The sequence below is a fragment of the Myxocyprinus asiaticus genome, chromosome 34, assembly GCF_019703515.2.
Source record: "Myxocyprinus asiaticus isolate MX2 ecotype Aquarium Trade chromosome 34, UBuf_Myxa_2, whole genome shotgun sequence".
Classification (NCBI taxonomy): Eukaryota; Metazoa; Chordata; class Actinopteri; order Cypriniformes; family Catostomidae; genus Myxocyprinus; species Myxocyprinus asiaticus.
This window is the reverse complement of record NC_059377.1, coordinates 26,175,555-26,247,643: the sequence shown is the minus strand read 5'-3', so window position 1 is coordinate 26,247,643 and position 72,089 is coordinate 26,175,555. Positions and strand designations below refer to the sequence as shown.

Genomic DNA, 72,089 nt, shown 5'->3' with positions numbered 1-72,089 from the left:
CATAATGACAACGTGAAAGAAGTTTGTTTGAAATCTTTGCAAATTTATTAAAAATAAAAAATGAAAAAAATCACATGTACATAAGTATTCACAGCCTTTGCCATGACATTCAAAATTAAGCTCAAGTGCATCCTGTTTCCACTGATCATCCTTGTGATGTTTCTACAACTTGATTGGAGTCCACCTGTGGTAAATTCAGTTGATTGGACATGATTTGGAAAGGCACACACCTGTCTATATAAGGTCCCACAGTTAACAGTGCATGTCAGAGCACAAACCAAGCCATGAAGTCCAAGGAATTATCTGTAGACCTCCGAGACAGGATTGTATCGAGGCACAGATCTGGGGGAAGGGTACAGAAAAATTTCTGCAGCATAGAAGGTCCCAATGAGCACAGTGGCCTCCATCATCCGTAAATGGAAGAAGTTTGGAACCACCAGGACTCTTCCTAGAGCTGGCCGCCTGGCCAAACTGGACAATTGGGGGAGAAGGGCCTTAGTCAGGGAGGTGACCAAGAACACGATGGTCACTCTGACAGAGCTCCAGCATTTCTCTGTGCAGAGAGGAGAACCTTCCAGAAGAACAACCATCTCTGCAGCGCTCCACCAATCAGGCCTGTATTGTAGAGTGGCCAGACGGAAGCCACTCCTCAGTAAAAGGCACATTACAGCCCACCTGGAGTTTGCCAAAAGGCACCCGAAGGACTCTCAAACCATGAGAAACAAAGATTGAACTCTTTGGCCTGAATGGCAAGCGTCGTGTCTGGAGGAAACCAGGCACCGCTCATCACCTGGCCAATACCATCCCTACAGTGAAGCATGGTGGTGGCAGCATCATGCTATGGAGATGTTTTTCAGCGGCAGGAACTGGGAGACTAGTCAGGATTGAGGGGAAGATGAATGCAGCAATGTACAGAGACATCCTTGATGAAAACCTGCTCCAGAGCGCTCTGGACCTCAGACTGGGGCGAAGGTTCATCTTCCAACAGGACAACGACCCTAAGCACACAGCCAAGATAACATAGGAGTGGCCCCGTGACAACTCTGTGAATGTCCTTGAGTGGCCCAGCCAGAGCCCAGACTTGAACCTGATTGAACATCTCTGGAGAGATCTGAAAATGGCTGTGCACCGACGCTCCCCATCCAACCTGATGGAGCTTGAGAGGTCCTGCAAAGAAGAATGGGAGAAACTGCCCAAAAATAGGTGTGCCAAGCTTGTAGCATCATACTCAAAAAGACTTGAGGCTGTAATTGGTGCCAAAGGTGCTTCAACAAAGTATTGAGCAAAGGCTGTGAATACTTATGTACATGTGATTTTTTTTTTTCTTTTTCATTTTAATAAATTTACAAAGATTTCAATCAAACTTCTTTCACATTGTCATTATGGGGTATTGTTTGTAGAATTTTGTGGAAAATAATTAATTTAATCCATTTTGGAATAAGGCTGTAACATAACAAAATGTAGAAAAAGTGAAGCGCTGTGAATACTTTCCGGATGCACTGTAAATATCAGTCAAATATAAAATCTTTGTAGTCCGATGATATCAGACAATGCTGCACAAAGAATTTTAATAATTTTCGTTTTGTTTCCAGTACTAAATATTTAATTTCTCTATAAAATCACCCTTAAAACAATTTAAAAGGTTTTCTGAGAAGCAAAATTGCTTAAGTTAGATTTATGTCTGCAAAGATAAAAACATTTTGCCAGGGGATATTCAATATATATTCTTTGAAAACAAGTTCATATCTTAATAAATAATGTTTCTTCATGGTGCAGCATCTAATCTTTGGGTACATGTGACATTTACAGTCTTATCTCTTATAATACAGTTTCTACCGTTAAACGCAGTAATCACAGATGGTGAAATGCATATGGTAATTGTATGCAGATGAGGATATGCATAGTAAAAACAGGCGTTGTACACTCCATATATGGTTATTTTGGGGAGGAGACGGGGTGGGGAATGAATCACGTGCATGAACGCACAATCTTCCGCTAGCAGGGATTTATTAAGGGAACTATGTGCAGGTTCTGGCATACGTACAGTTTTATAAATCTGAATTTTTTTGTGTGTATGCAAAATCTGACTTTTGTGCTTATGCACAGTTTTAGGAAGAAATCTAAGCAATTTTATACATGAGGCCCCTGATGTTTACAACGATCGAGCACAATCTGTGGTCTGACCACACGATATACAAGTGTTGCGTGCACAGACTGCGACACACACACAGTGGGATTTACAGCATTAATTCCTCTTTCTGGAGAAGGACAGCGGGCTTCGGCCCACTGTAGTTCTGAGATGCTTGAATCGTGTGCTCGTGACGTGCCCATTCAAAATGTTAACTCGGAAACAGATCTTATCGCACATCTGTCCTCAGGACTGATTTGCTTCAATAGATCTGAAGGACACATACTTAATGTACCAATTGCACCGTGTTACAGGCGGCTTTTTAGATTTGTGTTCAAGGGAACTGCGTATCAGTTTAAAGTCCTTCATTTCAGTCTGTTTCTTGCTCCCGGCACGTTCACAAAATGTATCGATGTGGCGATCGCCCCATTGAAAATGAACAGTGTGTGTGTTTTGAATTACCTCAGCGATTGGTTATTATTAGCCAATCAGAGGCACTACTGAGCGAACACAGAGACTTGCTGCTTTTCCATATGGAAAATCTGGTCTAATGTCAACTGGCGAAAAGCACACTTTTCCCCAGCCAGTAAATCTCCTTTTTAGGAGTTTATGCGTGCGTACCTCATGAACGAGCACGTACAGACCATTCTTCAGTGTCTGTTTCAGTTCAAACTGAAATAACATTACCACTGAAGTCATTTCATTTTCATGTGCATCGCGGTAACTCGCCACCGTCTGGCTGCTCTAGCACCATGGACAGCGCCTGCCTTCTACCAACAAGGTGTTATGCTGGGTCAAGTTTTCAGAAAGAAAGTGCTGACCACAAATGCATCCAACACAGGTTGGGGTGCGGTGTGTAATGGAAGCCTGACTTTCGACACCTGGAAACAGGTGTGAAACGGCCATGACATGTCAACCACCTAGAGCTACTGTCTTTCTAGCTTTGAGAGCTTTTCATTCTAATATTGTGAATTAGTTCCACATTCTGAATAGTTCGGACAACACAACCGTTGTGTCGTATATATGTCGCCATGACACGCTGGACCACGAATTGCCGGCGAAACGCAAGTATGCGCACCTCCTTCATTCTGTCATAAGCAAAATCCGAGTGGACATGGAAACAGTTGCGCCGAAATGGCCCAATCAGCCATGGTTTCCAGAAATGATAGAGATGTTATACAGCTCGCCATTGGAAATACCGCTGAGGAGGGATCTCCTCTCTCAGGCACAAGGCACAATCTGGCATCCCCAGACCAAGCTGTGGAACCTGCATGTGTGGCTCCTGAACGGAGCACGCTAAACGCACCATAACTGACGCATTCAGTCATGATCACTATTTTACAGGCCAGTGCACCGTCCATGAGACGCCTCTACGCGCTAAAATGGAGTGTGTTCACTGACTGGTGTCTTTCACATGGCAAAGACCCAGTAAACTGCCCCATACGTGAAATTCTCATATTTCTTCAAGAGCGATTAGACGCAGGACTCAATTCATCAATGCTCAAAATTTATGTGTTGACTATATCTGCGTATCACACACCTGAAGCCGGCACCACTATAGGCAAGCAAGATTTATTCATAAAGTTCCTTAGAGGAGCAAGACCATTAAATCTCCTGGCCCAAAATGAGGGTCACTCACTTGCGACATACACATGACGGTCGCCGTCCCGCGGCACTGCAGTGTCATGTTTCCTCTCTGGAAAGATATGTCGTGTAGTGTGGCGTGATGGGATTCTGTTCCCCATATGTGTTAGCATGCTAGGGCAAATGTACTGAGTCGTAAGGGAAATCTCAGTTACGTACGTAACCTCGGTTCCCTGAGACAAAGGGAAAGAGACGTTGCGTAGCTGGCCACACTACAAGACTCAGAGTTCTTCTGAGGTATGAGAAATGTGCTCCTTGTCCCTCAGTCATAAAATTCGGAGGAATGGTGTTTGTGCAGCTGTTTTTATAGCGGACAGCTTCACGCTTAAAAAGGCGGGCTCAAACACCATAGCCAATATTTGAATATTGGCATTATTGAAGAGAGATTTCAACTAGGTCGTGTGGAAGGACACTCCCATATGCGTTAGCACCAATGTCTCGTTCCCTTCATCTCAGGGAACCGAAGTTACGTACGTTACCGAGACGTTTAGCCACCTATTTGTTTCAGATGTGAAAAATTATTTAGACATTTGCAACATTTTTCACGATTGGGCACATGCATTGTGACCTGATAATGTTTATGTTACACGGTTCAATCAACACTGCCTACAAGTAAATCATGATCATCTAGACCTGTGTGTGCCAGGTGTTTTCATAGTCCTCTGTAGGAGTGTGAGTGTGTTTAGCAGGTGTGGGCTGATAGCTACTCCGAACAGGAACTGTATGTACCAGACATGAGTAGTACAATACATACATTCATGAACATTCCAGCAAACACAATTAATTTTGTAGTAAACTTGTAGTAAAATTGTTGGGGCACAACAGCTAAACATACTTCATATCGTCATGGTCACGCATAATTTTACTCTCTGGCACCATATACATGAGACATCCTAAGAGAAAGTAAGGCAGGAGAGATACACAGAAAGATATCATACGGTGTGAAGTGATTAATAGTTTGATCCCTCAACATGGTGTTGTGTGTGAATCCGGTTCGTATTTTGCTCTGCGCCATGAGGGCGGTGTGAGAGTGCCAATCCAAATCAGACACAAACGGGACGAGACCCACGACTCAAGTTTACAAAGAAATAATGACGAGAATGAATGACAGGGAGGACCTTAGATGAGAGATATGAAAGTTTGTTGATTAAAGTGATCATTCTTTGCCTTTTCCTCATTATTTTGCATGGTCGAATTGGTGCAAATGGGATAGTTTGACAGGTGCGACTCCATCTGTTAATTTAGTCTCGCGTGCTTTACACTGAATTGTCCAAAAGTCTTAACAGCAGGTTCATGGCTATATGCTGTTTTTTGGGTTTAGATCACCAGATCGGGGATTCTTACAAAGGCAATTAATATGCCATCTGAAATCTAATGAACACCTAATCGTCAACGCGCTGTTGTACTTTACATCCAGCTGTATGTTGTCGAGATTGCATTAGAGTGAATTATAATAGTAAAAATGTTTTATGAAAGGAGATCTATAAACACAGTGGCCTCGATTGCAAGCAATTTGTTTACTTTCTTTTGCCTTGTTTTCCACTGTTTGTTGTGCGCGTGCGCGTGTCACTGGTGAGCAGTATCGCTGATGTTCAGAGACTTCACATATTATTGTGCTTTTTTGTTTTAGGGAACTTAATGTCCATTTATTGCAACTGGAAAATATGAACAATCATTAATGAAGGTTAAAGGGAAAAAAAGGATCCCAATTTTGTAGTTGTTTTTTCAAAAATATGTTTTTATTCTGATGGGGTTATCCAACATTTACATCCCATATAGCAATCTTTTAAATTTTAACACTTTGAATTCCTACATTTGTGCATCCATCACCATAAGCAAATTATACATTTTTAAAACACCCACACAGTGGTTTGGTCATTATCAAAATATGGTGTCCCTTGACTTCTCATTCATGAAAAAGATTTCAAGTAGTCATTTAAATTAAAAGGCATCATTCTATAACCTAACCTGTTATTAAATAATAAAAAGTGGTTTGACTCTATATTGTTTACAGATTTTTTAGAAACTATATTTAAATTTGTCAATTGCCTGAAAAAACCCTTGTCCCCTTCACCTGTTACACCACTTCTATGACATTTACAGTTATCTATGTGTTTATTTTATACTCATTTTTTTCCTAACAAGTGTGCAAAAAAGCAAAATAAGTAATTAATCATTTAAATAATTTAAAATGGCTGTTTGTCCCTTAATTTTATGTCATTGGGGTTATCAGAATTAAAACTTTGTGGAAAAGAACTTCCAAGGTCAAAGTTCAGCGAAAGAAGATGTTGCTCAAATGTGCCTACAGTGATTTTCCCACCATGTTGAAAAAGTAATTATTATTTGTTTTAATTATATTTTTTTTTTTCACATGGTTCATTTAAATTTGTCTGTGGTGTTACATTATTTAATGTACATGTGAAACATTTTATTGAAAAACAAAAAATGGATTTAATGGTATGATTTATCTGACCAGTGTATGTTTTGTGATGCTATTGACACCATCTTAGAAAATTAGTCTTTTAAGGGAATTTGTCACTGGTGTTGTCGTCACTGGTGTTACAAGCCTTGCTTTATTCATACTTTTTTTAAATTAAATAATAAAATAAAGAAGAACAGTACAACAGAGTAAATTCAAAATTTTGTAAGTCGGAAAGTTCACATTTTTTGAGAATAACCCAGTTGTGAAAAATGACCCTAGTGAAGGAATTCACATTAAAATTAATGTAGTCACATGGTCTGATAATGACACCTGTTATGTCTTTCAGTTTCAATTCAGATATTTATCTTCTAAATTTGGGTGTGGTTTCTCATAAATCACCATCTTATAAAGCAGGTGTGATCTGTGCCAGTGATGGAAGGGGAACCGTTACTGGATCTGGGTCACCTGACTGAGGTGGAGCAAATAGTTATTCTCAACGTGCTGCTGAAAGATGCTCAACTGCGCAGCAAAGAGGAAGGGAGAGTACGGTCAGTGTGTGTACCACAGGCAAATATAAGTTAAATATGCACACATTCTATGTTTATAGTGAAAATATGTTCACAATGATAGGTGAATACTTGTGCATTGATTTCAGCAAGCTTCACCAGACAGAGTCAAACGCTGTCCGTCTGCGCTCCTTTTCTGGTGCATGGTTTCATGAAGAGCGCGCTAAGAGATATCAAAAAGGAGGGGCTGATGTTGTGCATGCATCTATACGTCGAAAGAAGCATGATACAGGTCAGATGATCTCTTTCACCTCCCTATATTGTAGTTGCACATATGGATTTGCGTGTAAATACTTGTTGTGGTTTTCTTATTGCCTCCACATATTCACTGTGTTTGTTTTTATTTATGTAGATGTACCTCTGGCGGCAGTATTTGATGGAGAAAAAAATAATAACTCCACTTTATTACCTGAGCAGCAAGAAGAAGGAAGGAGTACAGAGGAAGAAGTGCATGCAAATATAAGTTCAACAGTGGATGGCAAGGGTCAGGAAGATAAGGAAAGAGAAAAGGAAAATGAGAAAAGGTTGGTGCAACCTCTAACTTAACTCTGCATTTCGCCTTCAGACTAGCCATGCAATACTGTTAACAAACAACTGAATGCATTTTAACAGATCAATCTGTACACTGATGAGGATACATATTCATTATAAGGGTCCATTTCATGATGAGGGCATGGCAAGTCTTGATTACTGAATAAGTAACAGGCAATTATGAGAATTAAAGTAGTTTAAAAAACTTCTTAATCTCAAATAGGCCAAACATTTTAGATGCTATTTTGTCAGAACATCTAATACATTGTCTTAAATAAATGTGGTAAATCCTTTTTAGTCCCATTCCCAGGGCGGCCAGTGAACCCAGCCCTAGGACAAGACACATCATAAAGGTCAGCTTATATTTCAGTTTGTATTTAGATGTGTATTTGTCTGCTGAAATACACTATATGGCCAAAAGTTTGTGGACACCCCCTTCTAATTAACGAATTTGGTTACTCCATTAAATCCAATAAAGAAAAATCTTAATGTTTCTTTATGTAATGGCTTGGGCTTTATGTGCTTCCAAATTTGTGGCAACTGTTTGGGGATAGCCCTTTTCTGTTCCAGCATGACAATGCCCCTGTGAACAAAGTGAGGTCCATAAAGAAATGGTTTACTGTGTCTGGCGTGGAAGAAATTGACTGGCCTGCACAAAGCCCAGACCTGAACCCCACTGATCACTTTTGGGGTGAACTGGAACAGCAACTGTAAGTCAGGCCCCATCAACCAACATCAGTTCCTGACCTCACTGATAGCCTTGTGTCTGAATGAGAGCAAATCCCTGCAGCCATGTTATTACATACAGTATAGTGGAAAGCCTTCCCAAAAGAGTGGAAGCTGTTATTACAGCAAAGGGGGAAATTGATGCCTAAGGTTTTGAAGTCAAATGTTCATCAAGCACATATGGTGTCCACAAACTTTTGGCCATATAGTGTATGTGTTAGTGCATGAGGCATATAACATAATCTTTCGCTTTATAATCTTTTTTTCCAGAGATAGGTTGGAAAATGATCATATATTACTATATTATGACTTTTTTGGTGCAAAAAAACTAGGCTTGGGATCGATGCCTTTTTCATGTATCGATAATCGGAAGAATTTCCTGATGATTATCGATATATATCGATTTTTTTCCAGATATAAGTAGAGCTGCTTGATGCACAATAGTCTTTGTCTCTTCATACATATTTCTCAACACCAATTAAATGGGGTCGCACACGGATGCGTCTGGCGGACGACGTGGTGCATTCTAAAATTCCCAAAAAGTATTTATTTTCTACAAGGTATGCACATACCGCCAATGCTCAGCATCAACATTAAGTGCCACGGAGCGCAAGTCGCATAGTTTTCCATTAAATTCGACCCAAATCATTATTAAAAGACAAAGATTATTTACTCTAGTATAACTGGATGATATATCAGAATCAGAATTAGCTTTATTGCCAAGTGTGCTTACATACACAAGGAATTTGTTTTGTTGATAGGAGAAACAAGCAAGTGCACACAGAACATTACAGTGAGACAGAATATAAAACAAGGTATGAATATAAATATACATACAAAAAAATAGGACATATAACATAGAATGGTATATGTACATGTCCAAGTGGTAATATATCTGCAAGGTAGGGGTATGTACAGTTATTGAATTAAATATGAGTGAATTTACATATGTACATGACATTTATACATTATTGTACTATGGGAGTCCTGAAGGCAGTTTAATTGTTCATGTGGAAAATGGCCTGAGGGTAAAAACTGTTCTTGTGCCTGAATGTCCTGGCACTAAGTGCTCTGTAGTGCCGGCAAGAGGGCAATAGTTCAAAAAGGTAGTGGGCAGGGTGTGTGGGGTCCAGAGTGATTCTACCTGCACGTTTCCTCACTCTGGAGACATACAGGTCTTGGAGGGTGGGCAGGGGGGCACCAATAATCCTCTCAGCAGTCCTGACTGTACATTGTAGTTTCCTTCTATCTGATTTGGTGTCAGAACTAAACCAGACAGTTATAGATGTACACAGGACAGACTCAATAACGACTGAGTAGAACTGAGTCAGCAGATCCAGTGGCAGGTTGAACTTTCTCAGCTGGCAAAGGAAGTACAACCTCTGCTGAGCCTTCTTCACAAGTGTCCCACTTCAAGTCCTGAGAGATGGTAGAGCCCAGGAACCTGAATGACTCCACTAGAGCCTAACCGATATGGGATTTGTGAGACCGATACCGATTTTAGAGGGGGGAAATTTACTGATTAGCGATATGGTGGCCGATATAGTTCATTTTTGAGCTGGAATGGAAACCTTTTCTATGTGGATTTTTCACCGATTTTGCACTGATATGACTATGCAAAGGTACTCAGAAGGCTGCTTTCTTAAATATTTTTATCAAAGAATATTTGACATTATTATACATTGTCAACCAATTCTAGAAATGAACACTGAGAAAATAAAGATTAAATAAAAATACAATAAATAGCTAAATAAACATCAGTACTGTATGTTCAGTGTCAGTCAGTTGCTGACCATTTAAATAAAGATTAAATTAAAATTATAGCTAAATAAAAATCAGTACTGTATGTTTAGTATCAGTCAATGGCTGACCATTTAAATAAAGAATAAATTAAAATAAAATAAATAGCTAAATAAACATCAGTACTGTTTAGTATGTCAATTGCTGACCATTTAAATAAAGAATAAATACAAATAAAATAAATAGCTAAATAAACATCAGTAGTACTGTTTAGTATCAGTCAAATGTTGACTATTTTAATACTGCCAGTCAGTTAGGGGCAGGTTGTAAAACAAGAAGCATTTATACCTGCCGAGTCAAGAGATAAACAGCGGCAGCGATGTTACACCGTATTCTGCTATACAAGTGCAGGGGAAACTTTCAATGCTGGAAAACCAGACTTTTAAATATGACATTTTGTAAATGCAATGACTGGAATTGTTCGGTTGAAGGGGGTACCAAACTGCAAATCCTGAACAAAATAGTTGTTGAATACATGTTTACACATTAGCTTCCCCTCAGCTATGAAAGTAGCTATGTGGTTAGCTAGTTAGCTACTCTACCGTTCAAAAGTTTAGGGTCACTTACTCATTCTTTATTTTGTAATTTTTTTTTTTTCACATTTTAGAATAATAGGAAAGTCATCACAACTATGGAATAATAGAAATGGAAATATGGGAATTATGTTGTGACTAAAAAAATCCAAAATAAATCAAAACTATGTTATATGTTAGCATCTTCAAAGTGGCCACACTTTGCCTAGATTTTGCAGAAATGTACTCTTGGCATTTTCTCAACCAGCTTCTTGAGGTATCACCCTGGGATGCTTTTTAAACAATATTGAAGGAGTTCCCATCTGTATGCTGGGCACTTAGTGGCTGCTTTTCTTAATTATTCAGTCAAAGTCATCCATTTCAAAAACTTTTTTTTTTTTTAAATAAAATTTTAATTTTGTAATATTAATAAATTAATATGTTGGCACAATTATATTTTTGTCTACAAAAATGTGTGGGGTGATTTCTCCTGAAGTTCACTCATCTCCACTGTTTTGAGCATGTTCAGCTCAAGGTTGTTGTGACCGCACCAGACAGCCAGCTGTTCAACCTTCCATCTGTATGCAGACTTGACACCGTCGTGGATTAGGTCAATGACCGTGATGCCATCTGCAAACTTCAGGAGCTTGACAGAGGTGTCATTTGCAGTGCAGTCATTCGTGTACTGGGAGAAGAGCAGTGGAGAGAGAATGCATCACTGAGGAGCACCAGTGCTAATAGTGAGGGTCCCGGATGTGATTGTCCCCAGTCTCACTAGCTGCTGCCTATCTGTCAGAAAGCTATTGATCCACCGACAGATTGTGGTTGGCATGGAGAGCTGGGTCAGTTTTGTTGAGAGAAGATCAGGCATAATTGTATTGAAGGCTGAACTGAAGCCCACGAATAGGATTCTTACATAAGTCCCAGGTCTTTCGAGGTTTTGCAGGATATAATGCAGTCCCATGTTGACAGCATCATCCACAGGCCTGTTTGCTCGCTAAGCAAACTGAAAGGGTCATGCAGGGGTCCAGTTATGTCCTTCAGGTAGACCAAAACCAGTCTCTCGAATGACTTCATGAACACAGACGTGAGAGCGACAGGTCTGTAGTCATTAAGTCCTGTGATTTTGAGTTTTTTTGGGGACTGGAATGATGGTGGAGCATTTCAAGCATCAGGGAACTTCACACTGCTCCAGTGATCTATTAAAGATCTGTGTGAAAATGGGGGGCCAGTTAATCAGCGCAGACATTCAGACAGGCAGGTGAGACACTGTCTGGGCCTGAAGCTTTCCTAGTCTTTTTTTTTTTTTTTTCGGAAGACCCGGCACACATCCTCCTTACAGACCATAGGCGCAGGTTGAGTAGGAGGAGGGGGGTTCCAGGAGGTGTTAGTGTGTGTGTGAAGTGAAGATCAGAGTGGGGGAGGGGTGTGAGACTGGGCTTTTCAAACCTGCAGTAAAACACATTTAATTCATCAGCCATTTGTTGATTCTCATCGAGGTGGTGTCATCATATACTTGGTAATGTTTTTCAGGCCTTTCCACATAGATGCAGGATTGTTGGATGAAAACTGTTTTTTCAGCTTTTCAGAGTAGCTTTTTTTAGCCACTCTGATTTCCTTAGTGTGTTTCTGGCCTGGTTGTACAATATTTTATCCCCACTTCTGTAAGCATAATCTTTGGCATGACGAAGCTGTCTGAGTTTTCCTGTAAACCATGGTTTATCGTTATTGAATGATAAAAATGGCCTAGTAGGGATGCGCGTATCCTCACAGAAACTGATATATGATGTCACAGTATCTTTGAGCTCGTCCAGGTCTGTGGCAGCAACTTCAAAAACACTCCAATCAGTGCAGTCAAAACAGACTTGTAGTTCCAGCTCTGCTTCATTGGTCCATCTCTTTACAGTCCTTACTACAGGCTTAGTTGATTTTAGTTTCTGCTTGTAGGTCGGGAGAAGATGAACCAGACAATGATCAGAAAGTCCTAAAGCTGTATGTGGGACAGAGCGATATGCATCCTTTACAGTGGTGTAGCAGTGGTCTAGTATATTTCTTTCTCTGGTTGGGCATGTGATGTGGTGTTTGTATTTTGGCAGTTCACAGGTGAGGTTAGCTTTATTAAAATCTCCCAGAATAATAATAAGAGAGTCCGGGTGTTGTTGCTCCGTGTCTGTCATGTGATCAGCCAGCTGTTGCAGCGCTGCGTTCATGCATGCTTGTGGCGGGATGTACACACTTGCCAGAATAAACGAAGAAAACTCCTGCAGCGAGTAGAAAGGCTTAAAGTTGATGAAGGATGCTTCTAAATTAGGACAGCACATCTTCTTCAATGCTGTTACATCTGTGCACCAATTGATGTAAATGCATTTTCCATCACCTCTCGTTTTCCCCGATGATTCCACAACGCGATCCGCTCTGAACAGCCGGAAGCCCGGCAGATGTAGCGCGCTGTCCGGGATGGCTTCATTCAGCCAGGTTTCCGTGAAACACAGAGCAGCGGAGTTAGAAAAGTCCTTATTTGTTTGAGTGAGCTGAAGCAGTTCATCCGTTTTGTTGGCGAGGGAGCAGACATTCGTTTGACGAAGCTTCACAAGCGCACCAGCTCTCACTTGCGTCTCTTGAGGCACTTGTAGAACTTGTATATTGTGTATAAGTATCTTTCATAGAGCCTATACAATGTATTTTCAGTAACAAGTATGTCTTTTTGTGGTTTGACAGTGTGGCGGAATGAAATTACTGTACATTTAAAAAAACAAAACAAAACAAAAAACAATGAAATTCACAGGGTAAAACATCATATAATGCGTAGCTGAATAGCTTTCAATATAGTAAAGGGTGATTATAATTTACAAATCACTCATTTTTGTTTTATTAGCATTTTTCATACTGTCCCAACTTTTTTGGAATTGGGGTTGTACACCAGTTTCACTAACCTTCAAAAACCCATCCACGGCACTTTGTTCATTCTTGAAGAAGTTGAAGAACTTTGGACTGCTATCTGCGCCGCTTCAGCTCGTCCTGTGTGTTGTGTTTGTGTGTGTGATCATGACAGCGACCGGCTTCAGTAAATGTTATATCACCTTGTCTTGTGGTCTCCCAACGCTATTACGCCAGACTGTTAAACAGAGGCCAACTGAGTGAATTGGAAAGCACGCCAAATTGGCTTCTAATTTAAATGTCAGTTAATTTTAATATATCGATGCCTCAAAAATATATCAATAAAATAAAGTGCTGATCAATAATCGATATATTGATATTTTATGACATCCCCAATAAAAACTTTACTAACATGGACCTCAGGGAAGGTGATAAAATTTTAGATGAAAAAAAAAAATGTCATGACCCCTTTAAAAACATGCCGCTCATGTACAAGACACTGACAAAACAGGAAGACTTGACGGTTGAACCATCAACTGTCAAAGGTGCCCGTCTTGTGCATGTGTACATAGGAAAAACAATGAAAATACAGTGCATGCAAAAACGTGTTTGATGTGAACGGCTCATAAGAGACCCAATTTTGATCATAACTTAATTTTTACAATTTTGCCTTTGCACGGCAGTATGTCCCTCTGTTTTCATATTTTCACTATTGTTCAATTGAAGTTCTTCCCTCACTTACACCCAGATATGTGAAAGTTTACCTTCTCCCAGACAACACATCACGCAGTAAGAAAAAAACTGCAGTAAAGAGGAAAACATTAAATCCAGTCTACGATGAAACCATGAAAGTGAGTTCTGCTCAATCAGTTTTTTTTTAAATGCTTTGAAATTATATCAGAAATATTGTCTTCTGAAGCTTTTTAGCTTACAATGCATTTGAAATACATTATCTAACTTACTGGTTATTTCTTCATAAATTGTTACTCTCGGCCAGCACAAAGTGTGCAGGCTGGACCTCCAGGCTCGTGTATTGAGTATGTCTGTCTGGCACATGGAGAGAATGAGAAGAAACCTCTTCCTGGGGGAGGTGGAAGTGAGGCTGGGTCAGTGGGATTGGAGCCAGAGCCAACCAACCTGGCACAACCTCCAGCCAAGAGTGAGCCAACCACTTGTCAGAGATAGTACAATGCCTGTAATGAAATAAATCAAAGTTAATTTCTAACCATGAGTCTCCTGCACTTTGTCTTAGGTTCGAATAAGTCCAGATGCCATCATCAGTAGGGGGACAATTCTGTTCTCTATTAAGTTTATACCTTCAGGCTCAGTGGGTGAGCCTAAACAGACACTTTGAAAACATTTATGTCCACCTTGTGGTGTGTAGAGTTACAACATATTAGGCCTCTTAATGTGGACATTTCCTTTTTTGTGTTTTATGGATGTAGAAGGTGGTTATCCACTGACTGGTGAGCTGCATATTTGGTTGAGAGAGATTGTTGGTCTCCTTCCCACAAAACGTAGGGCACCCAGTGCATATGTAAAAAGGTATTTGTGCACATTATTAACTGACAGTGTATGTTTATACTTATTATTATGTAATGTGAGCATATCAGAATTTTATTGTATGGTGTGTGTGTCTGTGTTTTATATGAGCAGTGTGGTACTGCCAGATGAAAGTGGTGTAAGTGGCCAACAGACTCGTGTGGTACGGGGTTCTGTCAATCCACTGTTCAACCATACAATGGTTTATGATGGGTTTCAGTCCAGTGACCTCATTCAGGCCTGTGCTGAGATAACTGTGTGGAGCCCACAGCCCTCCAGCTGTCTGGGTGGAGTACGACTCAGCACTGGTTCAGGTAATGCAGACTGAGATTTAAGCTTGTCTAGAGTCTGGAATGACAATATAAGATATTAAATGGAACTGTATACTGTATGTGGACCTTGTACATAAGTCCAGTCTTAACATTTTGCCTAACGTCTTCTTTTGTGTCATCTCTTTTTCTCATTTTGGGACAGGTGTGAGTTACGGTCAGTCTGTTTGCTGGATTGACTCTACAAAAGAGGAGATTAGTGTGTGGTCAAGTGTTATTCAGTGCCCTAACAGCTGGGTGGATGCTAGTCTGTCAGTCAGAACCAACTTACAGCTCTGCTTGGAGTAAACTGTTTTTAACTTATGCAGATACAACATGTAACCTTGGCTGTGCACATTCAGAGCAATTAATCATTCCTGTTATACACCAGCCACAACATTAAAACCACCTGCCTAATATTGTGTAGGTCCCCCTCCTGCCGCCAAAACAGCACCAACCCGCATCTCAGAATAGCATTCTGAGATGCTATTCTTCTCACCACAATTGTACATAGTGGTTATCTGAGTTACCGTAGACTTTTTCAGTTCGAACCAGTCTGGCCATTCTCTGTTGACCTCTCTCATCAAGAAGGCGTTTCCATCCACAGAACTGCCACTCACTGGATGTTTTTTGTTTTTGGCACCATTCTGAGTAAATTCTAGAGACTGTTGTATGTGAAAATCCCAGGAGATCAGCAGTTACAGAAATACTCAAACCAGCCCATCTGGCACCAACAATCATCCATGCAATTATCTAATCAGCCAATCATGTGGCAGCAGTGCAGTGCATAAAATCATGTAGATACGGGTCAGGAGCTTCAGTTAATGTTCCCATCAACCATCAGAATGGGGAGAAAATGTGATCTCAGTGATTTGGACCATGACATGGTTGTTGGTGCCAGATGGGCTGGTTTGAGTATTTCTGTAACTGCTGATCTCCTGGGATTTTCACACACAACAGTCTCTAGAATTTACTCAGAATGGTGCCAAAAACAAAAAACATCCAGTGAGCGCCAGTTCTGCGGACGGAAACGCCTTGTTTATGAGAGAGGTCAACAGAGAATGGCCAGACTGGTTCGAACTAACATAGTCTACGGGAATTGTAGTGAGGAGAATATCATTTTAGAATGCAGTTCTGAGATGCGGGTTGGCACTGTTTTGGCGGCATGAGGAAGACCTACACAATATTAGGCAGGTGGTTTTAATGATGTGGCTGATCGGTGTATGTAGATTCCTTGTAAGATGCATTAAATTATCTGAATTAATTTTGATTTCACAAAAAAATCACCTAACAGAGTTTGCATTTCATTATAAAAGAGATTCAGGATATATGCAAGAAATCTAGGGTAGATTTGTCATATGAATTTAGAAGTACTGGTCAGTAAGGCCTCAAAAACAACCTTCTTTTTTTCTTTTTCTTTTTTTTGTAAGGGAACATAAATTAGATCAACCTCTACATAAAACTATTTTGTCCATAGGTAGTGGATTTGTTGGCAAGAAAAAAAAGTCTCTTTTTATATTGCAAATTAATAATACAGTTTGTGTTTTTAAATGTTGTCAGCATTAGGGGGTACGAGTATTTTTTATAGTTTGTCATATACAGTAATTTTGGAATCTGATTAGGAGGAGGATGAGAAATCACAGTTGTAGTATAAGAAATGCAACTAACTTAAGATAGGGATAGTATTTGTTTCTTCATCTTTTGTATTTTTTTAATAGCTATATATATTTTGTTTAATGGAGCAACCACATCTTCAAGCTCTTTTTATGCCAGTTAAAAAAGTGCTGAAGTCATTTCTATATGTTTAATAATCCTGCAGATTTTATCCTTTACAATTTTGTAACTGGTCTTGTTTGCGACAGTGCTCAGGGTGATGTTGCTGGTCAAGTCCCATACGTAACGAAAGATGCTTACTGTATTTAACCACAATGTTTTTTTGTCATTACAAATTTATAATAAGAATAAGAAAAATGACTACTTATCAAATAAAGCATTACTGATGTATAACTTTTTTGTAAGACTACTCAATATAATTTGTATTAAACAAGTGCATCTTAAAGGGATAGTTCACCCAAAAATGAAAATGATCTCATTATTTACTTACCCTCATGCCATCCCAGATGTTTATTACGTTTATTCTTCTACTGAACACAAACAAAGATTTTTAGACTGCAAGTGAGTAGGTACCAAAATTTTTAAACTCCAAAAAGCACATATAGGCAGCATAAAAGTAATCCATAAGACTCCAGTGGTTAAATTTATATCTTAAGAAGCAATGTAATAAGTGTGGGTGAGAAAGATCAGTATTTACTGTAAGTCCTTTGTACTATAAATTCTCCTTCCTGCCCAGTAGGTGGCGATGTGCCAAAAACAAAAGAAGAATGTGAAAGTGGAGATTGATGTAAAAAAGGACTTAAATATTGATCTGTTTCTCATCCACACCCAGGGTTGGGGAGTAACGAAATACATGTAATGGATTACGTATTTAAAATTCAAAATATAAGTAACTGTATTCCACTACAGTTACAATTTAAATAATTGGTAATGAGAATACAGTTACATTCAAAAAGAATTTTGATTACTGAAGAGATTACTTTGCATTTTATTGCATTTATTGTCATTTGTTTCATTTAATATTTAGTCCTTTCAGATGGAAAACATTTATACATATAAATGATGCAATCCAAAGTGCATTTGAACAGCGGTGAAACACTTTCTTATGATGTGTTACATTCATACGAGCAGACAGAGAAGAAAGTTTGAAGTAAGAAGTAAGTTTGGAGCACAAGAAACAAACCTTGTGTAAACTGTCAGCTTTACGCTAAGGTAAAATGCTATTTCTAGCCATTTTACATACACGCTACAAGACACGATCATATTGTTTTATCAAGAAAATTCACATTGGATCATAATTTCATTTTTTCTAGTAAGACCTTTGATATTAGGGCAAAAATCTTATTCTTGATAATAATTTTTTTATTGTTTCCCTGTAAAAAATATCTAAAAATCCTTAAAACAAGATCAGTTAGATTTATCTTGTTTTAGAAACAACACTGCATAAGATATTTAGGTTTTTCAGAGAATGTATTTTTAACGTGTATTTTGTCTTACTGTACTGGCAGAGTTTTTATAGTCAAAACAAGTGAAAAAATCTACCAGTGCTGAAGAAGTAATCCAAAGTATTTAGAATTCCTTACTGACCTTGAGTAATCTAACGGAATACGTTACAAATTACATTTTACAGCATGTATTCTGTAATCTGTAGTGGAATACATTTAAAAAGTAACCCTCCCAACCCTGGCCACACCTGTCATATTGCTTCAGACTATATGGATTTAACTACTGGGGTCATGTGGATTACTTTTATGCTACATTAATGCGCTTTTTGGACCAACAGAGCTGAGAAATTTGTCTAAAAATCTTTGTGTTCAGCAGAAAGAAAGTCATATACATCTGGGATGAGGATGAGTAAATGATGAGACAATTTTTATTTTTAGTTTGAACTATTCCTTATGTACATTGTCCATTTGCTGTATGGGATGTCTGTGTATGCAGTTTAATTTTTCTTACTCCAATTGATTTAACCCATTTAGCCTTGTTGAAGTAGTTTGTATTTAGAACTCAACGTCATGCCATTGAACCCTTACAAAAAATGCATCATGATAAAATATTTAGTAACTATGCTTAGTAATTGCTACAGAAGTTGATATTAGCCACCACTGACATTAACAAAGTGAGTCTGTTAAAGTTATTTTCCCCCCAGAATGCTCTGCTGCTGTTGATCTACATTCGTACACTGTTGCAAACCCAGCTGTTTTGATATCATCTCATGTTTCAAGCATTTCTGCAGTTACTTCTCATCTCTCATTTCACTACACATATTGAGATGAGAGATTAAGTATTTCGGTTTTGCATTTAATTCTGATTTACCATTGATTGATGTAGTGTTAACGAATACATATATTTATTTAAGATATTCAATGAATCTTAAATTTCTTGTTACCAATCAAGTCCGCTATTTTAACATGTTTTAACCGCAAGAGAGCTGGCAGAGGAAATTTCTCAAAGTAAACAGCTGACTGCAGTCATTTGAACAGTGGACCCTCATGTCATATGACTTTAATTCAGTCCCTCTCACGTGTTTTTATTAAATCTTGTTGGTGCAAACTCTGGTTGTTTTGCTTTGGTTTCGGGACTTTCTGCTCATGGAAGAAAGCCAGTTCCCTTACGAATCAGTACACTTGACACTGCGTCACTGTCGCGTATGGGGAGTGTCCTTCTACATGACCTAGTTGAAACCTCTCTACAATAATGCCTACAATAAATTCTAATATTGGCTATTGTGTTTGAGCCCTGCCCTTTTAAGTGCGAAGCTGTCCGCTATAAAAGCGGGTGCACAAACACCATTCCTCCAGAACAGCGATTCATCTCTCGTCTAGAAGTCCTCTACTACTTTGCCATCGACATACACGAGTCAGCGGGCGGGATCTTCATGGCAACGAGAAGTCTCTCCGCTCCCCTGCAGTGTTCCAGCGAATATTTACTCCACCTTAATGCTTCGTTGTGAATGGGCCACTTCAGCTTCCTGATTCCCTGCAGCGCTTTGGCAGGAGTTTTGTATACTTATAAGCTATTGTGTTATTGTGTATATGTATGTGTGTATATATAATATAATATATATATATTTATATATTAAATATACACTGGCAGCCAAAAGTTTGGAATAATGTACAGATTTTCTGATTTTCTGGTACTTTAATTCACCAAAGTGTAAAAAACAGCACCATTACTATTTGAAAAAATGATTTTTGATCAAATCTAGACAGGCCCCATTTCCAGCACCCATCACTCCAACACCTTATCCTTGAGTAATCATGCTAAATTGCTAATTTGTTACTAGAAAATCACTTGCCATTATATCAAACACTGTTGAAAGCTATTTGGTTTGTTAAATGAAGCTTAACATTGTCTTTGTGTTTGTTTTTGAATTGCCACAGTATGCAACAGACTGGCATGTCTTAAGGTCAATATTAGGCCAACAATGGCAAAAAAGAAAAAGCTTTCTTTAGAAACTCATCAGTCAATCATTGTTTTGAGGAATGAAGGCTATACGATGCTTGAAATTGCCAATAAACTGGAGATTTCATACAAAGGTGTACACTACAGTCTTCAAAGACAAAGAACAACCGGCTCTAACAAGGACAGAAAGAGATGTGGAAGGCCAGATGTACAACTAAAAAAGAGGTTAAGTACATCTTAGACTTTAGTTTGAGAAATAGATGCCTCACATGTCCTCAGCTGACAGCTTCATTAAATTCTACCCGCTCAACACCAGTTTCATGTACAACAGTAAAGAGAAGACTCAGGGGTGCAGGCTCTATGGGAAGAATTGCAAAGAAAAAGACACTTTTGAAACAGAAAAACAAAAAGAAAAGGTTAGAGTGGGCAAAGAATCACAGACATTGGATAACAGATAATTGGAAAAGAGTGTTATGGATCTTAACCCCATTGAGATTTTGTGGGATCAGTTAGACTGTAAGGTGCGTGAGAAGTGCCCGACAAGACAGCCACATCTATGGCAAGTGCTACAGGAAGTGTGGGGTGAAATGTCACCTGAGTATCTGGACAAACTGACAGCTAGAATGTCAAGGATCTGCAAAGCTGTCATTGCTGCACATGGAGGAATTTTTGATGAGAACTCTGAAGTAGTTTAAGATTTTTATCAAATTGTAATTGTAATTTTTCACGATATTAATGTCCTGACTATACATTGTGATCAGCTGAATGCCACTTTGGTGAACAAAAGAACCCATTTCTTTCCATAAGAGCAAAATCTGTACATTATTCCAAACGTTTAGTCCGCCAGTGTACTTATGCCCCTCTTTTTAAGTACGGGCTCCCTGTCACTTTACACAACCGCCTGCATTTGGACCGTTGTGTTCCCAAGGTTACAGGCACTTCATTATAAATAAACTTCCTTTCCGACTGGGTTCATGAAGAGGTTAATCCATACTATATGACCGTAGTTCATACAGTGCATCCGGAAAGTATTCATAGCGCTTCACTTTTTCCACATTTTGTTATGTTACAGCCTTATTCCAAAATGGATTAAATTAATTATTTTCCACAAAATTCTACAAACAATACCCCATGATGACAACGTGAAAGAAGTTTGTTTGAAATCTTTGCAAATTTATTAAAAATAAAAAATAAAAAATAAATAAAAATCACATGTACATAAGTATTCACAGCCTTTGCTCAATACTTTCTTGAAACACATTTGGCACCAATTACAGCCTCAAGTTTTTTTTCAGTATGATGCTACAAGCTTGGCACACCTATTTTTGGGCAGTTTCTCCCATTCTTCTTTGCAGGACCTCTCAAGCTCCATCAGGTTGGATGGGGAGTGTCGGTGCACAGCCATTTTCAGATCTCTCCAGAGATGTTCAATTGGGTTCAAGTCTGGGCTCTTGCTGGGCCACTCAAGGACATTCACAGACTTGTCCCGGAGCCACTCCTTTTTTATCTTGGCTGTGTGCTTAGGGTCGTTGTCCTGTTGGAAGATGAACCTTCGCCCCAGTCTGAGGTCCAGAGCACTCTGGAGCAGGTTTTCATCAAGGATGTCCCTGTACATTGCTGCATTCATCTTTCCCTCGATCCTGACTAGTCTCCCAGTTCCTGCTGCTGAAAAACATCCCCACAGCATGATGCTGCCACCACCATGCTTCACTGTAGGGATGTTATTGGCCAGGTGATGAGCGGTGCCTGGTTTCCTCCAGACATGACGCTTGCCATTCAGGCCAAAGAGTTCAATCTTTGTTTCTCATGGTCTGAGAGTCCTTCAGGTGCCTTTTGGCAAACTCCAGGCGGGCTGTCATGTGCCTTTTACTGAGGAGTGGCTTCCATCTGGCCACTTTAACATACAGGCCTGATTGGTGGAGTGCTGCAGAGATGGTTGTTCTTCTGGAAGGTTCTCCTCTCTCCACAGAGAAATGCTGGAGCTCTGTCAGAGTGACCATCGGGTTCTTGGTCACCTCCCTGACTAAGGCCCTTCTCCGCCGATTGCTCAGTTTGGCCAGGCGGCCAGTAGGAAGAGTCCTGGTGGTTCCAAACTTCTTCCATTTACGGATGATGGAGGCCACTGTGCTCATTGGGACCTTCAATGCTGCAGAAATGTTTCTATACCCTTCCCCAGATCTGTGCCTTGATACAATTCTGTCTCGGAGGTCTACAGACAATTCCTTGGACTTCATGGCTTGGTTTGTGCTCTGACATGCACTGTTAACTGTGGGACCTTATATAGACAGGTGTGTGCCTTCCCAAATCATGTCCAATCAACTGAATTTACCACAGGTGGACTCCAATCAAGTTGTAGAAACATCTCAAGGATTATCAGTGGAAACAGGATGCACCTGAGCTCAATTTTGAGTGTCTTGGCAAAGGCTGTGAATACTTATGTACATGTGATTTTTTTCGTTTTTTATTTGTAATACATTTTCAAAGATTTCAAACAAATTTCTTTCACATTGTCATTATGGGGTATTGTTTGTAGAATTTTGAGGAAAATAATGAATTTAATCCATTTTGGAATAAGGCTGTAACATAACAAAATGTGGAAAAAGTGAAGCGCTGTGAATACTTTCCGGATGCACTGTATATATTCTGAGTGTTCCCCTCCTGGCTGACCATGAAGTTCATTCACTTGCAGCATACTCGGTCGCAGTCCTGCTGGACTGCAGTGTCATTTTTCTTCTCTGGAAGGTTATGTTGTGTAGTGCAGTGTGATGGGACTCTGTTCCCCATATGTGTCATCTTAGTGATGCAATATCAAGTGTACCGAGTCGTAAGGGAATGTCTCTGTTACGTATGTAACCTTGGTTCCCTAAGACGAGAGGAACGAGACATTGTGTAAGCTGGCTGCACTACAAGAATCCAAGTTCTTTGAGATATGAGCAATGTGCTCTTTGTCCCTCAGTCAGAAAATTCTGAGGAATGGTGTTTGCGTGCCCACTTTTATAGCGGACAGCTTTGTGCCTAAAAGGGCGGGGCTCAAACACCATGGCCAATATTAGAATTGCTGTTATTGTAGAGAGGTTTCAACTAGGTCATGTAGAAGGACACTCCCCATATGTGTCAGCTTAGTGACGCAATGTCTCGTTCCCCTCGTTTCAGTTACATATGTAACCAAAAATATTTTTGTCTCCAGTCTATGACTGTGTAGTTCTAAGTTTTGTTCGCAATATGTGACTTTTTCTAGTGAGAGTCGTGCTTCTGTGGTGTGCATCAGGTAAAACGCTGTCTATGTAAAACAGATAAAAACACAAAGCAGGAAGAGAGGGTGATTGTTGATCTCGTCATTTAAATGGAGCAGCCCTGTAATGTTATTTCTGTTGCGTTATTTTTTGTGCTAATCTTGTATGAATTAGTATCACGAAATGCTGAAGAGAATTAATGAAATGCGTGTGCTCTCTTTGTGTCCACATCTCCAGATTCTTCTCCACTTGGTGGCAGAACAGTTCCTGATTTTGGAAAGAAGTATCATGTGAAAGGTACATTTTTTCCCTTAAAAGCGCAATTTTTTGTAAAAATTTTTAAACTTATATATAACTTCATGGAGATGAAGACTCCAGTTATATACACCTTATGAAAAAAATGTATTCTACATGGAGAGGGTCCCCTCATGGGGGCTGCCATGTTAGGATCACATGACCAACTGAATACTACTAGCTTAAAGGTGCTGTAAGCGATTTTCTTTTCATATTAAGGAATGGAAATTTTTTTCCTACTCCCTGAAAGATATTAATGAAATAAGTGTCCTGAGATATCTCACCGTTCTCTGTGACGGCACTAGACTCTGTAAATGGCAAACAAAAATGTGTTAGTAGGCCACAGTCTCTAACACTTTCTGCCTTCTAACATGCTACATCAATCATTTTGCGTGTTTTCATAGTATTGTAGTTGCAGCAAATTATTGAGGCTTAATGCCATTTTCATGTTTTGTTGCTCATAACAGTTGTCAGTTGAGGGTGCTATTTTGCTGCTGTTGTTTTTGACAACCGCTTCTGCTTGGTGTCGTCTCATCATTTCTAAAATTGTCCGTCCTCATTTCATTTTCTTGTTTCCTTTCCTTGGGCCTGAGCTCCATCCTCTTAGGAAATGAGGAAAGGATGCAAGGAAAGGAAATGAGGACAAAGAAATCTTAGCAAGATTTATTTGTAAAATGGAGCGTCCTGCTCATTCACGTGTCACTTCAAAGCACTGTCTTTGCGCAGCTGCGTTACCTCTGAGCTTTGGCCGTTATGTTGTAGAAACTTGATATACTGACAGTTAAATAATAAAGCCTAATCATTCAATATGCACTTTTAAAGTATGTAACAATTAGAGCCCAACCAATATGGGATTTTTGAAACCGATACTGATTTTAAAGGGAGAAAATTCACCGATTACCCATTTGGTGGCCAATATAGCTAATTTTTGAGCTGGAATGAAAACAGACCTTTTCTATGTGTATTGTGCACCTATTTTGCACTGATATGACTATGCAAAGGTACTCAGAAGGCTGCTTTCTTAAATATTTTTATCAAAGAATATTTAACATTATTATTATACATTGTCAACAAATTTTAAAATGAACACTGAGAAAATAAATAAAAATACAATAAATAGCTAAATAAACATCAGTATTGTATGTTCAGTATCAGTCAGTTGTTGACCATTTAAATAAAGAATAAATTAAAATTATAGCTAAATAAAAGTCAGTACTGTATGTTTAGTATCAGTCAAAGACTGACTATTTAAATAAAGATTAAATAAAAATACAATAAATAGCTAAATAAACATCAGTACTGTTTAATATGTCAATGGCTGACCATTTAAATAAAGAATAAATTAAAATTATAGCAAAATAAACATCAGTACTGTATGTTCAGTATCAGTCAGTTGTTGACCATTTAAATAAAGAATAAATTAAAATAAAATAAATAGCTAAATAAAAATCAGTACTGTATGTTTAGTATCATTCAATGGCTGTCCATTTAAATTAAGAATAAATTAAAATAAAATAAATAGCTAAATAAACATCAGTAGTACTGTTTAGAATCAGTCAAATGCTGACTATTTTAATACTGCCAGTCAATTTGGGGCAGGTTGTAAAACAAGAAGCATTTACACCTGCCAAGTCAAGAGATAAAAAGCAGCAGCGGTGTAACACCATATTCTGCTATACAAATTCAGGGGAAACTTTCAACGGTGGAAAACCAGACTTCTAAATATTAAATTTTGTAAATGCAATGACTGGAATTGTTCGATTGAAGGGGGTACCAAAATGTGAATCCAAAACAAAACAGTTTGGTGAATACATGTTTACATATTAGCTTCCACTCAGTTGACAAGGGATGAAAGTAGCTACGTGATTAGCTAGTTAGCTATAAGTTCGTTGTCACGGAGAGTAAAAGACGGACATTGTTTATTTACTTTCCAGCATTGCGTCTCACCAACTATGTAACAACGTAGCGTGAAATCAACACTCAACAGACACAATCCACCACCGCACCATTGTCTGCTGAGCTGCAAAAAGATGCTCTAATGCTTACCTTTCAATCTGCTACATTACTTACTGAACTGACAAACTATAGCTGGATAACAGCAAACAGATGTGATAAACATGAGTGACATGGTTGTCAAGGACAGGGTTAACGTTATATTAGTTATATTGAAAAGGGAAAATGATGGGGTCATTGTTTATTAACATTCCAGTATGTATTTCACTAGTTAGCAACTTACCGTGAAGACACCGCTTAACTCTGCACCGCTTAACTGCACTGTCTGCAGAACCACCGTCAGCTCAGAGTCAGCTCTGTAAACAATGGAGTCGGAGCGCGCTCTGCTGGACAAACTACATTATGACATCAATTCTAAAGCATTGTTTTCTGCATTATGTGTTCTGAAAAAATATTTAATATCTGCGCATATTGGTAAACATATACGCCGATACCGATATATCTGTGAAAGGCTAATATAGATAAATCGGTCGGGCACTAGTAACAATTATGCTTTATTTAAACTGCAATGGTGAAACATGAATTAAAACTGTTGTGCCAGATGTAAAAGTGGTGGAGAATTTAATTTAGTCTTCTGCATAGGATTCACCTGCGCTTCCTCACTCAAGCCTCCACGGGAAGCTTCCTCTGTCCTCGACTCCTCGCAGTGCATTTAGAGTATTGATACATCCTTAATGATGGCGGGCTTTGATCAGTTTCCAGGTCACAGGCTCGAGGACGGAGGAACGAGGAAATGTGGATGCACAATTTAAGAAATGAGAAACACCCTTTCACTCATGGATTCAGTTAATCTTGGCTGACTGCGAATAGTGAATTTCTACAATGGCACTGGTGACTGAAAACTATTGTGTTTGAATGATGTTGCAACCATGCCCCTAGGTGTCAGTGTAAGTTTAAGACGACTGCCATATTAACCAGCACAACATAAACAAAAAACACTGAGTGCACCTTTAATTGCACAATGTATCTCAGTACAGCACACCACTTTTTCCAGTATGTTTATGTTCCTGACAAGTTGAATATCATGAACATATTTCCCTTTTTGTAGGTGTGATCTCTTTGCCTTATGCTGAGATAAAGGAACCAATTGCAGCTTGGTATGACCTCAAGGAGAAGAGAAGTCGAATTGACTATTATCACGGTCAGTGATCTCCTCTCAAAAAGTCACCCAGTACTAAAATTGTTCAACCATAAAGCTACAGAATTGAATTGTATGGTAATGTTTCTGCGCATTGGTGCCTCCTGTATAGGTCAGGTGAGCACTTTTCAGATTGGAATAGACTTGGACTATGGTGCCAGCTACAAGATCACACCAGTTACCACTGAGACAGAATTCAATGCTATGAAGTGTTTCCAGCTTAATGGCACCAATGAGGATCCAGTTCTTCCACAGATAGCACTGTCTGATCTACAGGACTTTGAGGTATGTGCTTGATCTACTTTAGGAAACAGAATATTGGAACATGTTGGAACTGCATGTCTGTTGCATGACTTATATTTTGACAGACCAATAAGAAAGATTAATGAGATATCTAATGATCCAGTCTAGCTAACCAAATTTTGGAAACCTGTTACATCCCATAAATCCTATTAATTGTGATTGCATTAATAGCAGCAAAATATGAGTTTTGATATGTGTATGAAGTCATTGTGTGTTTGTATTTGCAGTTTGAGAAGATGGAATATTATGTAGGTGTTCTGTGTGAGGTCTGGAAAAAGGTCAGCATAGTTGGCCATAAGAAGACCACATATCGTCTGTGGGTAACACGCCCCGAGGGAAGAGATATACCTAGCCACACCCTGCCACTATTCTCATTAAGGTATTATGCCTTTATGAATGACCTGTGGTGAATTTCCTGGTCCTGTTTTTGGCTGTTGGCAAATCCCATTCAAGATCTGGTCAACACCTTGCCTCTTGGCCATGCCCATTGTACGTTTGGCCATTTTAAGGAAAAGTATTATTGTCAATATGACAGTGAGAAAGGAGCATGAATAGCGCAAGCATAGCTTAATACATACTATTCGATGAGGGGAAACACATCTGTTTATTTACCATCTGCAAACTTGTATATGATTTTATGGTACACTACTGAGAATTTCTCGTTTAATTTTGTGTTATATAAATACCATTATTGAGACAGTACAGTTCATGTCTTAACCCGAGTCACTTTGGTAAGCCTACAATAATGATTTTACATTCAGTGCTGTTGAGTATTTGCGGGAAATTCTGGGTGTTTACATCATCTCCATAAACAAATAAAAAAAGTATGGCGGCAGTTGACACATATGTTACTTGCTTAGAGGACATATTTTTCCAATATACATCTTGTAGGACTTTCTTCTTACTATCAGTGATAATATTAGAAGTCGACCAATAGTGGATTTTGCAGATAGCGATAACAGATTAATCGGTCGATAGTTTTTAAAATAATTTTTTAGAATGTTAAAACGTTTTTTAGTCTTTCATTACTATGATGGCCACAGATGTAGAGGCTACAAGAGTCCAAAATGAATAAAATCCCAGCGGCAGTTTATTGTGTAACCAAAATCCCAATAATAACCAGAAAAATAAAGTGAGACTTTTAACTATAAGCAAACCTGAAATTCACTGGGGACTCTTATTTTGAAATGATGGAGACTTGGCTCCATTACAGTGCTCTTTAAATATTTATCAAATTAAGTTTTTTATAGCCTATATATTTACCAGATGAAGGATTTTGTGTATATACGTGTATATATAATTTCACCAGATTCTACTGTACATTTGCCAAACTTATTGGCGACTACTGCTATAGTTTTTGCAGATAACAAAAGTCCCAAAAAGCAACTATCTGCAGTGATTAATCAGTAAAACCGATTTATCGGTTTAGCTTTAGATAGTATACCTCAGACCATCAGATTAATCTGTGCAAAAAAGCAGTGCTGGACCACAACTGACATGACGGGACTACAACAATGTTTCTGCGCAATTGACTTGCAGTTTTATATTTCAACCACAAATGTCGACAGAGACTACAGTATTCTGTCGTGTACAGAATTTTTTATATAGCTTTGCTTTCTCTCTTTTTTTGTAATCTTCTTTCACTTATTCTGGTCCCTCGTGTATGTTTTTCTATGAACAGAGCTTTGTTCTCCTTCTCTGTGAATCAACTGGCTGATCGATCAGAGGCAGAGATGGCTGTGATGAGAGGAATGAAAGGGAGACGGACACATAGAAAAGCTCAAACTTTTCCCTCTGATCTTCGCTCTGTAGCCACCCCAGATTCACTGGACTGGAGACTGTATGGTATGTGTTTCTAGACAACTTTTTTGTGGATATTTGTGATGTTGTATCTGTATCTATGTTTGTTTAAATTAAGTTTTACAACAGCGGTTCACATGATACTTGGGCATATTGTAACAGCAGTGTTTTTTCAGGTGCTGTGATGCTGGTGAAAGGCTGTGTGTGGATCCTGCTGGAGCTTTGCCACCACTGGAACTCCAGAGGGAGCACTTTTCCTGAAAGCAAATCCACACAACACACTATGCAAAACAACACACAGTATCACCATACAATCACACAGCAGCAAACTCCAGACACAATGTAAAGTCTAACATTAACTTGACAATAAATGTAGACGACCCAAAATAAATGGCTTATGCACACTGTTGTTTGACAGAACCGTGAGGAGTGTTAAGTCTTATTAAGACTTGTTCACTGTGATATGGGTAAGCTGTTGATGTTGAGGAAAAAAAACAACCTGATTTTTTTTTTTTTTTTTCTGTACATGTAACTTGAAATTAGTGAAATGCCTTCTCAATGTTGTTTCTTCTGCGTTGATGATGATGGACTGTTAAATAAGTACTAAAAGCAGATCTTTGCAACATCTCCATAAGATAATTATTTTTCTTCTCTGACTTAAGTACCTCACTTACACTGATTTAACAGTTTTCTTTTTTCTGTCTCTCTTTCAGACTTGACAGCTTGTGTCCTTGTCCCAGCAGATGCTTGTGTACTGTACCTGGGGATTTGGAAATAATGGTTGTGATGGAGGAGAGGAGTGGAGAGCTTTTGAGTGGATGATGAAACATGGTAGCATTCTACCACAGAGAGCTATTGTGGATATATGGGCATAGTGTTATTTTTTTGTTTTTTGTTTTGTTTTAATCGTAGTTTTATTTGTTTAATAAAAATGTCCTTTAAAATTAGTCAGTATTAGTCAATACTAGTTTCATCATGTGACTCATTCATTTTAGTCAGTTTTACTCAATTTTAGTCAACGAAAATAATATTTTTTGTTGTTGATGATGTGCAAAATGAACAAAAAAGTGTGTCAAACTGTTACTGACAAAACTTTAATCAAATTTTCAAACATTTAAAAAAAAATGAATAAACATTTTCTAATGTAAACATGTATCAAACATATAAATATACATACCGTCCTTGTTGTGGAAAACCTGAGATCCTGAAATAATAATGAACAGACTGAAGCATTAGCTACTTTTTAGAAGTTAGCCTGCTGGAATCTGAATTATTCATGCTTTAGAGTCTTATTTACTTTTCCATGAAAGGATATTACATTGCATGTAGCATGTTTCTTACGGAAACAGTGTATTTATAACAAGTTAAGCAACGCAAATTACGCATATTCTGACTAGCGCATCATTTAGTTCAAGTTCACATGTTCATTCGTTTCACTGTGCAGATGTAGTTGTTATATTACATATATGTTGTGAATATAGTGATTAATCTTATGTATAAATAGGATGCGTTTGAATGAGGTATTTATCCCATTTTGAAGCAGTTCATTTTGCACTCGCGCAGCTCAAGTGGAGAAATCCCCAACATACTGGATTACTGGATTAGATTAATCAATATCTAATAGCTTCTATATACAGATTCTCAAGGTGTTTCTTCTTCTGTTTATATCTTGCACTGTTGATATCTCGGAGTATCATTTCTATCTCGTCATATTTTGTCAAAAATATGCTTTAATAAAAATAAAATTATCGTCATGATGCATGCGCCTTTTTCATCTTGTCTTCGTTATCGTTGATGAAATGAAAATCCTTCATCAACGAACATTTTCATCAGTGACATTGACAAGATTAACACTGATTGAAACAGATTTCCTGATTTGATTCTGATTCAAAAGCATTCAATTTGATTCTGATTCATTTGGGTGTAATTCAGTTATAATGTCCATTTGATTGCCTAGTAAGAATTCTCAGCTAATGCTACACAGGGCACCTTCTAACTTGGTACATTATGAAATACTGATTACATTTTTATTATTATTATTAGTTTTTCATCATTTTGGTCGCATTTTAAAAATGTACAAATTCCATGTGCTTCATCAATAATTATGATGTCTTGAAATTGAATATATTATATTGCATATGTTTTGTTACATGTTTAAAGTTTACATGCATAATTAGTACTATTTGCAAGTGTTTACAATGACTTGTAGAACAAGTGCAAAAACGGTACTGTCTTTTTTAAGACTACCAGCAGTTCGTGAGTGTCAAGTGTTTTTTGGTTGACCACGGATTAATGAGAGTCGCACGATTTCTTTACCGCATCTGTGCTATTAGTAATTAGAATTAAATGTTTCTTCTTTTGTTGTTTTTTAATCAAAAACTGACTGTAAAGAACAGTGTATTTAAAAAAACATTATTGAATGACAAACGGATTGCGTTGATCTCGTCTTTGGACACATTACCCGGAGCGAGTCAAACCAAACTTTTACTCCTTACACGTATCCTGGTGCTGAACTTCTTCACCACTATACTTCTCGACCACTAGTGAGTAAAATCTGAACATTTACCAGCCAGTGGCTAATCACAGATATTTTTAGTTGCATAATTTGGTCGTAAAAGCAAGTGATTGATTCTCTTCGATCTTGGGAATTAAGAATCGATATTGAAAAGTTTGCGATGCATTGGAAAATTTATATTTTTACTCACCCCTAGTTGTTTGTGTTTTGAATTTTGGTAGAACTAGCCCACTTACCAGAATTGGTGTGTTCTTGGAATTAGTTTTATGATCCATGAGATACCTGGTGATATACTGTATGTGATGATTATACGGCTAGTTGATTTTGCAGGTAGTATGTACTGTGTATGTGTGTTTAAGAATGGTTTGTGTCATTACGATAAATCCTCCATGGTGGCGCATTTGAGCAGTTACACTAATGTGACCAGTGGTGATATTGGGGCACTGAAGACTGCACTCCTTAAATTCAGGCCTGTTGCAGTCAGCATCGATGTGGCTCACCGTTCCTTTGCCTTCTACAGCAATGGAGTCTATTATGAACCAGCATGCAGTGAGTGAATTTATGCTTTGACATACAGTCTCACAAAAGCACTCTTACCTAACATTCTGAGTGTAAACCGAAAATGCATATAGTGTATGCAGTTTCTTACCCTTGCTCGTGTTTCTTTATCCACAGAAAATGGGACCGATGACTTAGACCATGCTGTGGCAGTTGGTTATGGGATACTAGATGACCAGCCCTACTGGTTTGTGAAGAACTCTTGGTCCACTTACTGGGGCAGTGATGGTTATATACTGTTGTCCATGAAAGACAACAACTGTTGTGTGGCCACTGATACTAATTATGTCAGCCTAACACACACATCATTCTACATATCGCAACATATGACAAAGTGTTTGTTTTTGTCAGTTTTATTGCAGATTCTGGATGCTGGACTATTATCACAGTTTTATTATGCTTTAGTAGGAATGTCAATAAATTAAAAACTTTGATAATAACAACAAAATGCTTGATCTTTGTAAAATCACATTAAGACTTGCACTCCATCATGTGGATTTGCATATAAACCTCAATAATAATAAAAACAATACATATGCATACTTGCTCACAGGCAGTGGTTAGCAACCAGCTTGCATATATATCAGTTTCATTAGACCCTTGTCAAAGTCATTCTCATGTAATCCTCATCTGAAGGCAAAATGCTGTGGTAACAATCTAGGAGACTTTCTAAATTGCGGTTTCACCCTCTTGGAATAGCCTCTTTCCATTTCGTCATAAGACAGTACCTCTCACGTAAGTACCAGGCAGTCACACTTCCAAATGAATTAACATCACAGATAAACAGCATTTAAATGTTATAATCATGCACTAAAATAAAAACATAAGATCTGATCCCCTGGCTACACTTAGTTTCCAACCTCTGAAATATGAGTGTACACAAAGACAAATAGCATAATAATAAATTTGTTCGTATCTATCAAATATATAATTTCATGCAGTAAAACTACATTTCCCTATTTTAAAAAGTTAATGTCAGGATATAAATGTAAAAACTAGACTGTATTATTTGGCAGTGTGTGGTTGAGGCTGGAAAAGTCCATCATGTATGCGTCATTGTCTCAAGCAATGTCACACATCCATAGAATATCAGTGCCACAATCCATAAAAAGAATGTTCTGGGCTCAAAACAAGTTAAGCTCTATCATCAGCATCTGTGTCATGCTGCTGATTACCACAAAACATAATTTTGTCTTGTCTCTCAGTCAAATATCTTTTACTTGACTTGTAACAACTATGTGAGTTGTCTACATGTTTTTAGTGGGGGGCTACTGTTATGTGTTATGGTTTTACTTTACCAACATAATTCCTGTGGTTGGAGATTCATCCATGTAAACAGTACTTTGGAAATAGTTACGTCATCTCTTTTTGGCATCATTGTGCATATCATGTGAAACTTACTGAGTGTACTGCTTTACATGGCCATTACAGGCAGTGTTGTCTCTACATTAGGGGCAGGTGATGCCATAATCATAAAATTATTTTTAGAAATAATAAATTTTTCACATCTAAAACTTGCTTTATGTCTATTATACAAGACAACAGTAGATATTCTTTTGAAAAATTCTAGAATTATTAAGGTCTGTTGCATTAAAGTCATTTAATAGTTCTTATTTGCTATGCGAGGGGTTAGCCTGTCGTCCTCAGTGTTAAAGGGATAGTTTACCCAAAAACAAAAATTCTCTCAACATTTACTCACAGATCAATATTTAATTCTTTTTTTTATTTTTGTTTTTATTTTTTTTTTACTATAAATCTCCACTTTCACTTTCAAAATGTGACTGTGAAAGTGGAGATTTATAGTTAAAAAAAAAAAAAAAAGGATCTTTTTCTTCCCCACACATATTATATCGCTTCTGAAGATATATATTTAACATCTGGAGTCATATGGATTCATTTTATGTGGCCTTTCTGTGATTTGTATTTATTTATTTATTTATTTATTTATTTATATTTATTTATTTTGTTTGTTTGTTTTGGGGACCATTCACTTGCATTTTAAGGACCTGCAGAGCTGAAATATTCTTCTGAAAATCTTAATTTGTGTTCTGTTGAAGAAAAAGTCATAAACACCTGGGATGGCATGAGGGTGAGTAAATGATGAGAGAATTTTCATTTGCTGGTGAACTATCACTTTAATCAAGGGAGATCTGGAGAATGTTTGCCTTTACCCCTTAGCCAATCAAAAGCTTTGATGTATGTCAAGCTGGCATGGTCCTTGGAAGTTAGCTCTCTTGAGTGCAGACCTTCATAGTGAAATTCATTGGCAAGTTTTAAAAGCTTATTTTATTCGAATGCGCTGTTGATTGGATTAGTTAAAGTGTTCTGCTCATCATTTCAATTAATTGACTGCCACTGTTTTAAAGTGTTGATGCATTTTTTTTATTTGAAATTACGATAACTGCAAAATATTGATAGTCTTTAATTTTGATTCATTTTGTTAACATTTACATTTACATTTATGCATTTGGCAGACGCTTTTATCCAAAGCGACTTACAGTGCCCTGATTACAGGGACAATCCCCCTGGAGCAACCTGGAGTTAAGTGCCTTGCTCAAGGACACAATGGTGGTGGCTGTGGGGATTGAACCAACAACCTTCCGCTTACCAGTTCAGTGCTTTAGTCCACTAAAGATTGTGAGATAATATACACATCCTTTGATGATTTGCCTATATCTGGGGGGGGGGGGGGGGTTTCACAGTTACTTGAGCATTTAAATGTGGATGTGCACATTTTAGAGGTGTTTTGTGCTAAAATAAAATGATTAGGGATGTTTGTACATGGCATCATGTTCAGAGGTTGCGCTAGATAAAATCTTTATCCATCACACTGACGGACTGAGTTGTAAAATTTCCGTCGTTATCTATTTTTATCCTTCATACTTGTTTTAATTTTTATACTAGGGCTACATTCAGGGGCGTAGCATCCATTATAATGGCATATACTGTATGCTGTATATGATACATTACATGATATATTTTTTGACTCTTCACGCTTGAGCCTGGTGAAACCAATGAGTTCTATGAAAGTTCTTTCTGTCAATCAACCGCTGCGCTAAAACAACTTTTTTTAAACTTTGCAGATTAAGCGCATTATGCGCATACATGCACAAGTTCACAGAATCTTTTCAGTGTGCCTGATATCAACATAAAGTGTCACAGATGAGAAGCACACATCTCTGAAGCTCAGTTAATATATTTACTTCACAAAAATTACTGAGAATTCTGCTCTAAACATAATGTTTGCGCTTATATTAAATGCAAGTAAAATTGGCAGAAACGATGCATTGCTTTTTTGTGCTTTCTTTTTGTTATGCTTTCGTGCACTTTATTATCATGCATTAACACACTGACGTAATGATTGATGTATGTAGTCATGAAATAAAAGACCCTCTCCTCGAAATCAGAACACAATTGGTCAAAAGAGACTCATATTACCAGGCGTAAATGATGATGGTGCATCTTAATACCAGGGAATAAACAGGTCACACAGACACAGCAGAGTGTGTGTGTGTGTGTGTGTGTGTGTGAGTGAGTGAGAGAGAGAGAGAGAGAGAGAGAGTGAGTGTGTGTGAAGTCCAAACTGATGCACTAGGTTAAAATGATTTTCTTGTTTCTTTTTTATCTTTCAAAATGACGGACATCATTTGGAATTATACGTCAAGTTTTAAAAAATCAGTAAATGACGGGGAATTTTCTGTTAACGTAACCCCTGACATGTTGGGTTAAGTGATTGTTTGTGCCCCAACAGAAATAATGAACCTGAGATGCCAGTGATTACAGGAGTTTTTTAAGGGTATAAGCTATTTTACTACACACTAGTCTCATGTTAACATGTATACCTGTAGTCTCATGTTCTCACATGTCTCAAACTAGTCTCCAGTCAGCATGTGATATATAATTTTTTAAGTCTTGTGGTATAGTTGCAAAACAATGTGTATTTTAACATTTATTTCTTTACAATCCCTTGTCCCATAGACTTCTATTGTAAGTCTATTACTGTAAAGTAATTTTTGTTTGTTTTTACAAACTAAGGGACAAGTTGACATTATTTCTGTGGTAATCGACAACTTGTCATGATGGATGCGATTGATTCAGCTCAACTTGTATTTTACCCAGTAAATTGCTTTAAACCTCAATATTTTTAATTGTGCATATTATGACGTTTTCCTTACTAAAACAATATGAAAATCAATTGCAGTCATATAGACGGCAGTTAAATCAGCACTAAACATTATATGATAAGTTTCCCTGTAACTACTGAACTAAGATTATTCAGTATACTAACATGCTATTAAAATATTTCAGCCAGGCAGAAGCTTTGGGTTTCTCAAGCAAAGCTGAAAGCAAATCACTACAAACCACACACAAAAAAGTGGTATTTCCCAAACAGTGGAAGCAAAACACTGAAATGTTGCCTCATGCTCAGTGCTCAGTATTGTTAGCAAGGTCATTTGGATAACTGTAAATCATAAACTCCCAAGGCTATATGTTCATTTTGTAGATCTTTAGCACAAACCTGTCCTTTTATCCTTAATCCATTCTTCTTTTTTTTCTTTTTTTTTTTTTTTGGAGTACTGTAAAAAGGTTGGCAACCTGCTATTAAATTTCAAATTCTTAAAGAACATTTCTAAAGATAATACACAAAAAGATACTGTATGGAACCGAGTACACTCTTCATTAGAGCATGCCACAGTGCAAATAATAAGTAAATAAATCAGTTCATGGATATGCAACAGATATAGCACATATGCAGTTGATTTACAGTAAAGAGGTATTGTAAGTGCTTAGTGATATGAGGTTATGGATAATTTCCTTCACCTGCCACCAAACACAAATATAACAGAGGTTTACAGTTCTGCTGAATTAACTTTTGCATGTTGAACTTAAAGTTGATGGTTATTTAAATGGGAAGACTTATATGTCTGAATATGGTTATGCATTTGATTTCAATCACTGTGCAGCAGAGCTTGATGGAGATTTATGTATATCAGTAAAAGTCATTGTATACACGTGTGTAATGTGTATGCAATTTGTCCTTTTACATCAATGCTACATAGGCATTTATGTCTATCTGGACTCATCTGCTAAACTCTGCAGTTCCTGCCCTTCTGTGCTGCTTGGTGATTGGCTGGTATGTACTGGAATTTGTCCATCACATTTTAAAGGAGTAGACCTAAAGGAGGGGGAAATAACACAAAATGGTCAAAGGGACTGTTATTAAGAAAAAGTGTATAGGCAGAGTCCAAAATTAACATCTGCCATGTGGTCACTTTAGTATGAACTACAACATTACAGGGTTTAAATCGAATATATAGTTCCCTGACACTCACTGATGTGATGTGATCATTTCAAATCAAAGATGCACAAACTGTCTACAAATAAGTAATGAACAGTTAAATATTTGTTTGCCCTATAGGGGACAAAAACATAACTTTTATTTAAAATAATCCAAAATACATGGCTGGAAAGAAATATTCATGGCCATTGACAAAAAGGTAATTTTAGACCCTGTTTCCAGGTGAATGTGGTGTATTTACTTCTCTGCATCATAAATGTTGTCTGGTAGTGGTTGATTAGCAGTCTCAGGCAATGCCAGGGCAAGCACTGCAGCGAGCAGAGTGGTGGTGCCGAATATCAACATGGGCACAACAGGTGCATGGCGTCCAAGCAGATTTATTAGCGGAGCTAAAACTCCACCCATCCGTGCAAACATAGAAGACACACCTATACCTGTCTGCCTGTTGGAACAAAAAATATGAAAATGTTAACCACATGTTTACCAACAGGCTGCTTTTGCCATGGTATTCTAGATGACACTTCAAACAGGATTCACAAACTTTATCTTGTTATCACTGGTTTTACATGCATTGTACACTGCAGTGGCATATAGACAGTTTCATATTTTTTGTGCTGAATTTATATAGATTATGCAAATAAGTGTACCTGAGAACAGTTGGGAAGAGTTCTGCAGAATAAATATAGATAATGGCAAAAGATGCTGTAATTCCAAATTTTCCCACCATGGCCAAAGCAGTCTGAACTTGAGCACTGTCTGAAAGAAGGAGAGTATGAAAAGAAAATTACCTGTAAAAAAATCCAACTTCCATTTTGTCAGACAAACTCTTTTTTTTATTTTATTTTTTTAAATTGGGATTACTTAAAAAAAAAAAATCTATAAAGTCAAATTAGTATGATCAACCTAACATTTTAAACAGTGAGAACATAAGCTTTCAAGTTTGGTCTTGAAGGTAGAACTTGCAAGCTTTTGAGCATGTTAAGTTAAATTATGTTCAGTTCTGAGGAAGTCATTTGTAGGACTTTCCATAATAATTCCCCTATCTGAAAATGTCCAGTAGTGTGCTATCACAGATTTGGCTTGATAATTTGATGAGAAATATTTTATTTAATATGGAATGTATTTATGATCTGTAAATATTGATAAGGAATATTTACTTAAGTCTACTGCAAGTCTATTAAGGCCAGAGCTCACCACAGACAGTAAATATCAGTGAATTAAAAATGTGTGATTTTGATTCATACCTTCTTTAAACATTACAATTCTGGCTGGGGGAATACCCACCATCTTTTGCTCTTGAATTTGTTAGGTGTGTTTGGTCAAAGCGTGGCGACTTATGACGACATCGAAATAATTGTTGTTTAGAATAAATGGATGTTTTAGCAATTTTTAGTGTTTTAATTATTTATTTACTTATTTATTTATTTTTGTGAAAAGTTGTTTTATTTAAGTCACCATCAGGGTGCTTAGTGTTCACTTTGGCAAGTTTCTACATTGGAACTCAATGTTGGCGTTGCCATTGAAACATCTATTCATTTAAATTAGCCTGACTGGCAATCAAGTGAGGCTGACACACTATTTGGTGGAAATTAAGATCTTCCTAGTAAAGACAGTAATATTAATTCATACATCAAAGTTATGGTCAGCAAAACTTCAAAATGTGAGTTTACTGAACTTAGTTTTACATGTAAAGCTTTAGAATCCAATTTTAATTGTTAAGTTGGTACAATTTATTTGCCTTAAGTTGAGTAAACTCCAAAAAAGCTGTGTATCAAGTTTCCTTATAATTTTAAGTTGAATTACCAATTTCTTTTATATTTTTTTTTCAGTGCATTAGTTATTTGTTCATTTTGTCTACTTGAGTACAGATAAATCAATTCAGTTACTCAGGGGAGTTCCATTTGCACTATTTTTGATTGTTGGTCAACGTACATATGCATCGAATGTACGTCTCATGGCCATAACTTCATGTCTTATCTGAACCTGAAACTTCATGTCTTCTCTGAACCAGTGATGAGCACCAGAGCTTTGGTAAGTAACCCACAGGAGGGTGTTGGAGAATGGGTAAGTATAACACAGGAGATCGCTGGAGAGAGGATAAGTATTTCACAGGAGATCGCTGGAGAATGGGTGTGTAATCCACAGGTGATCGTTGGAGAATGGGTGTGTAATCCACAGGAGATCGTTGGAGAATGGGTGTGTAATCCACAGGAGATCGTTGGGGCACAAATTAGTATTTCACAGGAGATTGCTGGAGAATGGGTGAGTAATCCACAGGAGATCGTTGGAGAAAGGGTTAGTATTCCGCAGGAGATTGCTTAGAGCACAGGTAGGTAATCTAAGGAAGATTGCTGGAACAGGGGTTAGAGTCTGTGACCAGACAAAGAGTGAGTTTTTGTGTGTGCTTCTTATAGTGGTGTTGATTGGTATCTTGAATTGGCTGCAGGTGCGGGTGATTAGTACTCTGGTGAGTTTGATCACTGTGATTGGATGACTGGGGAGCCTGGTGTATTCATGACATTCCCCCCCCCCCCCCCCCCACGGGCCACTCTTGCGGACCGAGACCCCCAACGCTGTGACTGACTTCCAGGAGCTGGAAGCTGTGGGTGAGATGCGTGGAACTCGGTAAGTAGGGTCGGATCCAGGATGTCATCCCTAGGTACCCAGGATCTTTCTTCGGGTCCGTATCCCTCCCAGTTTACTAGATACTCGAGACTCAGGATCTCTCTCACAGTATAGACGGGTCCATCCTCGAGGAGAAGCGGGAGAGGGGGTTCTTCTGTGGGACCAGGCTCCATGAGTAAGAGAGAGAGAGAGATGGTGAGGTTTTAGAGAGAGACGTGAAATGTGGGGTAGATCCGTTACTGAGGAGGAAGTCGAAGCTGGTAGGTGATGGGGTTGATCTGTTTCGTGATGGTGAAGGGACCAATGTACCGGGGACTTAGCTTCTTACAGGGCAGGCACATCCTGATGTCCCGCATGGAGAGCCAAACCTTTTGCCCGGGTTGGAATGTGGGGGCCTCTGACCTTTGGGCATCGGCTTGGCTTTTTTGGTTGCGCACTGCTAACTGGAGATGATGGTGAGCTAAATCCCAGACCCTCTCGCTTTCTCTGAACCAGTGATCAACTGCGGGAACATCTGAAGGCTCTCTAGACCATGGGAATAGTGGGGGTTGGAAGCCGAGTATGCATTGGAAAGGGGTGAGGTTAGTGTAGGCTTGTCAGAGGGAGTTCTGGGCATACTCAGCCCAGGGCTGGTAGCAGTTCCAGCTGTGTTGGCTGTGATGGCAAAAGGTTCTGAGGAATTGTCCAATCTCTTGGATCTTCCTCTCTGTCTGCCTGTTGCTCTGGGGATGGTAGCCAGTGGTCAGGCTGACAGTCACACCTAGGAGTGAGAAGAATGCCCTCCAGACTTGCGAGATGAACTGGGGTCCACGATCTGAGACGATGTCTTCAGGGATGCCATAATTGCGAAAGACGTGAGTGAACAGGAGTTCAGCTGCTTCCATAGCTGTGGGAAGACCTTTGAGAGGTATCAATTTGCATGCTTTGGAGAATCTTTCTACAGCTACCATAACGCAGGTAAAACCTTCAGAAGCAGGTAAATCAGTTATAAAGTCTACTAGATGTGAACAGCTGGGGAATGGGCAGCAGGAGGAGTTTACCTGAGGGTAGATGATGAGGGGTCTTGGACATGGCACGCTTGGGACATCCTTGGATGAACCTCTGCACATCACGTGCCATCTGGGGCCACCAGAATCGATTTTGGAGCAACGAGAGGGTCCGATTGGTCCCCGGGTGACCTGTGCCTAGGGAAGAGTGGACAGAGTCAATGAATTCATTACGTCGGACAGATGAGACATAGAGGCGGTTATCTGGCCAGCCCGGCAGTGCAGCTTCTGTGGCTGTGGCTTCTGCAATCCTATCATCCAGGGACCATTGAATGGGATTTATGAAGATCTTTTGAGGTAGGATGAGTTCAGGAGTCTCCTGACAGTCTTCGGTAGAGTGTATGTGAGAGAGGGCATCAGCCTTGACGTTTCATCCCTATACGATAAGAAATGGTGAAGTCGAACTTGGTGAAGAATAGACCCCATCGGGCTTGACGGGGGTTTAATCGTTGTGCCTCTTGTAGGTACTCCAGGTTACAGTGATCGGTGAGAACCAGGAAGGGATGATGGGCTCCTTCCAGCCAATGACACCATTCCTCCAGGGCAAGCTTGTTGGCCAGAAGTTCCCGATTCCCGATATCATAATTCTGCTATGCCGGGGAAATTTTTTGGAGAAGGCGGCGCATGGGTGGTAGTGAGGTGGCTTCACCTGCTGCTGTGAAAGGACAGTGCCCATTCCAGAGGTCGAAGCGTCTACTTCCACCATAAAAGGTTTATTTGGGTCTGGGTGGACTAGAAGTGGAGCAGATTTAAATGCTTGTTCAACCCATTAAAAGCTTGATTGGCTTCGGATGACCATGAGAGGGATTTCGGCTTGGCCTTAAGGAGGGATGTTAGTGGCAAGTGATGGAACTGTAGGTCTGGATGAAGCGACGATAGAAATTGGCAAAGCCAAGAAAAAGTTGGAGCTCTTTTATGGTGGTTGGAGTAGGCTAGGATCTCACAGCTTCCACCTTCCCCTCGTCCATCTGGATGCCTTCAGAGCTGATGTTGTATACAAGGAATTGCATGGAGATCTGATGGAATGAGCACTTTTCAGCTTTTAGATACAGGTGGAACTTCCACAGCTTTTCCAACACAAGTGTGACATGCTTACGATATTCTGTTTTGCTCCGAGAGTAAACCAGGATATCATCGATGTAAACTAGGATGAATTGATGGAGGTACTCCTGAAATACCTCATCCATGAACCCCTGGAAGACGGAAGGGGTGCTTACCAGGCCATATGGCATCACCTGGTACTCGTAGTGGCCTGTTGGGGTGATAAAAGCTGTCTTCCATTCGTCCCCCTCCCTGATATGAATCAGGGTAAGATAAGGACATTGTTTTGAACAATGATTGTTTATGTACTTAATCAATAATGGCAATTTGTTCATTTTTAACCAAAAAACTATTTGCACTTGCAAATAGCCACTGCCTTAAAATTGAGGCACTTATGTATTACGTTACTGGATTTTAATAGGAATGATGTTTTGAAGTAGAAAAAAAATGTCAAGTCACGTAATTATTGTATTGTCATGATCAATCAATGTTGTCACTATCGGGTACTGAAAGAAAGAAAGAAAGAAAGAAAGAAAGAAAAAAGTAAGGGAAAAAAGAATGAAAATAAGAAATTCTAGAGAAGAACTGAGCCTCTGGTCATTGATTGGTCACCTGCAGGAACAGTAAAAGTGAGTAAACATGCTCCACCTCCCACAGCAAGGAACACACTCTGTGGGATTCTCCGACTGCAGGGCAGGAAGACCAACACCAAAGACCTAGCAGGAATTTCCACCAACCCAAACATGAACTGAGTGAGGTAAAGATCTGCCCCTAGGTCAGACACACCCAGAGACAGCCCATAATACACCAACACATTAACAAACCTAGAGAAACAGAGAGAAAAATTTATCTATCAGTGTCAATTTGTCATTTTCCCAAAAGTATTTCATATCAACCCATCTATACAAAAGCACCATTAATTGTACTCAAATGTATTTCACCAGATGTAGAAGAGTATGAGGGCCCTCTTCCTCATCTGTGGAGTTCTAAGCAGGTCAGCAGCAGTGTATTGTCTCCGCTCTTGTGGAACCTCATAACGCTCCACCTGTGATAGCTGAAACATACCATGAATTAACACAGAGACTCTAACACAATTTATTAAACACTTCAACTTGTTAAAGTTGGTGCATACTGAGCATTCCCAGATGGACAATATATACTAACTTCAACTTAAAGGAATATTCCAAGTTCAATACAAGTTGAGCTCAATTGACAGCATTTGCGGCATAAAGTTGGTTACCACAAAAATTTAATTTGACTTGTCCTTCTTTTTCTTAAAAAAAAAAAAAAAAAAGCAAAAATCTGGGTTACAGTGAGGCACTTACAACGGAAGTGAATGGGACCAATCCGTAAATATTAAAATACTCAGTGTTTCAAAAGTATAGCCACAAGACATAATATGTGTGTTTACATGGTTTTATTATGATAAAATCCCTTACTAACCTTTTCTGTGTAAAGTTATAGCCAATTTTACAACTTCGTTGCCATGACGATGTAATGTCAACAACCCTAAAATGACTGTAAAAACAATGATTTAAACAACTTTACAGCTCAAATAATACACAAGTTTTAACAAAATAATTAATGTAAGTGCTTTATACAATTATAAGCTTCACATTTCTGTCTTTAAACCCTCCAGAAATTGGCCCCATTCACTTCCATGGTAAGTGTATCACTGTAACCTCAATTTTTGCTTTTTTTTTTAATAAAAAAAAAAAATAACAAGTCTAAATATATATATATATTCTTTTTATTTTGTGGTAATCAATATTATGGCACAAATGCTGTCGATTGAGCTCAACTTGTATTGAAACTGGAGTATTCCTTTAAGTTAAATTACTGCCTTTAAAATGTAAGTAAATAAATTCAAAATGGTTTTATTAATTATTTTAGCTCCATATTGCAGAGTAGATTGATTTTGGATTGTTCATCAAATAATACCCCATAAAATTTATCTAAATACTCTAAGGAGCCAATAAATTACAATATTCAAGTAAAACAAATGGAAGTCAACACTTAACACACATATTACAATAATGGTTTAAAACAAGAACTCTGTATAATCACCACATGACAAATAACTGAAAGTGACAACAAACACAACAACAGCAATGGTAAAAGCAGCAAACAATAAATCAATGCACAATTTTCCTGCATTTATTTGTGCTGATGGGAAATCTAGTTAGCATAAGTTTAAACAGCATTAAGCTGATTACGCTCAATCCAACCACTCTAAGTTTAATTGTAATTAAAGGGGTCATCACACACACACACACACACACACAGATATATATGTATATATTTATATATATATATTATAATATGTTCCTTGAGGTTCACTTATAATATTAGTAAAGTTTTTTTGTTCGAGAAACAGTCACAAATCATTTTTCACCCTCATTTTGACTCTCGGTTTTGGTGCTGCTTCTCTTTTAAGACTTGACAGTAAATGCCCACTGTTATGATTGGCTCTCTGCTCTTGATTGATCAGCACAGTCTACTTGCCATGTCACTGCTCATTGATACTGGGCGGGCTAAGGAAGTGATAAAGTAAATTAGGCTTTGATGTGGTGTTGTGGAGGTGGTTAGATGCAAATGTCTACCACAGTGAGACATCACAATTTGGAGGAAGTAGAGAACGAGATGTTTTGGCAGCTTGGTTTCATCAAATGCTCTTTTTACAGTGAGGAGAAAGGTTTGAGTTCTTAAATTAACAGTATGTGTTTTATTGTACAATGACCTCTTATATGTCAAAAGATCAGGGAAAATGTTATTCCTTGTGTCATGACCCCTTTAAACTAATGTTTGAAATCGAAGTTGAAGCTGTGAAAATTGAGTAGAAGTGCCAGAAATGAATGTGATTAGACAAATGGATGAAAACAAAACGTTGTTATGGCATATTGATGAAATATTTTTTTTTTTATAATACTTAAATAAATACTTAAAATATATAATTTTAATACTTAAAGCACAATGGGGGAGATCTTGGTATATTCCCCTTAATGGCCTTATGATGCGAAAGTCATCTCCTTGTTGGCCTGGTGATGTGAACTGCTAGCTTCAGTCTATCACTTCTAGGAGACTAACAAACAAAGGCCCCCTTGGTAGACTGGTTGCCAAGGGTGGGTGATGGTTGTTGTCATGGTGATGCTAACAGAGCTAACAGAGATTTTATGGGATTTTAAAACTTTGCCAGAGGCGTAAAAAAGAGAGGGGGGAGGAAAAGTATGTGAGAGAGAGTGAAAAAGAGCCCAGGAGAGAGTATGTTATACCTGAACAGTTGGAGGTAAGGTGCATCCATTAACCAGAGCTGCCTTATGTAGAAGAACAATCGCCTCCTCTTTTCTGTTATTCACCAAGAGCCAACGGGCTGAATGTGGAAGAACCCTGAGAAAGAGGAAAAGAGGAGAATGAAAGGAGAATTTATGTTGTCAGAGAGATAAAGGGAGAGGAAGCAAAGGAGTCAAAGACAGACAGTGATACAGAGAGGGAGAGTGACAGAGAGTCTTAAGTACTGCTTTTTATGTAGTCTTTTATAAGGCAACCACAGAGTCTCTGTGCCTAGTTAAGGCCAAATGTAAGGCTAAATACGCTGAAAAAATATGTCCTTACGTTTAATTATAAATTATTTATATAAATTATTACTTTTTTAAATTCCTGTTTAACTATAAACTAATTTATAATATTTAAATATGGTTTATCTACAAACATGCACATAGTATATTTGTGTCCCAATAAATAGACATTATCTGTGTTCTAATAAGGGAACACTGTAAAAAGTGATTCGGGTGTCAAGTAAATTTGATTAAAAAAATTATCATGACGTTTATAAATATTACGGATATTTAATTTTTTTAATTATGGCTCAGCATTGTATAAAAAAATATTAGTTTTATTAATATTATTGAACAGTGGGCGGTCCATCTTCTGTCGCTGCTGACTGGGGAAGCCCAGATTGTGGCGCAACAACTTCCAGTCACCAACCTCCTGGACTACTCGGTGCTGAAGAAGTCCATTTTGCAATGGTTTGGCCGCAGCCCAGACGAACACCACCAGTGCTTCCGTTCCTTTACGCTGAGCAAGGTCGGCCTTTGCCCAGCAGCTCCGTGAAGCCTGCCGGCGGTGAGTGCTGGCCAAGGAGGACAGCGATGCTGATGATGCCATCAACCTGGTGGTGCTGGAGCAGTTCATCTCCCGGTTGCCGAAAGGGACGGCCGAATGGGTCCAGTGCCACCGACCGGCGTCGCTGGACAAATCGGTCCAGCTGGCGGAAGACCATCTGGCAGCATATCTTGGGGCCGGCGTGCCCCATGCCCTTTCTCCCTCTAATGTCTCCCTGTCCTCTCTCCCCACTTCCTTCCGTCCTGTTCCATTTCTGCGGAAATGGAGGAAAGTTCCCTGCTCCAACAAACCCCATCTCTCCCCTCTCTTTGTCCCAGGTGAAGGAGTCCGCTGCCACGAGTGTGGGTGGGAGGCTTGGGCCGGTCTGCTGGAGTTGCAGAGTGCCGGGTTGTGTCCGAGAGCAGTGGAGGTGGAGGCGTTGACCCAGATCCCTGACACCCCACAGACCTCCCCCGATCGAGTAGGGACATACCAAATACCCGTGAGTATTAAGGGGGTACATACCAAGCTGTGGTGGTTTCAGGTTGTAATCAAACCTCCATTCATCAATGCTTGGTTCAAAACAGAGCACTAGAGACATATAATCAGGTGAAGTTTAGGTGTGTGCACAGGGATATTCATTATTATCCTATAGTGACCATCACAGTAATATTCCGGGGACAAAAGCATAATATTGAGGTGGTGGTTAGTCCTCACCTCACCCATCTGCTCATTTTGAGAACTAATTGGCTGGCTTTTCGAACAGTAATGAAGGAGTTATGTGTGAATGGATGTGCAAAGCGCTGGCTTGGGAGGTGTGGCCTGGGCCATCTGCGGCTGCTCCGTGAGGTGTCATCCTCCCCCAGCCTTAGGGAATTCCCGGAAGGGGATTTCCCGTTGAAGCATTCACGAGACTAAACACTGAGGCACGCATTTGACCAAGTGATAGTGATTGATGGTCAAGGTCTTCAGCTGGGCATCGCACGCACATATTTTTCAGTTATAAAAGAGTGGTTGTATAGAGTGACACAGGACACCCGTACGAAAGAAGATACGACCCAGTTGTCGGTACCAAAGAGCCGTCAGAAAATGTTATTCCAGGCAGCTCATCATAATCCGATGGCAGGTCACTTGGGACAGGGGAAAACACTAAGCCGTCTCATGGCCCATTTCTATTGGCCAGGCATTCACGGGGATGTTCGCCGGTGGTGTGCCGCATGCCATGAATGTCAGCTGGTGAATCCGCCGGCTGCTCCAAAAGTACATTGTGCCCCCTCCCGTTGATTGAGGTACCCTTTGAGCGAATTGGCATGGACCTCATCGGGCCATTAGAACAGAACGCACGTGGGCATCGCTTTGCGCTAATCCTGGTGGATTACGCAACATGATATCCAGAAGCAGTGCTTCTGCGCAACATCTCAGCACATAGTGTTGAGGCACACTTCAGAGTGGTGATTCCGAAATAAATCCTCACTGATCAGGGCACTGCTTTTATGTCACATACACTAAGCAAGCTGTACGAATGATTGGACATTAAATAGATTCGGTCAAGCATGTGTGGAGGTGAGGGCGTGGTTGAGCGTTCGACTGGGAAGAGAGGAAGCGGTAAGGGTTTTCACCTGAGATGAATTGCTGGTAATTGCTGTTTCAATGTTCGCAGTGAGAGACGGGGGTAATAAAAAGGGGCCAGACCTCAGAGTGAGTAAGAGTTGAGTGATTTACCTGTTGAGTGATTTATCTGAAGCTACACCGTTTCGCATGCAAGTGAACGTGTTTGTGTTGATAAAAAATTTACCTTTGAGTTTGGATTCGACGTCTCCCACTTACTCATTCCTTGAACTTGTTACACATGCTTAAAGGTAAGCCTCAATAATTTATCATTTCTTTTTATTTCTTAAATTAACTTGTAGACCAGGTGCTCATTCCAGTTCTGGAGCACCACCAACACTGCACATTTTGGATGCCTCTTTGGATTTTATATTCTCAGTTTATGTGGAAGATCCTGATGAGCTGATGATGTAACCTGTTAGCATGTGATGTAACACTAGTTGGTTTGCCCCAATTTCATTTTTGCCTTAATGAATCGGCTCCCCCTAGTAGCGATGTTTCCCTCCAAGAAGTTAATCAAGTTATGTCAGTAGCAAGGAAGTTAATTCAATGTTGAACACAATTCTTCAGTGGCACATTCTGTTCTGCAGCCATGCTTTGTTTTGCCTTGCCTTTGTGAAAGCATCGTCTGTGAGTTCCCACTCTACTATTTAACACATAACATATATTTAGGAGTATTAATGAAGATGTTTAAATACAATTTTATATTAGTTCTTCATTGTGTTTGCCATAGCATATAAGCTAGGTTAATTCCCTTTAATGTATAACATAACAGTATTGAAGACATTTCTATGTTTCTATAATAGTAATTTACAAGTAAATTGCTGTATTTACTCTCACACTTAGATCTGCATAAAGAGGAAAACTTAAGTGTGCAAATGTGTACATTCAAGTTTACTGAGCATGTGGCAGAACTATTTATATTTGTGATTATTTATTAATTCATATTTTCTGTTTATTCATTGTTATTTACAGTTTTACTTCTAATGAAATGCATGATTACATCTTGGCATTTCATTAAACTGATAAACTGAGATGAATCCTGACTCGTCTGCATTTCATGGATGGAGTGTGGCTGGCTGTTAATTTGTATCTGTGCATGCAATGAGAACAGTACACTATTTTTTATTTTTATTTTTTCTTAGCTCATTGTATAAGTTATGAATATGTCTAAAATCTAAATTCATAAATGCTTTAAGTGGGATAGTAAGATTGATAAATACATTAGTTAATAATTTAAAATATTTTCAGGTGGTGAAAAATGGCACTTTTATTATTTATATACATATATATATATACAACAATTTTTATTGTTTCCATACACCAACTTAAATAGACATAACAGAAAATGTGGAATCAAATTATATAAAATTATAACCCTTCCCCCCAAACACTCCCACTCCCAGAGTATCTGCCGCTTTAGGGTGGTATATGCTACTCCCAAAAGTAGTACAGAGCAGGTGGCGCAGCTGTCAGTACCAAAAGAACTGAGACCTGAGAATCCCAAAATGTTGAACCATATTTTCAAAGGATCTCAACACTCCACTCTCATCTAGGTCATCGAGCATATTAATCTCCATCACAATCCACTCTGTCCAGCAAAAAGGGATTTATTAATACATAATTTTGCATTCAGCCATATGCTCGAGGCAACATTTAAATAAATGTCTGAATTAAACACTCTGGACACTTTTGTCCATATCGAGTGCAAATGCGAGATAACGGGGTATAACTTAACTTCGGTTAGTTTGATATAAAGGCTTTGCAATGGCGAAATAGGGGCAAGAACTTCTTATTCAATACAAAACCATGGAGGGGCTCTCTCAGGTGGAAGCGGCCAATGTGCCACATGTCTGAGACCGAATGCATAATAATAAAAAGAAAATCTTGGGTAGGCCTAGCCCACACTTTTCAATCGGCCTATGTAACTTTCTGAAATGTAATCTGGGACGTTTACCATTCCAAATGAAGGACTTCGCTATGCTATCAAATTGCTTGAAATAAGAGAGGGGGACATCTATAGGGAGAGATTGTAGCAGGTAGTTGAATTTTGGAATACAGTTCATTTTAATTAACCTTCCCAGTCATAGATAAATGTAATGAAGCTCATCTACCCACATTGCTCAAAAACCTTTTTAATAAAGGGTCAAAATGAACTCTTAACTACATCACACAAATTTGCTGGGAATAAAATACCCAAATACTTAATGCAATGTTTGGGCCACTGAAAGGCGCCACCTGAAAAGCCATTACCGGGCAGTATGCTGTCAGAGCCAAAGCTTCAGATTTAGACCAATTCACTCTGTATCCTGAGAACTTAGAAAAGGAATGAATAATTCTATGGAGGCATGGCATAGATCTAGCAGGGTCTATTTTATAATAAAATATAATCTGCGTAAAGCAAAAGCTTATGCGCCACACCTCCCGCCACAACCCCTGGAAAATCATCCTCCTTTCTTATCGCGGCTGCTAATGTTTCCAGGGCAAGACAAAACAATTAGGGGGAAAGAGGGCAACCCTGCCGGGTGCCCCTATCAAGAATAAAATACTCTGAAATTAATCCATTAGTTTGAACCGCCGCTACCGGGTGTCTATAAAGTAACTTAATCCACCCAATATAAGTATTCCCGAACCCGTACATTTCCAAAATCTTAAAAAGATAATCCCATTCTACCATATCAAATGCCTTTTCGGCATCAAGCGAGATGGCAGCGACCAGAGTCTGATCGTTCGCCACTGCCCACATGACATTAATGAAACACCTAATGTTATCAGAATAGTTACAGCCCCGAATAAGCCCCATCTGACCTATATGTATAAGAGATGTCATAACTTTACTTAATCAGTTAGCCAAAACTTTTGACAATATTTTAATTTCTAGCTGGGTCAGGGAAATTGGACGGTAACTCTTACACTCGCTTGGATCTTTGTCCTTTTTAAGAATCCTACTGATCCGGGCTTGTGTCATGGTTGGCTGAAGCTTTCCATTCTTTAATGATTCCGTATAAACTTCTAGAAAAGTGGAACCAATTCTGTAGCACAAGATCTAAAAAAATTCAGCAGCAAAGCCATCTGGCCCTGGAGCCTTGCCTGTAGGCAAGGCCTTAATTACCTCACCAAGCTCCTCCAAGATTATCTCAGAATCAAGAGAATTTTTTTGCTCAGCTGTCAGTTTAGGAAGTTCTAATGGTTCCACAAAGTTTCTAATATGCTCTTCAGTAGACAGAGATGTGGAACTATAAAGATCAAGATAGAATTCTTTAAAAGCATTATTAATATCAATGGCTGAGGTCAATATTTCACCACCAGCAGATTTCACTGAGGGAATGGCAGAAAAAACTCTCTCTGTTTTATATATCTAGCCAGTTGTTTCCCTGCCTTATCCCCCGACTCAAAGTATGACTGTCTTGCCCTGAATAGCCAAAACTCCACCTTCCGTGACAAAACAGTATTATATCTGTATTTCAATCGGTCAATTCTCTGAGGCCATTAGACATCCTTCAGTGCTTCATCTCTGCCTCGGCACTTTTAATATTCCCTTCCAATTCCACGAGTTCTTGTGCTTTGGATTTTTTGGTGAATGAGGCATACTGTATGATCCGACCCCTAAGAACCACCTTAAGTGCCTCCCAAGTCATGCCTACCGAGGATACCGAGGACCATTTGGTCTCCATATAAACATTGATTTCGGCCTTTAACATTTGTTGGAATTCAGGATTTTGCCAAAGGGATACATTAAAGAGGCAACTATATGATTTCCTTTTCTCTATATGTGGCAACACCTCTAAACACACCAGGGTGTGATCCAAGACTAAGATGTTTCCAATTGAGCAATCAACAACAGATGAAATGAGGGACTTACAGGTGCATCTCAATAAATTAGAATGTCGTGGAAAAGTTCATTTATTTCAGTAATTCAACTCAAATTGTGAAACTCGTGTATTAAATAAATTCAGTGCACACAGACTGAAGTAGTTTAAGTCTTTGGTTCTTTTAATTGTGATGATTTTGGCTCACATTTAACAAAAACCCACCAATTCACTATCTCAACAAATTAGAATACATCATAAGACCAATAAAAAAAACATTTTTAGTGAATTGTTGGCCTTCTGGAAAGTATGTTCATTTACTGTATATGTACTCAATACTTGGTAGGGGCTCCTTTTGATTTAATTACTGCCTCAATTCGGCGTGGCATGGAGGTGATCAGTTTGTGGCACTGCTGAGGTGGTATGGAAGCCCAGGTTTCTTTGACAGTGGCCTTCAGCTCATCTGCATTTTTTGGTCTCTTGTTTCTCATTTTCCTCTTGACAATACCCCATAGATTCTCTATGGGGTTCAGGTCTGGTGAGTTTGCTGGCCAGTCAAGCACACCAACACCATGGTCATTTAACCAACTTTTGGTGCTTTTGGCAGTGTGGGCAGGTGCCAAATCCTGCTGGAAAATGAAATCAGCATCTTTAAAAAGCTGGTCAGCAGAAGGAAGCATGAAGTGCTCCAAAATTTCTTGGTAAACAGGTGCAGTGACTTTGGTTTTCAAAAAACACAGTGGACCAACACCAGCAGATGACATTGCACCCCAAATCATCACAGACTGTGGAAACTTAACACTGGACTTCAAGTAACTTGGGCTATGAGCTTCTCCACCCTTCCTCCAGACTCTAGGACCTTGGTTTCCAAATGAAATACAAAACTTGCTCTCATCTGAAAAGAGGACTTTGGACCACTGGGCAACAGTCCAGTTCTTCTTCTCCTTAGCCCAGGTAAGACGCCTCTGACGTTGTCTGTGGTTCAGGAGTGGCTTAACAAGAGGAATACGACAACTGTAGCCAAATTCCTTGACACGTCTGTGCGTGTTGGCTCTTGATGCCTTGAACCCAAATTCTTGAATCGATTTTGCTTGACAGTCCTCATAAGGCTGCGGTTCTCTCGGTTGGTTGTGCATCTTTTTCTTCCAAACTTTTTCCTTCCACTCAACTTTCTGTTAACATGCTTGGATACAACACTCTGTGAACAGCCAGCTTCTTTGGCAATGAATGTTTGTGGCTTACCCTCCTTGTGAAGGGTGTCAATAATTGTCTTCTGGACAACTGTCAGATCAGCAGTCTTCCCCATGATTGTGTAGCCTAGTGAACCAAACTGAGAGACCATTTTGAAGGCTCAGGAAACCTTTGCAGGTGTTTTGAGTTGATTAGCTGATTGGCATGTCACCATATTCTAATTTGTTGAGATAGTGAATTTGTGGGTTTTTGTTAAATGTGAGCCAAAATCATCACAATTAAAAGAACCAAAGACTTAAACGACTTCAGTCTGTGTGCATTGAATTTATTTAAAACACGAGTTTCACAATTTGAGTTGAATTACTGAAATGAATTAACTTTTCCACGACATTCTAATTTATTGAGATGCACCTGTAGATATAAAAAATAGAAAAAATCTATTCTAGAGTAAATCTTATGGACTGATGAAAATTATTTTATAGTCCCTCCCAGAAAGGTTCAAATGTCTCCAAATATCTGTAAGACCAAGATATTTACACATCCTATCAATGTGTCAATGTTGCTCTAGGGGGCTTGCACACTTTTGCTTCACTATGATCAAGGACTGAGTCCATCAAAAGATTAAAGTCTCCTCCCAATATTATATCATGAGAGGTGCCAGCGGCTTGCAGCATCCATTCAAGATCTATAAAAAAGCCCTGATCATCAGCGTTAGGTGCATAAATATTAGCCAATATAAGAATTTCCCCCCTTAATTTCAGCAAAACAATAATGACTCTTCCTAATTTATCTTTACTCTGTTTGAGACATTTGAATTGTAGATGTTTACTTATCAGCGTAATGACTCACATGCTCTTACTCGAGCCAGCACTATAGAAAACATGCCCACCCCATATCCTCCTGAATTTTTCAGCTTCCTGCGGAGAATGATACATTTCTTGAAGAACTAGATCATATTTCTTATGCTTAAGAAGAGCAATAACCTTCCTTCTTTTTATGGGGTGCCCCAGCCCATTCATATTCCACATGGAGAGAGACAATCCACTCATATTAACATTTGACATTTTGACATATAAGAAAAAATAGATTGTGTGTCAAAAACAAGATTATAAAGATCACACTCCAACATTAGCGCAACAAGCAAAGCCCGAACATCCCCCAGAACAAAACAAACAGATAAAAGAAAAACGTACGCATTAACCCCACGCACGACAGCGCCAACTGGCGTCCGTCCCTCCAAACTCAAACAGTCCATGCACGCCTACGAGAACCCCCGCAATAACTTTGCCGTCGGATTGCTCAAGTCCAGTGTTTCTACACACATTTTGTGAGACAGAATTACACAGCAAAAGATAATCTATAAAACAAACTCCAGCCAATAGGCAGAATAAGCACAAAGAGTATGTAGATTCATCCATAAAACTGTCCTGAAGGTGTGATACTCTACAAAATAAACTCCAGCCGCTAGGCGGAACCAGCACAAAAAGAGCGCGTAGATTCTCAAACTGTCAAGCGTATGTTCAGTGAGCCGGCCCACTCGGATGCAACGTGAGTACAGCAAGATGACTTACTCACACCATTGGCTTTATGAAGGACATCGCTTGCTGTGGGCATGTGAATGTTTTATGGCCATCCTTAGCATCTATTCTCAATTTTGTCGGGAATATCAGTGCAAAAGCAACCTTCCGTTGATGTAAAAGTTTCTTGCATTCCTTGAACTGATCACGTTTCTCAAATCGCAACTGCATTTCACAAAGTCTGGGAACAAGAAAATGCTGTGGTTCTTCCAAGAAAGCCTTCCTTTACTCCTCACCTCGCGTTACACAAGATTTTTATCGGTTGATCTCAGAAATTTTGAATTAATCGGGGCCTGTCTCCCTCCGCGGGTTGCCGAGCAGGAACCCTGTGAGCTCGCTCGATTTCCAGTTTATGGCCTGCTATGTCGAGCAGATTCAGAAAGAGCCCATCCAGAAATTTCAGCAAATCCTGTCCCTCTACTTCCTCAGGAACTCCAACGATACGGACGTTATTTCGCTGGCAATGGTTTTCCATGTCCTCCAACTTCTCCCAGTCACGCTCCAAATCCACCTTGGTCGCTAGCGGATTAGTAGATAATTCCCTCTCTGATAACTCCAGGTAATCGATCCGTTTCTCGACATCCCCCACTCTAGTAACCACATCAGTGAACTTTGCCTCCATGGCAGTGAGTGATCGACATATCACAGCAAAATCCTCCAAGTCAGCGATGACCTTCATCAGCATTGCCGACATGTTCAGAATCTCTCGCCGCATTTCCCACACCTCCCCAACTAAATCGATTCCCAGGCTTGCGGCCTGCTCAGGGACATCAGCTTGAGCACTTAAGTGTCTTTTAATGTCTCCAGAGCCCTTGGATTTTGAATTCTTTGACATATTATCCTCCTAGAACAGTTATGGAACAGAGTGTATCAAATCTCACCGGTTTATGTCATTAAAAGTATTAAAACTAGCAAAGTGCGCAGAGCTCGCCGTTCACACGTCCGATCCTTGCATGGCATCATGTGACCCCCGCACTTTTATTATATTAAGACTTTTAATATTAATATATTACAAAAATCTGTAAATTAGCTTAATATTATTAGTAGAATAAACACATAATGTTAAAATTCATCATGTGTCATATACTAATTTAAGTCACTTCACATGATTTAATTGAGGAGGTTTCATTTTAAAAACTAGCCTTAAATACTAAACAATTTGGGTAACTTCACATGATTTAATTAAAGAGTTTTCATAAAAGAAAAAAAAAAGCTTAAAAAGTTCTTAAAAATATTATGTGTAATATTGTTCCCATACCTTTTTTTTTTTAAGTAGTTATCACAGAGTACTTTTTACAGTGAACATGTAAGCTTGTAATAATAAATAATTTAAAAAAAATTTAACACAACAAAATAGTTGTGTTCTAATAATCAAACATATCAAAATAAGCTTGCAATGATAAATAATAATATTTGTAGTTTTTTTAACTAAACCTAAAATAAAATAACCTTGTAATAATAAATAATGAACATGCTTTTTTGTTTTTAAACACAATAGAAAATATTTGTCTTCTAATAACTGAACAAATCAAAATTAGCTTGAAATAATAAATAATGAACATGTTTTTTTTTTTAACACAACATATATTAGTGTTTTAATAACATATCACAATAAGCTTGCAATAATAAATAGTGGGGTTTTTTTACACATAGGAAATTATATGTGTTCTATTAAGGGAACATATAAGCTTGTAATAATAAATAATGAACATGTTTTTTACACAACAGAAAATATTAGTGTTTTAATAAGTGAACATATTAAAAGAAGCTTGTAATAATAAATAATTAACATGTTTTTTTGTTTAACAACAAAATAGTTGTGTTCTAATAATCAAACATATCAAAGTAAGCTTGCGATTATAAATAATAAACATGTTTGTGGGGGCCTGGGTAGCTCAGTGGTAAAGACGCTGGCTATCACCCCTGGTGTTCGCTAGTTCGAATCCCAGGGTGAGTGACTCCAGCCAGGTCTCCGTGACTCCAGCCAGGTCTCCTAAGCAACCAAATTGGACCGGTTGCTAGGGAGGGTAGAGTCACATGGGGTAACCTCCTTGTGGTCACCATAATGTGGTCACGTGATGAGTTGAGCATGGTTGCCACGGTGGATGGTGTGAAGCCTCCACACGCGCTATGTCTCCGTAGCTTGTAGTGATAAGATGCGTGGGTTGAGGGTCTCAACTGGGATTCATCCTCCACCACCCAGACTGAGGCAAATCACTACGTGACCACAAGGACTTAAAAAGCACATTGAGAATTGGGCATTCCAAATTGGGAGAAAAAAAGGGGAAAAATAAAAAAAAAAAAAATTTTTTTTCACAACAGAAACTATTAGTGTTTTAATAACTGAACATATTAAAATAAGCTTGCAATAATAAATAATGACAAATTTTGTATTTTTTTTACACAGTATAAAATATTTGTGTTCTTATCAGTATAAGCTTATTAAAGCTTATTAAAATAAGCTTGTAATAATAAATAATGAACATGTTTTTTGTTTTTTAACACATTAGAAAATATTTGTGTTCAAATATGTGAACATATCAAAATAAGCTTGTAATAATAAATAATTAACATGTGTGGGGCCTGGGTAGCTCAGCGAGTACTGACGCTGACTACCAACCGGGCCAATTTGGTGGCTTAGGAGACCTGGCTGGAGTCACTCAGCACGCCCTGGATTTGAACTCACGACTCCAGCCAGGTCTCCTAAGCAACCAAATTGGCCCGGATGCTAGGGAGGGTAGAGTCACATGGGGTAACCTCCTTGTGGTCGCGATTAGGGGTTCTCGCTCTCAATGGGGTGCGTGGTAAATTGTGCATGGATCGCAGAGTGTAGCATGAGCCTCCACATGCTGGGAGTCTCCACGGTGTCATGCACAACAAGCCACGTGATAAGAAGCACGGATTGACTGTCTCAGAAGCGGAGGCAACTGAGACTTGTCCTCCGCCACCCGGATTGAGGTGAGTAACTGCGCCACCATGAGTACCTAGTAAGTAGTGGGAATTAGTAGAAAAGGGGATAAAGTAAAAAAAAAAATAAAACATAAAAAAATAATTAACATGTTTTGTAATAGTTTTTTTAACATAACAGAAAATATTTATGTTCCAAATTCCAATAAGTGAACAAATCAAACTAAGCTTGCAATAATAAATAATGAGCAGGTTTTGAAATTAAAAAATTAATGAAAAACACTATTTGAGTTCTAATAAGCGAACATATCAAAACAATCCTGTAGTAATAAATAATGATTGTGTTTTTCTTTTCAAACAGTTCTCACTTCTAATACGTGTTATGTTAGTATTTGATGCTGAAAAACATTTCAAGTATTTGGTTACTAAAAGATAACAGTTGGAAAGAACAATTAACTCATATTCAGTAGATTTCCCATGTGACTTGATTACATTTTACATTTAGTCATTTAGCAGACACTTTTATCCAAAGCGACTTACAAATGAGAAACATAGCAAGCAATTTGCCATACAAAGTTTAACAACATCTGCAGTATAAGACTGCCAAGTTCTCACAGTGGCTTGAGTAGTAAAGATGCTAGCACAGAAGAAAGAGACAGACAAGGATTTTTTTCCTGTACATTAATTGCAGTGGTAAGTGCAATTAGTGTGGGCTGGTTAAGTGCTCGCGGAACAGATGTGTTTTCAGCTGGTTCTTGAATGTTGAGAAGGTAACAGCAGATCGTATAGAGGTGTGGAGGCATACTATCACAACTGATTTTATAACTGTTTTATAACTAGCATATAACACATGTATTTGGGTTGGCTCACCAGATATAGAATATGAAGAGAAAGCCTGGTACAGAGATTGCGAGCTGTAGCTTTCTCCAGTCTCTGATGAGATAGGCCACACCCACCAGCAGCATGTAGCCAAAACCAAAGAAGTAGTCTGTGAAGATGCCTGCTAGCATTCGTCTCTGTGTGCTGGTCCACTCTGTGCCTGAGAAAGAGGGGTTGGAGGGGAGGTTTTAAGAATTTAGGGCTGGCTGGGATCAGGGTTTAAGGGCTAAATCTAGGGTGTTTAGGTCTAAGGCAAAGAAGAGGGGGGAGTTGGTTACTGTTGGCTACTATAGTAACTATATGTTTCAGTTTCATATTGTGGTACAGTTAATCATGCTGTGAAATGCCCTACTTTTTATTTTTGCCACTAGATTTCTAAAGAGATTAAATTAGTGAGCAGGAGCTCAGTATGGAATTTATAATCTCATTCATATTCACATGTATTCATATGTAAAGTGTACAAATACATTTTTGTCCATTTGGATTGAGACTGAAAAAACATTATCAACCTATGGACAGCATCTAAAACATTAACCTAAATAAAGGTTTACAACACTTTGAGGTTCCTAGATTATTGAATTGATGGGTTGATATTATTGTATTTACAATAAATTAATTACATATAATATTAAAAAACTGATATACTGTAAATAAAATGATTTAGAAGCTGTCCATTTGTTGATAGTGTAGGTATATTTGCCTATACAAACTTAAAAAAATGTACATGCTACAACCACTCTTTACCTAAGAATACTGACGAATTCTTAAGAGATCAGAATCAGAATCAGAATGAGCTTTATTGCCAAGTATGCTTACACATACAAGGAATTTGTCTTGGTGACAAGAGCTTCCAGTACACAACAATACAAAACAGCAACAAGACTTTTAAAAAATAATTACAAATTGAATTAAAAAATATTTAAAAGAAAATAAAGTATATATATAGAATACACAATGGACAATATATATATATATATATATATATATATATATATATATATATATATATATATATATCACACACACATACATACATACATACATACATACATATACACACATATATACATATATATATATGTACATACATATATTTATACACATATATACATACATACACACATACATGTGTAGTGCATACAGTGCAAGGGAATGTAATGGCAAAAGAGGTTGGATGTGTTGGATAATATAAAAAGACTAAGCATGTAATTAAGACTTAAGTTACCTGTCATTTAGACTATGCTTTTTAACCAAAGTGAGTTACAGTAACTTAATTGCTGGAACAATTTTTCATCTTTAAACTGGAGTTAAGCGCCTTGCTCAAGCGCACAATGACCAAGGTCAAGGGTCATCCAAACATGCAACCTTTTGTTTTACCAACCTATAGATCTTCAATCATGCCACTCAAAGCTCTACTCATCCTTTATCATTAGTAAATGTTTGTTAGCACACCTGATTATCATCTCTTTTTTTCTCCAAAGAACAGCTTAATGGGAAAGCGCATGATCAATCAAATATATTAGATTAAAACATGGAAATGGATATGGTTACAGTTAAGGTCTTCTTGTATATTAATGGCTAAATAGTTCATCTGAGGTACCCTGGGGCTCACCTAGCACAAAAGCATTGATTATCACGCCCGAGACTGATGTTCCTATGATGAAGCGCAGGGTGACATAAACAGGAAAGTTTGGAGCAAAGGCAGCAGCCACACCAAACACTGTCTGAAGGGCTAAAGACAAGAGCATGGCAAACCTCCTCCCATACCTTACAGAGAGAGAGAGAGAGAGAGAGAAAGAGAGAAAGGGAGAAAGAGAGAGAACTGATGAGAAATTTTGAAATGCTAAAATGTTTGAGAATGGATGGGTGTCTTTTTTTATAGTTGACCATTACAGTAGAGGTTGTGATAAAATGATATACAGGGTGAATTTAGGTAAATTTACCCGAATTCACCTTACTTATAATGCAAGTATACAGACCACTTTACATTATGTAATACAGTAGAGTGTATATACTTTCTATGAATGCATAAATATCTCTGGGGTATATACACGACATTAAAAATGTCTTTAATGAAAATGTGCAATGAAAATTTAACGCAGAAAGAGTTGAATGGGAAAAGAAACAAAGGTTGTTTAAGGTTGAGTAAACAAAGCACAAATATGAGTGTGGTAATGTACCTGTCTGCCATAGCTCCAAACACAACAGCTCCCACAAGTAGTCCCAGCATATAGACAGAGGAACCCAGACTGTTTAGACCTGCCTTGTCACACACCAGATCCCACTGCACACATAAACATGCACAAAATACAAATATTAGTCCTTAAAAAGTTCATTAACAATTATTTAAAATAAAACATTCAGTGACATAATGCATGGCAGATGGGCTATATGCAGTATGGCATTTATTTAGATATGTTTAAGGATGTATGTACTCAATAAGTGCATCCAAATGGGAAATAGAGGGGACGAGGTGGGGATTCAATGTCTTGTGAGCTTATTGTTGTTGTAAATTTAGACTTTCCTAATTAGATAAAGGGAGGAGGGGGTATAGAAAGGGAGAAGGCTTAAGAGTTCACGGGTCAAGGGTAGTAACAGCAGAAACAGAAACAATCAGGTTCATGTGTAACTAAATTACTGTTTCTCCTGCAAGTTAAGTAAATCAGATTGTTCACTGTTTCGATAATGAATCAATATTTAATGTTTCAATAATATGGCTGTGTATGTATATGTCTGATGCCAAAGACTGAATTAATGTCCTTTAGTCATTAATTAAAATGTGAATATCGGTCAATTTGTGGTAGCTAGTGATACTTATTTAAGACTTTATTTACATGCTATGTTTTACAGTAAATGAGACAGTCCACATTGTTACCTTTGTACCTTTGTTTAAAATAAAAAATGTCATGTGGTGTAACAGTTCAGAGACAGTAAAAAAAATAAATAAATACAAAATCAGTATCATTAATTTTTTTTACATTTTAATATTTGTGCAGAATAATCTTTTATTAATATTTCTTTAAAAAATAAGCAGTGAATTTTTTTCTATTATTAATATAATATTAAATATTAAAATCTTGTGTGCACCAAATCAAAGTCATGTGTCAATGTGTAGTTTGCCATTTTGTTGTCATGTGGCCAAAAAAAAAAAATAATAATAATAATAAAAAAAATAAGTAGAAAAGGACAACAGCAAGGACCCCTTTAGACCCTCAAGGCTGTGTGTAAAGTTTTTTTTTAAATCTGATATTTTGACATTTTTATGAAAAGGTACATTTTTGTTCAGGTCGCATGGAGTAACCCTGAGTAAACCTCTTGATATTCTTGACTCAAAAATCCATGATATTAGTAAAATAATATTTTTTTTTTTACCTTGAAAAATATGTTTGAAAATGTTTGTGTACACTCTCATGTCTTCAAGGTGCAAGGAAAGTATTTAAATAAATTTTACTTGCTGGTTTCACCGCATGACATTTTTAAAGTTGTAAAACATTTTGTGCAAGAAAAGCTACAGCTACTTAATTAAACAGTACTGGAAATGTCAAGTTTTGGGCTCAAATCTTAAATATCTATGTTCCTTGAACTTTTTTTTCTTAAAAATCCATAGACTTTTATCTATCTTTTAGATAGAAATTAAGTGTTAATAACTCAAACTATGGGGAATACCTATAATGCCTTGCACTTGACTTATTTAATTATGTTTCCTTGATCAAAGCATTTAAATAGTTGTATTGAGAATTCATAGAGGTTTTAGCTATTTTGTAGTATTATTAATGTTGTTTTGTTACAAATCGTTGTTTCGTGTGATGTCACCATTACAGTGATCTGCGTCCCCTTTAGTCAGTTTGACCCTGTAAACACCATCTCTGTTCTGCTTGTGCATGTGCAACTGAAGTTAAGGTGTTATGCAATTCTGTGAAAAAATTTAATGATTGATCTAGAATCAGTTAACATCTTTTATCTTTTTTTTTAAGATGTGTTATTGTATGACCTAAATTTGCATCCATTCAATTAAAATTATTTAGTAGAAACAACAACATTTATGCAATAGCAAATCTGAGTTAAGTCTAAGTGCGTCTAGTAGCCTTCTATCTAATCACCAATTTAAGTGAACTTAATTACACAAGTTTTGGAGACGCAATTACTCAATTCATTTGAGGGAACAAGTTTACTCAATCAATTAGAGTTAATTCAACTTATTAGGGTTTCTAATTTTTATCACCTCAGTCAACCTTATTTGGCACTGACATGTATCATAAATTAACAAATTGCGGTCTACAGTTTTTTCTGTAAAAATATTTAATCACAACATTTTTTATTTATTTATTTATTTTTTTAATTACAAGAGACCTGAGCAAAGTTGCAAAGCTCACACTGAATTGCAGTTCTGAAGAATGCTCCTCTTTGCAGCTATAGTGTAATTAAACAATGTGAATGACCGACCCAACAATGTGTTACCTCAGTGACTGTGGTGCTCTCGAAGATATCGAGGCTATACACCCATCCTGTCTCACAACTTGAACGTGAACTTTGGTTCTCTCCTGAAATGAAAGCGCACGAGTCCGCATGCCCAGACAGGAGGGAGATGCTCAAGTTCACATTTGAACGATTGTGGCCGGTAAGTGACCAGTCCTCGACACGTGAACCCCGACAACGGTGCGGTGGTGTGGCGCCTGTGAAGACGCTCGCCATCATGTGAAATGCGAGAAAGATCTGCGGTAGACATATCCACACATACAAAAGCTTCTGGTATTTCCCGAACCCACCGATTGTGTCTAACAGCTGTTCGAAATTCATTTCCGATCTTTAGAAAAATAAGTCTGATACCCCGATCAGAATACAGTGTTCACTTGAAAAGTCAAGCTCTGTCAATACTAGCCTCCAGAACCACATAAGATAAAAACCATCATACAATTTTCATCTTGAGGAAAGCGCACAGAGATCAAAAACAAATGTTAACGCAGATTCAGCGCGTGCAATTCTTTGTTGTTGTTGCTTGGTTTGTAAAACCTCCATAACAATATAAGCTAAGAAGCAAACATAATTGTTCTGCACCCGTTCACGGAAAAGATGCGGATATATATATAAAATAATCATAATAATAATAAAAAAAAAACAACTTTAAAACCAACAGGTACTAGCTACAGAAAGCCATCCCATCCTTCGCGACAGAGCATTGCTTTGCTTTTGAGATACTGTATCACCGAACATAACATACACACGCGCGCTTAGCTTGTTACAAAATCGTGAAACAACTAGAAAGGCTGGAGCAGAACAACCCGTCGACTGGAATGGATCGAGAGCTTGTGTACTGCTTTCGCCCATTCGGCCAGAATCTAAGGGAAATAAAAAGGCAAACATTATTTGTGCACTACAGTGCAATGAGTTTGAAAAATCATATTTGATCATGAGCTAAGCCTGCGGTGAAGTCCTAGTCTAAATGGGACACGCATAATGAGACTGTAGATCAAAGCTTTGTGTAAATTAGTCCCACGCGACCCCGCTGCACCTTACACGGGAAAAACACCCTCCGGTTGAAAACAAGAAAACAGATATGATGACTTTGACTTCAAGTAACAAAAGCATGCATGCATTCCTGAAAGATTTGTTTCTTTCTTTTTTTTTAAATGTCATTATAGCCAGATCATTTAAAATCTTTAAAGTGTGCATAAATTTGTTTTTAAAAACCAATGCAACATTAATGCAAAATTAATGAGTTGGCTATTGTAATGAAAGTTGTGTGTTCCATCTGTCAGTGTGTGTACAGGGAGTAATGATAATGACAACAGTTTCCACAACAGTATTGGTTTTGAACCTGCAAATTATTAATTCTGTGTATTCATTGAATAACAACACTGCTTGTGTAGATAGGAAAATACAATGAAAAATGAATTCAGTACACAAATAACATAAATATATGCCCATATCACTGAGGAAATGGTAACAATTATTGAAGCAGTTGAATAGTATAAAAAGGCTTTAAATCCAAGCAGCTGTTCAAAGGGACCTACCCATCAATAGAGATAGTAGATGTAAAAAATAAAGACTACTACAACAATTATCATAATGCAAACAGTTTAACTAACAACTGTATTAGGCCTGCCCTGATACTCTATGATTTAGTTATTTATTGCAATATATATGCTCAAAAATGCATACACATGTATAAACAGCATGGACACTGAGTCCCTAAAGTATAGAACTTTAGTATAGAATTATAGAAATAGCCTCCCCTAATTTGTTCATCAAATTAGAAATCTAGTACCTGTTATTCATTCAAAAAAAAAATTAAGTCATTACCCTTACTTAATTGAATTTGAGAAAGTTTTTACAAGCAACTGAATTTCTTTCATTCAGATTAAGTCAATTTCATTCAGCCAACATAATTTAGTTGGATTGGGTCAAATCAATAGTAGTTTTAACCACTTTATTTGGTTCATCAAACTAAATTTACTAATATTTTTGTCTAATGTAATTTAATTAATTTTCTCATGTTGATCCAACTTAAGTTATATTATTAATCATTAGTATATGCCAGGTGAGCATGTATAAGAAAAGTGAAACTGTTCCACTGTCAGTTTGATAGCAACTGTTTATAGAGCTAAGCAGCACTCGAATCAAACTCGAATCAAACATCACTTGAACTTGAAAGTCCATCCTCAACCTTAACACAAGTGCCAATTTTCAGCATAACACTGTAAACCTTAAGTTAGCAGAACTCAAAATCAGTTACATAATTTTTTTTTAAGTTAATAGAACTTTTAGATTTTAATTTTGTACTACACATGCATGTTAATTGCTCTTTATTTGAAATATTGAGTAGCTAACTCATACATTTTGACAGCATTTAACTTTAACTCTTGCTGAACTCAAAATTAAAAAGTAATTTCAACTTCAAGTAGAGAAAACCTGGCTATTCCTAGCTAGAATTAGATAGTACTGCTAATTGGACACACTATGCTTTAACTATCATAAAAACTGAGTAAAACAATTTAAAACATTCTAAACTCATATCAGTTCTAAACCTTATCTCAAGATCCACTATTCATCATAATGGTAACCCCCAAAAGTCCAACATAACAGAAACTCTTTTAAATAACACAACAAAACATTAAACACAAACAAATCTTCCCCTTTTCATTCATCTTACACAAAGAAACATTACATAACACTTTATTTGAACATTTACTCTCCCTGTGGTGTGCCATACAAAGCATGCTGGGAAATATAAAACCCCTGCCCAGTTTCAGTTTAAGTTCCTGTAAATTTAAAGAGACAAGTTCATCATACACAAAACAACTCAGGTTACTTAAAAGGTGTCAGTTTCATGAACTCAAAAGAAAGAGAAAGTTCTAAATACTCATCATGGTTAATTTATTTGAACTAATTTGTATGATTTAATTTTTACCTACTCAAAACAAGTAATTATTTTGATCATTAGGGTTTACAGTGAACGGTAACCCCCAAAACTCCAGCCTAACAAGCAAGTCTTTTAAAATACCAATATAACAGAACATTAAACGTGAACAAATTCTCCTCCTATTCTCATCTTGCTTAAAAATGCATAAAATAAAACTTAATTTCGACATCTGTTCACCCCATCCAGTCTTGTGCAGAGCATACTGTGAAATGGAAATCCCCTGCCGAGTTTCATCAATGCTGCAAAAAGTATTGATGTAGTCCAAACTCAAATGGATTAAGTAAACTTAAATTTGACACATTTTTTTGAATAGAACGCAATGAAATCAAGTTGTGACAAAATGTTCTAGAATTATGTTGCTTAAGTTCATTTTTAGATGAAGTAAACTGAACAACCTGCAAAAATCCTATACTGAGTGTATCAGCAAACACTTCTGGTAACACAATGAGCTTGGAAACAGGCGACACTCACATCCAAGACATCTGAAACACATAGCAGAGAGGCATAGAATTGAGTATTCCTTCCACTTATACAAGGACAGTACTTCACTGTATATTGTCTTTGACAGAATGGATTTCCTTCTCCCTGCCACTCCCAAGCTAAGGTGCTTGTAAAGGGTTAAATTGGAAGGAAATCCCTGCACCTGCCTCTTAAGTTAGTGGCCTGATCAGATATAAACTCAAAGGACTTTCCCTGATCATGTAATAAATTGATGTAGTGGAGCCATAAGAAATGATTCTGTGTCAATGTCATATATAACAGATCCAGGTGGATACACCTTGTAGTGAGTAGCACTTATCCTGTCTTTTGCTCACCGTTACAGTAAATGGTCTAACACCATCTATACATCAACCAAAAAGGACACTGGTAAGGGACGAGCAGCAGAGAGTTCTGGCATTTTAGGAGTGACCAGATTTTTGTGACACTTACGACCTTCCATGCATTGATGCTGATGTCCCCTGATGGCTTGTCTATTGTATGTTCTGTATGTTCTCAGCAGCTTGGAAAACACGTTCATGCCAGGATATAGGAAATAGTTGTCATTATCTTTCAGGGGCCCCCTACTTTAATACTTGGTTGAACCAGCTTTTGCAGCGATTACAGCCATCAGTCTTTATGGATAAGTCTCTATCGACTTTGCACAACATGATAGAGCAATATTAGCCTATTTCAGTCCCTGCTGCTGAAAAACACCCCTATAACATGATGCCACCAGCAGCGTGCTACACTGTGAGGATGGTGTTATGTGGCTGATGTGCAGAGTTGGCTTTGCGCAACACATTCCATTTAGTCTTTAAGCCAAAACGTTCCACTTTAGTCTCATCAGACCACAAGACCTTCTGCCACAACTTTGCAGTATCTTCCAAGTAATGTGCTGAAAAGTCTTTATGGGCAAACATGTGCTTCTTCCTAGCCATACTTTAATATATTCTAAATTTGGAGTCTGACACAAAAAAATGTGAAAACTGCAATGGAGTACTTTTTCAGTGCACTGTCCTTTTTTCGCTGTACATCTTGCCACTGCAGTCTCTTGGCACAATCATGATTTTAAGCTTGATTATACTTCCTAGTGCTTGATGCATGTGTAAAGCGATAGATGTTGTTAGGAAGTGGAATCAAGCTTGAAATTATGATCGTCAAGGAGACTGCTGTCAAGATTTGTGACAATGGGGCTATATTTTGGTCTGTTCTCACCCAAAACAATAGGATCACTTCAGAAGACATTGATTAAACCACTGGAGTCATGTGGATTACTTTTATGCTGCATTTATGTGCTTTTTAGAGCTTCAAAGTTTTGGTCACCATTCACTTGCATTGTATGGACCTACAGAGCTGAAATATTCTTCTAAAAATCTTTGTTTGTGTTCTGTAGAAGAAAGAAAGTAATACACATCTGGGATGACATGTGGATGAGTAAATAATGAGAGAATTTTCATTTTTGGCTGAATTATCCCTTTAATGCATACAACCCAACATCCCATAATGCTTAGCTCGCGTTGCACGAACAGCCTAGATGTGTGAGTGTCGTCACTTCCGTCAATCTTGAACATGGAGGCGAATGGTTTGAAGCTGAATTTCTGGGAGAATGGACCGAAACCTGGTCAGTTTTATTCATTCCCGGGTAACAGCAGCACGGTTCCTGGATGTGGACCCATTAAACACACACTGTAAGTTCATTTCGATTTTATGAATTTTGTGTTTATTAGTCGCTGTTTGCAGTTTCGATCTGCCTTTTCTGTGCTGCATCATCATGGAGGAACGTTGCTGTTTACCCCGGCGAACAGCCTCAAGTGTGTTTGACGGCTCTTTGTTAAGTTTTACGATATTCTAAATCTACTTCATTCCTGTTTTGTTTTTAGTAATCTCTTGGTCTTTGTGAAAAATTAAGATTTATATGGTCCAGCTATCGGCTAGCTTATTAGCAATAATGCTAATGAATAGGCAAATATCAGAACTAGGCTAGAACCTATATAGAACTATAGAATAGTTGTCAAGAACAATATATACAATGACTTTCTTGGTATAGGCTAATTTTTGACAAAATGCTTAAACAATAATTTATAGAAATGCAAAATGTGCAATATTTACTGTTAAATTTAGTCATATAGCAAACGCTTTTATCCGTGTATATCAGATATTATAATATTAAAGTATGTAATAATTATTTAAAAAAGGTAAATAGCCTACATATCATGCATCAAATGCTTGACTAGTTATGAAATGCAAATAATTTGATTAAACTTATAGCTCTCAAAAAAAAAAAAAAAAAAAAAAAAAATCTATTTGTACAACCAATAACAATTTTGTATTTTCATTGAATTGTAAACCTGCTTAACTTCTAATCATTCATGTTTTTCAGCAACCCCATGGTAACAGGCACATCAGTGCTGGGTGTGAAGTTTAATGGTGGTGTAATCATTGCTGCTGACATGCTCGGCTCTTATGGGTCCCTGGCACGGTTCCGCAACATCTCCCGACTCATGAAAGTCAACAACAGCACCATTCTAGGAGCCTCAGGAGACTATGCTGACTATCAGTACCTTAAACAGATCATTGAACAGATGGTGTAAGTATACACACATTTGTTTATGATTTGGCTTAATTTTTGTTTTTTTGTCAGACTGTGTCTGGGCTTGTTTGAGGATAAGCTAACAGTATATATATCAAACCAAGAAAAAGTTTTATGTTCAGTCTTTAAAACAAAGTAATATTTCAGAAGACAAGCTTCTAACCTGTGTTTGTTTAGGATTGATGAGGAGCTTCTTGGAGATGGACATGGCTACACTCCCAAAGCAATCCACTCCTGGCTCACACGGGTCATGTACAACCGCCGCAGCAAGATGAACCCATTGTGGAACACAGTGGTCATTGGTGGATTTTACAATGGAGAAAGGTGAGACAATTTCCATCCAAAAACTATTCACTGCTAATTAGTTTAATTCAGCAGTCTACTGTTTCTTAAGTTTCACTGAACAAGAAAAATTTATTCGTTTTTTTTTTCCATTGTCTCCCTCAAGCTTTCTTGGTTATGTTGACAAGTTAGGAGTTGCATATGAAGCCCCAACAGTAGCAACAGGATTTGGTGCCTATTTGGCTCAGGTAAGGCTTTTGATCGCTATTTTGCTACTGTTATATTTGACAATTTTCACAGCACTGAAATGACACACTGCTTCTCTCGTGCTCCATCTTTGGTTACAATGGTGTCAACAGTACAAAAGTATCTTTTTTAAGAGTTGGATTTCGCCGTATGTATTTTAGTGTATAAATCTGGCAAAGCATTAACTCTCAGTTGAAACAGTACGGAGCCCCTTAGAGGACAGGGCGAGAATTAATTTTTTGCGTGCCCTCACAATAAGTTGGTTAGCGTAAGTAGATGCATAGCTGAGTAGACTCGAATGCCGTTGAATGGGGGACCAGAGCAAATACAATTTTTGCTTACCCGTTTGCTCCAACAGCAAAAGAAAAAAAATCAATGATTACGTTTTCACAGCTTTGCAAAAGAATATAAAAATGTAGTGCGCTGGATAACAGCAGTAAGAGAGAAATAGGCAACATTTTCTGTCACTCCCTCAGCAGCTATGTTAGAAGCCTCGCGTGCCCTCGTAATTAATTTATCATTGTTTTACTACAGTAACCATATTTTAACCATGATATTCTAAGTGAAACCATAGTGATAATCCAGGAAAACGAAAACTCATAATATTGTGGTTATGGTTTGAATACAAACACCATAGTTTAACTATGGTTTTACTATAGTAACCATAGATTTTGGCGGAATTCATTTTTCAGTAGTAATATTTTGGTAACCATGACTGTTGTTAGCTAACCATGTTTTGTTTTTGGGAAGAATCCATGGTTTTACTATAGAAATATAGTAGACTGTAGTAACCATAGTGTTTGGTGGAAATCATTAATATTGTAATAACTAGGAAAAGTTAAGTAACTGTATTTTTTGGTGTAACCATGGTTTAATACATAGGTTTTACTATAGATTAACCAAGGTAATTATTGTGGTTACCATGGTTTTGTAAAACCATAGTTTTCATTTGGTTTTATTATGAATATCAAGGTTAAAATATGCTTACTATAGTAAAACCATGGTAAATGTATTGTGAGGGCACGCAAAACTATTTTTGAACAAAAATTCCACCCTGTCCTCTAAGCGGCTCCATAGAACATCATGCTGGTTAATTAAAACTAAAACCCTCCTGTCAGCATTTTATCCACTAAGTCATGTCAACAACTAGGTTATAAGATGAAGCAGGAATTTATCAAGTGTGTGTATATTTTTGCAGCCCTTGATGAGGGAGGTGCTGGAAAACAAGGTAGAAATTACAAAGGATGAGGCACGAGCACTGATAGAGCGATGCCTTAAAGTTCTGTACTACCGTGATGCCCGCTCCTACAACAGGGTAAGACGTGCTCTTTGCTCTATTCATAAAGAGACAATAAGTTGAAAAGATCATCATTCCAGATAAAACATAATATGTGCTTTATAAGTATATTTTTAATAATTTAATATGATACATTTTGGGGGGTTTGCCATAGCATGAGATTGCCATTGTAACAGCTGAAGGCGTTGAGATTATTGGACCACTGTCATCTGAAACAAACTGGGACATTGCCCACCTGGTCAGGTAAAGTAAAATGATTTATGATGCATCTCTGTGAATAAAAGTTTTGCATACGTTTTCCTGCAATGAGAGTTTATTACCAAGCAGTGAAACTGTAATATACATTTATACCATTCTAATGAAAAATAACTACTTAGTACACTGAATAGTTTTGCATGAATAACTTTCTAAACATCTGCCTTTATATTTATGTATTCTTCAAATGTCATATTTTTAAATTAGTGTAACATTTAGTGTTGCTTCTGTGTCATTCCTTGCTTTTGGATATAAATATCAGTGCACTAAATACATTGTTATACCATGATTGCAGAATCAGTTATTTTATTGACTCAACTATTCTTTTTTTTATTGCAGTGGTTTTGAATGAGCCCTCATCCTGCTGACCCTGTTTTTCCACATCATCTTTTGACATGCTCTTAGTATCACCAGATCATTATTGTATTGTCAAGACTACAGTTAGACTTGTTTCTTTTGTTATATAGAAATAAATTTCACAAGTTGTTTGGTGTGTCCCCATTGTACTTTTTCATATTTAAATGGTGTATTTATATTTAACATGGACCCATAACAATTAAACTAGAGTGTTTTCACACTCAGATTAGCGGTTAATAATTTTGTTACTGTTGCCAGCTACGCATTGTGAAACAACGATTTATTGACATAAAGGAAGCACTGTCACGTACATTCTCTGCTCATTTGCTATCATCTCTGCTTTGCTCAGACAAAATAGTTTAAGTATTGATATAGTGCAAAATATTTACCACCCCCCCTCGTTCCAACATGGCTGTAGTGTTAAGTACAAAAACATTTGAGTTATAAACCTTAAGCAATTACAACGAAAATGAATTCACACCTGAGGTGTGGTGATGCGGACTTTACACATAGGTATGTGAAATAATTCAACAATCGGAGTCTGCTAATACTGTCGTTACCACATGTTGGGCCCTATGATTTCTGTAATGCGGAAAACACAATCACAGAATCCAACCATACAAATGGCATTAGTTATAAATCGCAGAATGCCACGGAATTTTACATATTTGGGATGAAAATGTATGTTTGAATGCACAATTAACCAAAATAAAATCACGATATATCCTAGTGTAATTATATAGACCATTCTCAAATATCAGGGTTTAGAATGCGGAAGTAAACTATAGCAGGTACATTTGTATAGCGGAGAACAGGAGACTACAGAAAATATAATTTTCATTTACCCATTTGTTACAACAGCAAAAAAAAATCAGTTACAATTTCACAGCTTTCCAAAAGAAGAATGTGGTGGATTACAGCAGGCAGAAGAGAGAAAGAGGCCCTAGTAGAAACCTCATCGCAGCTGTGGTAACTCATTTTTTAAAACTAATTCCAGGGTAATTTGATAATTGTTATACATTTACACTAAATTAAAAAAAATTGTAAATATAAAGTTTGCTAGATTTACACTGCTAAATAAGGCAGAAATGCGTCACAGTATGAAAAGTCGTCATTTTTATTTGTATAGCATTTTTCACAACACAAAGCA

At 37.9% G+C, this 72,089-nt stretch overlaps 3 protein-coding genes and 1 pseudogene across 3 annotated transcripts; 3 read left to right on the top strand and 1 right to left on the bottom strand.

The window, feature by feature from the left end:
* The first annotated feature begins 6,626 nt into the window (after positions 1–6,626).
* On the top strand, positions 6,627–15,434 carry LOC127424965 (synaptotagmin-like protein 1). Its single transcript, XM_051670544.1, has 11 exons — positions 6,627–6,742; positions 6,850–6,992; positions 7,113–7,284; positions 7,590–7,644; positions 11,276–11,373; positions 13,955–14,057; positions 14,204–14,365; positions 14,459–14,537; positions 14,652–14,751; positions 14,863–15,062; positions 15,223–15,434. The coding sequence occupies exons 1-11, from the start codon at positions 6,627–6,629 to the stop codon at positions 15,363–15,365; spliced, it is 1,371 nt and encodes a 456-aa protein (XP_051526504.1). The 3' UTR covers positions 15,366–15,434.
* Positions 15,435–23,297: 7,863 nt separating this feature from the next.
* LOC127425415 (digestive cysteine proteinase 2-like) lies at positions 23,298–34,566 on the top strand (annotated as a pseudogene).
* Positions 34,567–34,686: 120 nt separating this feature from the next.
* LOC127425214 (organic cation transporter protein-like) lies at positions 34,687–62,983 on the bottom strand. The gene is made up of 10 exons (XM_051670934.1): positions 62,471–62,983; positions 60,193–60,296; positions 59,625–59,779; positions 58,004–58,172; positions 45,213–45,327; positions 42,882–42,994; positions 42,553–42,764; positions 37,876–37,984; positions 37,470–37,670; positions 34,687–37,105 (listed from the first exon to the last, which is right to left on the bottom strand). Exons 1-10 carry the CDS (start codon positions 62,807–62,809, stop codon positions 37,000–37,002), a joined length of 1,623 nt encoding a protein of 540 aa, XP_051526894.1. The 5' UTR covers positions 62,810–62,983; the 3' UTR covers positions 34,687–36,999.
* A 4,476-nt stretch (positions 62,984–67,459) lies between these two features.
* Positions 67,460–71,069, top strand: LOC127425356 (proteasome subunit beta type-4-like). The gene is made up of 7 exons (XM_051671276.1): positions 67,460–67,600; positions 68,293–68,499; positions 68,680–68,826; positions 68,951–69,032; positions 70,229–70,345; positions 70,482–70,570; positions 70,922–71,069. The coding sequence occupies exons 1-7, from the start codon at positions 67,482–67,484 to the stop codon at positions 70,932–70,934; spliced, it is 774 nt and encodes a 257-aa protein (XP_051527236.1). The 5' UTR covers positions 67,460–67,481; the 3' UTR covers positions 70,935–71,069.
* The last annotated feature ends 1,020 nt before the right edge of the window (positions 71,070–72,089 follow it).

Excerpts from the sequence above, each read along its gene's own strand:
- LOC127425214 (XM_051670934.1), bottom strand. The coding sequence starts at position 62,809 with ATGAATTTCGAACAGCTGTTAGACACAATCGGTGGGTTCGGGAAATAC. Across the intron at positions 60,297-62,470 it reads AGAGCACCACAGTCACTGAG|TGGGATCTGGTGTGTGACAA; the intron begins GTAACACATTGT and ends TTATGTGTGCAG. Across the intron at positions 42,765-42,881 it reads CTCATACTCTTCTACATCTG|GTTTGTTAATGTGTTGGTGT; the intron begins GTGAAATACATT and ends CTGTTTCTCTAG.
- LOC127425356 (XM_051671276.1), top strand. The coding sequence starts at position 67,482 with ATGGAGGCGAATGGTTTGAAGCTGAATTTCTGGGAGAATGGACCGAAA. Across the intron at positions 67,601-68,292 it reads GGACCCATTAAACACACACT|CAACCCCATGGTAACAGGCA; the intron begins GTAAGTTCATTT and ends CATGTTTTTCAG. Across the intron at positions 68,827-68,950 it reads GGATTTTACAATGGAGAAAG|CTTTCTTGGTTATGTTGACA; the intron begins GTGAGACAATTT and ends GTCTCCCTCAAG.
- LOC127424965 (XM_051670544.1), top strand. The coding sequence starts at position 6,627 with ATGGAAGGGGAACCGTTACTGGATCTGGGTCACCTGACTGAGGTGGAG. Across the intron at positions 14,752-14,862 it reads CCCAGTGCATATGTAAAAAG|TGTGGTACTGCCAGATGAAA; the intron begins GTATTTGTGCAC and ends TTATATGAGCAG. Across the intron at positions 15,063-15,222 it reads ACGACTCAGCACTGGTTCAG|GTGTGAGTTACGGTCAGTCT; the intron begins GTAATGCAGACT and ends ATTTTGGGACAG.